The sequence below is a fragment of the Aethalodelphis obliquidens genome, unplaced genomic scaffold (assembly GCF_003676395.1).
Source record: "Aethalodelphis obliquidens isolate GAN/ISIS:26980383/991018 unplaced genomic scaffold, ASM367639v1 scaffold77, whole genome shotgun sequence".
Lineage (NCBI taxonomy): Eukaryota > Metazoa > Chordata > Mammalia > Artiodactyla > Delphinidae > Aethalodelphis > Aethalodelphis obliquidens.
Window position 1 is genome coordinate 1,472,832 of NW_020838021.1, and position 72,089 is coordinate 1,544,920.

Here is a 72,089-nt window from a genome sequence, read left to right on the forward strand (position 1 = left end):
ATTGTTCAGGACTGGTTTAAAACATGGGCAGATATGAGATGTAAACATACAATATCAATGATTCCAGCTGGAAGTATACCAGAGAAGGAAGAGCTAAAACTGACTGACTGGCTCAATTCAACGAGGGTGAGAAAGTAAGTGAGTGCCCATGCACTGAGATGAAGCAGGAATTTGGCGACATACTCTGCTGAGCTGAAATTAGCCACTCTGACAGACAAAAAATGTTACTGATGAGTGGATAGCAGATCACAATCACAGGTAAGCTCTAACATGAAGTAATGGAGACATCCTGAAAAGTGGGGGAAGCATCATGTCCAAGAAACTCAAAGTGCCTGATATTCAGAGATTTCCCCAGGCAAGAAGGCATCAGGAAATCTGGCAGCAGGGACCCAGACAATAGTTTAGAGCTCCAAGAAAGACTTTCCTTTTCTAAGGACAGACAAATGTAAAGCAAGGGCCTAGGCTAAGGTTGCTAAAACTACTAAAATGGAGATAAAGCCACTAGGAATAAGGTAGGAGTGTGGCGGGGGTGGGAGAGCATAACTGAAAAAAATGAAAGGAGATGCTTTGCATGTTTCAGGTTTATTACCAACTTTCAGTCGCTTAGTTCAGTAGCTATTTTATACAGTGGGGATTAAACTATGGATTAATTCCCTCAATGGGTGGTACAAGTCAAAGTTTTTTTAAAGCAGCATTTGACATAGGGGAGAAGGGAGTCCTGTGTTGACTTCATTGCTGGCCTGGTCTGGGTTTGTTTTTTTTTTAACATCTTTATTGGAGTATAAATGCTTTACAATGTTGTGTTAGTTGGTGCTGTATAACAAAGTGAACCAGCTATATGTATACATATATCCCCGTATCTCCTCCCTCTTGGGTCTCCCTCCCACCCTCCATATCCCACCCCTTTAGGTGGACACAAAGCACCGAGCTGATCTCCCTGTGCTATGGGGCTGCTTCCCACTAGCTATCTGTTTTACATTTGGTAGTGTATGGATGTCCATGCCACTCCCTCACTTCGTCCCAGCTTACCCTTCCCCCTCCTCGTGTCCTCAAGTCCATTCTCTACATCTGTATCTTTATTCCTGTCCTGCCCCTAGGTTCTTCGGAACCTTTTTTTTTTTTTTTAGATTCCATATATATGTGTTCTCATATGGTATTTGTTTTTCTCTTTCTGACTTAACTTCACTCTGTATGACAGTCTTTAGGTCCATCCACCTCACTACAGATAACTCAATTTCATTTCTTTTTATGGCTGAGTAATATTCCACTGTATATATGTGCCACATCTTCTTTATCCATTCATCTGTTGATGGACGCTTAGGTTGCTTCCATGTCCTGGCTATTGTAAGTAGAGCTTCAGTGAACATTGTGGTGCATGACTCTTTTAGAATTATGGTTTTCTCAGTGTATATGCCCAGTAGTGGGATTGCCGGGTCATATGGTAGTTCTGTTTTTCATTTTTAAAGGAACCTCCATACTGTTCCCCATAGTGGCTGTATCAATTTATATTCCCACCAACAGTGCAAGAGGGTTCCCTTTTCTCCACACCCTCTCCAGCATTGATTGTTTGTAGATATTTTGATGATGGCCATTCTGACCAGTGTGAGGTGATACCTCAATTGTAGTTTTGATTTGCATTTCTCTAATGATTAGTGATGTTGAGCATCATTTCATGTGTTTGTTGGCAATCTGTATATCTTCTTTGGAGAAATATCTATTTAGGTCTTCTGCCCATTTCTGGATTAGGTTGTTATTTTATTTTTGATATTGAGCTGCATGAGCTGTTTATATATTTTGCAGATTAATCCTTTGTCCGTTGATTCATTCGCAAATATTTTCTCCCATTCTGAGGGTTGCCTTTTCGTCTTATTTATGGTTTCCTTTGCTGTGCAAAAACTTTTAAGTTCCATTAGGTCCCATTTGTTTATTTTTGTTTTTCTTTCCATTTCCCTAGGAGGTGTGTCAAAAGCATCTTGCTGTGATTTATGTCATCGAGTGTTCTGCCTATGTTTTCCTCTAAGAGTTTGATAGTGTCTGGCCTTACATTTAGGTCTTTAATGCATTTTGAGTTTATTTTTGTGTATGGTGTTAGGGAGTGTTCTAATTTCATTCTTTTACATGTAGCTGTCCAGTTTTCCCAGCACCACTTATTGAAGAGGCTGTCTTTTCTCCATTGTATATTCTTGCCTCCTTTATCAAAGATAAGGTGACCATATGTGCGTGGGTTTATCTCTGGGCTTTCTATCCTGTTCCATTGATCTATATTTCTGTTTTTGTGCCAGTACCATACTGTCTTGATTACTGTAGCTTTGTAGTATATTCTGAAGTCAGGGAGCCTGATTCCTCCTGCTCTGTTTTTCTTTCTCAAGATTGCTTTGGCTATTCGGGGTCTTTTGTGTTTCTATACAAATTGTGAAATTTTTTTTCTAGCTCGGTGAAAAATGCCATTGGTAGTTTGACAGGGATTCTGGGGCTTTTTTGTTTTCCTCATTTTGTACCATTTTTTGTGCTTTCTAAATATATAAACATTGAATCCCAAAGAGTTTAGCATTTTTGAGGGCTGTCTTAGGCTGTGTTCTTCAGAAAGCAGCTCCTGCGGCAGATTCTTTATTGGGGGTTACAGTTTCAGGGAGAAGGGGTGAGGGAAAGGGTGAGACAAAGAAGCACAGAGAGCCAGTACAGTGATGGAACTTGTCACCACTTGGCATCAAGAGTTGCCCAAGTTTGGGGTACTGTCTTCTGAGAAGCTGTATAAACAGCTGCTTCTCTTGACAGTAGATATAGGGACATAAAGGGTAATAATTTATTCCCCGGCTCCGATTTTCCACTGGTCAAAGTTAAGCCCATGGGCTCTTAATTCCCCCTGCACTTTGGAGTTATGTTCTGAAAAGTTCCCTGGTTTCTCGTACGCTGGCAAAAATCGTGAAGCTCCAGAAAAACAGGATAGGTGCTATCAGGTTTGCCCATATGGAGTGGGTCAGACGCTACCTGGAATAGTTTGTCCTGATGGTACCTTGGGCTGTAACAAATGGCTAAAACTCCTGACATGGTGTATATGAAATATCTAATATGTTAGTACAGACCAATTCTATTTTGCAGTTTCACTTTACTGGATTATTTCCCCAAGCACTGAAGTTCAGCTACCTAATAAGTGTATCTGTAGTACTGGTTAAGATCTTTTCACGCAGTTACAAATAAGGTAAACCGTGAGAGGGAAAAAATGAGAAGCTGATAGGTGTCTGTAGCAATCTATAGTATTCCGTTTCTCTAAAACTTCTCTCTAACTTGGTCTCTCTCTCCTTTGCCTTGTCACGCTCTCCCTTCCCTCTTTTCTACTATTCTTCCTTAGTGATTAGTCATAACAACTTCCCTCATTATTTCATTCCCAAGTTTTTGAATGGACATTTGCCATATAGCAATAAATTTAATTCTGTTTTTTTTCTATTGATTTTCATTGTTATTTCTATAGTTATTTATCCTCTTTTTAAATTGGTCTTCAGAGGATAGTGACTGTTAAGTTTTAGCATTCAGCCTGTCTCCAAAGGAGTTAATAATCTGTAAACTAACACTTAAATGCACAGTTTAAAGAAGTTTCCTATGAATGCTTTTGTAAAGGAAAAAGATCACTTTCGTAAAGCCAGTAATGATTTGTTTATTTACCTTTGTTCAGGGTTTGAGTCTTCGAATCCTAAATTGAATTTTCTTCATACAAAATGAGATAGTGGAAGTTAGCTCCAATGAAAGGCAGAAAGTTACAACTCGCGCTTTCTTTTTCTTTTCTTTCATAAGTTGAAGCACTTTTATAGGAAACCTACCTGTAATGTGTTTTTTGTGATTATCTCTTTTACCATTACTCTTATGTAGATATGTGGATGTGTTTGTTTCAGAAGGCAGATAATGTTTATGAATTGTTTTTGTATCCTTGGTACCCAAAGAATATATGGTGAGCTCAGATTATGAGAGTTACCTGTGTCTGACTCTCGATTGCCTTACTAGTTTCTTGATTTGTGGGATCTGAAGCCTTCCTCAGTTTAAAGCATTACCGTAGGTTGAAAAGCGCAGTGAGTATAGTATTCTGTGGTGGGGCTGGAGGTGTTGGCAGTGCTTATTTTTTTAGCACAGTTCTTTTATAAAGTGTGAAAAATTTTGTTGGTGATTTGGAGTTTTACTTTGCAGTTTATTTTGTGTTTCCCTTATCTGACATCCAGATTTCTGGCCATTTACTTTCCACTGGTCTCTCCTCTATTTTTTCCTTTTCCCACTTCTTTGATTGTTTCTCTTTATTTCATCTCTCTTATTTCTTTTCTCTCAATTCTCCTTATTTCTCTTCTCTTCCTCTTGACCCCTTCTGTTCATTTTCGTTGTCTTCATTTCCCACTTTTCTTCGCAATTATTCTCCTTCCCACCTTAAAAAAATTGTTTTCACTCCGTTTTTGCTTTAGTATTTCTTGATTACTTAAGAGAGTTTAGGTTAGGAAGAAGGCCCTGTGATAATTTAATTTCAGATGAGGATAGCTCTGAAATACATAGCCATGAATTTTACAGAAATACTTGTGTAATTTTCTGAACAAAAATTTGTAGAAAAGCAAAAACTATTAAATTGGGTTGGGGTTGAATAACTTCTATCACACAAAATTTCTGTCACTTGATGTTTACAAAATAAATGCCCACAGTTTTTACCCTTACAAGATTTATAAACCTTTATGTAAACTTGGAGGCTTAAAGTGGTTTAGCTTCCTTGTTCCTGATTATCATTCCCCATATTCCAGCATGCGTGCACGCGCACACACACACACACACATGTGTGCATCAGATTTATTTGTGACTGACTGAAGTTCCATCACAAATGGATCGCATACAGATTTGATAGTTTATTGCCAACTGAGATAAGATGCCCTTGTGATATTGCTTAGGATCAAGTCTGCGTGGCTAAGCGCACAGGCATGTAAAATCTGCTACTTACTTTCCAAAGTTAGAAAATAGATTGGTTTTCAAGTGATTTTGCTTTGGCCTATTTCAACCATTTCCATTGAGGAAAGAATTCTAGAAAGCCTCCTTTGTTCTGTTACATGATTGGGTAGATGAAAGGAAATGCTCAGATTACATTTTGGGATGTTCAGAGTGCCAGATGATTGATTTTTAAGAAACAATTTTATTGAAGTACAGCATATAAACAGAAATGTACAGAAGGCATAAGTATAGAGCTCCATGAATTTTCTGAAAGTAACCAGCGCTTAAATTAAGAAAGAGTATTTCCAGCACCACAAAAGACCACTCATGTCCCCACTCATTCCTCCCCCTCTACCTCAAGTTAGCCACTAGTTTGACTTCTTGACTTCTAATGCTATAGATAATTTTTGCTTATTTTTTAACTTTAAATAAATGGAACAATGCAGTATATACTGTTTTGTTCAACACTGTATGTGAGATGCATCCATCTTACAATGGATAGCAGTACTTTTTAAATGTTGTGTATGGACCTAATTGTAGAATTTCTGGGTCGTAGGGAATGCCTGTGTTCGGCTTTCACAAATATTGCCAAAAACTTTCCGAAGTGATTGTGCCAATTTTTTTTTCTTTTAGCGAGAATAGTCTAGGTTATTTATTTATTTATTTATTTATTTATTTATTTTTAAACATCTTTATTGGAGTATAATTGCTTTGCAATGTTGTGTTAGTTTCTGCTGTATAACAAAGTGAATCAGCTATATGTATACATATATCCCCATATCCCCTCCGTCTTGCATCTCCCTCCCACCCTCCCTATCCCACCCCTCTAGGTTGACACAAAGCACCGAGCTGATCTCCCTGTGCTATGCGGCTGCTTCCCACCAGCTGTCTATTTTACATTTGGCAGTATATATATGTTAGTGTTATTCTCTCACTTCATCCCAGCTTACCCTTCCCCCTCCCCTTGTCCTCAAGTCCATTCTCCACATCTGTGTCTTTATTCCTATCCTGCCCCTAGGTTCATCAGAAACTCTTTTTTTTTTAGACTCCATATATATGTGTTAGCATATGGTATTTTTTTTCTCTTTCTGACTTACTTCACTCTGTATGACAGACTCTAGGTCCATCCACCTCACTACAAATAGTTCAATTTCATTTCTTTTTATGGCTGAGTAATATTCCATTGTATATATGTGCCACTTCTTCTTTACCCATTCATCTGTCGATGGATACTTAGGTTGCTTCCATGTCCTGGCTATTGTAAATAGAGCTGCAGTGAACATTGTGGTACACGACTCTTTCTGGATTATGGTTTTCTCAGGGTATATGCCCAGTAGTGGGATTGCTGGGTCGTATGGTAGTTCTATTTTTCGTTTTTTAAGGAACCTCCATAGGGACTGTATCAATTTACATTCCCACCAACAGTGCAAGAGGGTTCCCTTTTCTCCACACCCTCTCCAGCATTTATTTGTAGATTTTTTTGATGATGGCCATTCTGAACAGCCAATTTATATTTCCACAAGCACAATTACTTTTAAAATTTGATATAATATATATATATATAACATAATTTCACCATTTAAAAAACTTAAATGTACAAATCAGTGGCATTAAGTATATCCACATCGTTTTGCAACCATCAGTACTATCTATATCCAGAATATTTTCATCATCCCAAACTGAAACTCTGTACCAGTCAAACTATAACTCCACAGTTCCCTCTTGTGCTAGCTTCGGGTAACTGCTATCCTACTTTCTATCTGTATAAATTTGACTGTTCTAGATATTTCAGATAAGTGGAATCATATAATATTTGTCCTTTTGTGTCTGGCTTAATTCACTAAGCATAATGATTTAAATATCCATCCATATTGTAGTATTTATCAGAATTCCATTCCTTTATAGGGGTTCATTCCTTTTTAATATTCCATTGTATGTATATACCACAATTTGTCTATCCATTCATCCGTCAGTGGATTTTTGGGTTGTTTCTGTCTTATGGCCTTTGTGAATAATGCTGCTATGAACATGGGTTTGAATTCCTGCCTTCAAGTCTTTGGGTATATACCTAGAAGTAGAATTGCTGGATCATATGGTAATTCTGTTTTAGATTATTTGAGATACCACCATAACAGTTTTTTAGCTACATCCACTATGGTATATGTGTGTAATGGTATCCCTTTGGAGTTCTAATTTGCATTTCATTCCTTACTAATGAATTCGAGTGTTTTCATCTGTTTACTAGCCATATGTATGTTCACTTTTCTATTGGGTTGTCTGTCTTTTTCATACTACTTTATAGGAGTTTTTTATATATTTTGCATATGAGTCTTTAATACGATTAAAGAATTGCAAATCTCTCTTCACACACGGTGGGTTGCATTTTCACCCTCTTAATGGTGTTTTGTATGAATAAATTGTATTTAGTGTTAATATAGTCCAGATTATCAATATTTCCTTTATGCCTGGCCCTAATATTTATGCTTTCTTTTTTAAAATTTTTATATTGAAGTATAGTTGATTTACAATGTTGTGTTAGTTTCTGTTGTACAGCAAAGTGATTTATTTTTACATATATATAAAAATATATATGTATTCTTTTTCAGATTCTTTTCCCTTATACGTTATTACAAAATATTGAGTATAGTTTCCTGTGCTATAAAGTAGGTCTTTGTTGGTTGTCTATTTTATATACAGTGGTGTGTATATGTTAATTCCAAACGCCTAATTTATCCCTCACTCACCCCCTTTCCCCTTTGGTAACTGTAAGTTTGTTTTCTGTCTGTGAGTCTGTTTCTCTTTTGTTGATAAGTTCACTTGTATCATATTGTAGATTCCATATATAAGTGATATCATATGGTATTTGTCTTTCTCTTTCTGACTTACTTCACTTATTATGATAATCTCTAGGTCCATTCATATTGCTGCAGATGGCATAATTTCATTCTTTTTTATGGCTGAGTAATATTCTCTGTGTGTGTGCGTGTATATATATATATATATGTACATATATATATATATATACATATATATATGCACATACATATATACGCACACACAACAACTTTTTCATTCATCTGTCGATGGAAATTTAGCTTGCTTCCACGTCTTGGCTATTGTAAATAGTGCTACTTTGAACACTGGAATGCATGTATGTGTTCGAATTATAGTTTCTTCTGGAATATACGCAGGAGTGTGATTGTGGATCGTATGGCAACTCTACTTTTAGTTTTTAAAGGAACCTCCATACTGTTTTCCCTAGTGGCTGCACCAATTCACATTCCCATCAACAGTGTAGGAGGGGGTTCCCTTTTCTCCACACCCTCTCCGGCATTTGTTATTTGTAGACTAGTTAATGATGGCCATTCTAAGTGGTGTGATGTTGTACCTCATTGTGGTTTGTATTTCTCTAATAATTAGTGACGTTGAGCATCTTTTCTTTTGCCTATTGGCCATCTATATATCTTCTTTGGAGAAATGTCTATTTAGATCTTCTGCCTATTTTTTGACTGGGTCGTCTTTTTTTGTTGTTACTGATTTGTATGAGCTATTTGTATATTTTGAAAATTAAGCCTTTTTCGGTCACATCATTTGCAAAATTTTCTACCCGTCTGAAGGTTGTCTTTTTGTTTTGTTTATGGTCTCCTTTGCTGTGCAAAAGATTATAAGTTTGATTAGGTCCCACTTGTTTACTTTTGCTTTTATTTCTGTTGCCTTGGGAAACTGACCGAAGAAAATACTGGTATGATCTATGTCAGAGAATGTTTTGCCTCTCTTCTCTTTTAGGACTTTTATGGTGTCCTGTCTTATATTTAAGTATTTAAGCCATTTTGAGTTTATTGTTGTGTAGTGTGTGAGGGACTGTTCTAATGTCATTGATTTACATATGGCTGTCCCAGCTTTCCCAGCACCACTTGCTGAAGAGACTGGCTTTTCTCCATTGTATATTCCTGCCTCCTTTGTCAAAGATTAATTGGCCGTAGGTGTGTAGGTTTATTCTGTCCCGTTTCCCCATATGTCTGTTTTTGTGCCAATACCATGATGTTTTGATTACTGTAGCTTTGCAGTATTTTCTGAAGTCAGGGAGGGTTATGCCTCCAGCTTTGTTCTTTTTCTTCAGGATTGCTTTAGCAATTATGGGTCTTTTATGGTTCCATTTAAATTTCAGGACTATTTGTTCTAGTTCTGTGAACAATGTCATGGGTGGTTTGTTAGGGCTCACATTAAATCTATATATTGCTATGGGTGATGTGGTCATTTTAACAATATTAATTCTTCTAATGCAAGAAAATGGGATTTATTTCCATTTCTTTGTATCATCTTCAATTTCCTTTATCAATGTTTTTGTAGCTCTCAGAATATGTCTTTCATGTCCTAGGTCAGATTTATTCCTAAATGTTTTATTTTTTTGATACAATTTTAAAAGGGTTTTTTTTAACTTTCTCTTTCTGATATGTCATTGTTAGTGTAAAGAAATGCAACAAATTTCTGTATGTTAATTTTTTTATCCTGCTACCTTGCTGAATTCATTTATCCGTTCGAGTAGGTTTTGTGTGGAGGCTCTAGGGTTTTCTATATATAGTACCATGTCATCTGCATATAAGGACAATTTTACCTCTTCCCTTACAATTTGGATACATTTTATTTCTTTTTATTGTCTGATTGCTGTAGCTAGGATTTCCAATTCTATTTTGAATAGAAGTGGTGAGAGTGAGCATCGTTGTGTTGTTCCAGATTTTAGCAGGGAGGCTTTCAGCTTTTCCTTGTTGGGTATTATGTTTGCTGTGGGTTTGTCATAAATAGCTTTGATTATGTTGAGGTAAGTTCCCTCTATACCCACATTGGTAAGACTTTTTAATCATGAATTCATGTTGAATTTTATCACATGATTTTTCTGCATCTATTGAGATAATCCTGTTTTTTTTTCTCTTTTCTGTTTATGATGTACTCTGTCACATTGATTGATTTGCATATGTTGAACCATCCTTGTGACCTTGGGATGAATCTAACTTGATCATGATGTATAATCTTTTTTTAATGTGTTGTTGGATTCAGTTTGCTAATACTTTGTTGAGAATTTTTGTATCTATATTCATCAAAGATATTGGCCTGCAATTTTCTTGTATGGTCTTGTCTTTGTCTTGTTTCTTGTTTTGGTATCAGGTTGATGGTGGCTTTATGGAATGACTTTGGGAGTGTTCCCTCCTCTTCAGTATTTTGGAAGACTTTGAGAAGGATCAGTAGAATTTCTTCTTTGTATGTTTGGTAGAATTTTCCCGTGAAGCCATCTGGTCCTGGAATTTTGTTTGTAGGCAGTTTTTTTCTTTTTATATTACATTTCATTTCTAGTGATGGGTCTGTTCAGATTATATCTTCTTGATTCAGTTTTGGTGGGCTGAATATTTCTAGAAACTTTGCATTTCTTCTAGGTTGTGTAATTGGTTAGCATATAATTATTCATTGTATTCTCTTACGGGTTTTTACATTTCTGCAGTATCAGGTGTTATTTCTCCTCTTTCATTTCTTACTTCATTTATTTTTGTCCTCTTTTTCTTCTTGGTGAGTCTGGCCAGAGGTTTGTCAATTTTGTTTACCCTTTTGAAATAGCAGCTCTTGGGTTTATTAACTTATTCTGTTTTTTAATCTCTATCTATTTCCTCTCTGAACTTTATTGTTTCCTTCCTTTTGCTGACTTTAGGTTTTGTTTGTTCTTCTTTTCCTAATTATTTTAGGTCGTATGTTAGGTTGTTTGAAAGTTTTCTTGTTTGAGGAAGTCCTGTATGGCTATGAACTTCCCTCTGAGGACTTCTTTTGCTGCATTCCATAGATTTTGTATGGTTTTGTTTTCATTGTCATTTTTCTGAAGGTATTCTTTTAAATATTCACTTTGATTTCTTCATTGACTCATTGATGTTTTTGTAGCATGTTATTTAGTCTCCGTTTTTTTCTCGTTTCTCTTTCTGTGGTTGGTTTCCAGTCTCATGCCATTGTGGTCGTAAAAGATGCTGGAAATAATTTTTATCTTCTTAAATTTGTTGAGGATTGTTTTGTGCTCTAGTACGTGATCTGTCCTAGAGAATGTTTCTTGTACACTTGAAAAGAATGTGTATTTTGTGGGGTTATTTGTTTTGGATGTAATTGTTCTGAAAATTTATCAATTAAATCTAATGGTTCTATTGTATCATTTAAGATCTCTGTTGCCTTATTGTTTCTCTGTCTGGAAGGCCTGTCCATCGATGTCAGTTGGGTGTTAATGTCTCCTACTGTTACTAGATTCCCATCAATTTCTCCCTTTATGTCAGTTTAGTATTAGTTTTCTGTATTTAGGTACTCCTATATTGGTTGCATATACATTAATGAGTGTAATATCCTCTTCTTTTATTGATCCTTTTATCATTACATACTGGTCTTCTTTCTTTTAATTCTTTATTTATTTTATTGATGTATGGTTGCTTTACAATGTTGTGTTAGTTTCTGGAGTATAGCAAAGTGATTCATTTATACATGCATATGTATATATTCTTTTACATATTTTTTCCATTATGGTTTATTATAAGATATTAAATATAGTTCCCTGTGCTACACAGTAGGTCTCATTGTTTATCTTTTTTAAAATTTTTAAATTTATTTTTACTTTTAAAATTATTATTTTTCATTAAAAAATTTTTTTAACATCTTTATTGGAGTATAATTACTTTACAATATTGTGTTAGCTTCTGCTGTATAACAAAAGGACTGAATCAGCTATATGTATACATATATCTCCATATTCCCTCCCTCTTGCATCTCCCTCTCAGCCTCCTATCCACCCCTCTAGGTGGTCACAAATCACCAAGCTGCTCTCCATGTGCTATGTGGCAGCTTCCCACTAGCTATCTTTTTACATTTGGTAGTGTATATATTGTCAATGCTACTCTCTCACTTTGTCTCAGCTTACACTTCCCCATCCCAGTGTCCTCAAGTCCATTCTCTACATCTGTGACTTTATTCCTGTCCTGCCTCTATGTTCATCAGAACCATCTTTTTTTTTAGATTCCATATATATGTGTTAGCATATGGTATTTGTTTTTATCTTTCTGACTTACTTCACTCTATTTGATAGACTCTAAGTCCATCCACCTCACTACAAATAGTTCAATTTCTTTTCTTTTTATGGCTGAGTAATATTCCATTGTATATATGTACCACATCTTCTTTATCCATTCATCTGTCGATGGACAGTTAGGTTGCTTCTACATCCTGGCTATTGTAAATAGAGCTGCAATGAACATTGTGGTACATGACTCTTTTTGAATTATGGTTTTCTCAGGGTATATGACCAGTAGTGGGACTGCTGGGTCATATGGTAGTTCTTCTTTTAGTTCTTTAAGTTTTAATTTCCTCTAAGACTTTTATAGTGTATGGCCTTACATTTAGGTCTTTAATCCATTTTGAGTTTATTTTTGTGTACAGTGTTAGGGAGTGTTCTAATTTCATTCTTTTACATGTAGCTGTCCAGTTTTCCCAGCACCACTTACTGAAGAGGCTGTCCTTTCTCCATTGTATATTCTTGCCTCCTTTATCAAAGATAAGGTGACCATATGTGTGTGGGTTTATCTCTGGGCTTTCTATCCTGTTCCATTGATCTATATTCCTGTGTCTGTACCAGTACCATACTGTCTTGATTACTGTAGCTTTGTAGTATATTCTGAAGTCAGGGAGCCTGATTCCTCCAGCTCCATTTTTCGTTCTCAAGATTGCTTTGGCTATTCGGGGTCTTTTGTGTTTCCATACAAATTGTGAAAATTTTTGTTCTAGTTCTGTGAAAAATGCCATTGGTCATTTGATAGGAATTGAATTGTATCTGAAGTTTGCTTTGGGTAGTATAGTCATTTTCATAATGTTGTTTCTTCCAATCCAAGAACATGGTATATCTCTCCATCTGTTTGTATCATCTTTAATTTCTTTCTTCAGTGTCTCATAGTTTTCTGAATACAGGTCTTTTGTCTCCTTAGGTAGGTTTATTCATAGGCATTTTATTCTTTTTTGTTGCAATGATAAATGGAAGTGTTTCCTTAATTTCTCCTTTAGATTTTTCATCATTAGTGTATAGGAATGCAAGAGGTTTCTGTGCATTAATTTTGTATCCTGCTACTTTGCCAGATTCATTGATTAGCTCTAGTAGTTTTCTGGTAGCATCTTTAGGATTCTCTATGTATAGTATCATGTCATCTGCAAACAGTGACAGTTTTACTTCTTCTTTTCCCATTTGGATTCCGTTTATTTCTTTTTCTTCTCTGATTGCTGTGGCTAAAAGTTCCAAAACTGTGTTGAGTAATAGTGGTGACAGTGGGCAACCTTGTCTTGTTCCTTATATTAGGGGAAATAGTTTCAGTTTTTCACCATTGAGAATGACGTTGGCTGTGAGCTTGTCCTATAATGTCTTATTATTTTGAGGTAGGTTCCCTCTATGGCTACATTCTGGAGAGTTTTTGTCATAAGTGGGTGTTCAATTTTGTCAAAAGCTTTTTCTGCATCTATAGAGATTATTATGTGGTTTTTATCCTTCAGTTTGTTAATATGGTGTACTACATTTATTGATTTGCGTATATTGAAGAATCCTTGCATTCCTGGGATAAACCCCACTTGATCATGGTGTATGATCCTTTTAATGTGCTGTTGGATTCTGTTTGCTAGTATTTTGCTGAGGATTTTTGCATCTGTGTTCATCAGTGATATTGGGCTGAAATTTTCTTTTTTGTGACATCTTTGTCTGGTTTTGGTATCAGGGTGATGGTGGCCTCGTAGAATCAGTTTGGGAGTGTTCCTCTCTGTGCTATATTTTGGAAGAGCTTGAAAAGGATCGGTGTTAGCTGTTGTGTAAATGTTTGATAGAGTTCTCCTGTGAAGCCATCTGGTCCTGGGCTTTTGTTTGTTAGAAGAATTTTAATCACAGTTTCAATTTCAGTGCTTGTGATTGGTCTTGTTTATATTTTCTATTTCTTCCTGGTTCAGCCTCGGAATGTTGTGCTCCTCTAAGAATTTGTCCATTTCTTCCAGGTTGTCCATTTTATTGGCATATTGTTACTTATATTAACCTCTCATGATCCTTTGTATTTCTGCAATGTCAGTTGTTACTTGTCCTTTTTCGTTTCTAATTCTGTTGATTTGATTATTTTCCCTTTTTTTCTAAACTAAGATAAACATAAACATCAGAAACAAATCAGTCACATACAGCAAACCCCAAGTCCACACTTCCTCCCAAAGTCCACCGCCTCAATTTGGGGATGATTTGTTGTCTATTCAGGTATTCCAGAGATGCAGGGTACATCTGGTTGCTTGTGAGGATTTAATCCACTGCTCCTGAGGCTGTACAGAGAAATTTCCCTTTCTCTTCTTTGTTCGCACAGCTCCTGGGGTCCAGCTTTGGTTTTGACCTCACCTCTGCATGTAGGTCACCCTCAGGCATCTGTTCCCACCCGGACAGGAGGGGGTTAAAGTAGCAGCTGAGTAGGGTGCTCTTGCTCACTCAGGCCGTGGGAGGGAGGGGTATGGTAGTCATAACTGGAAAGCGGGTTGAGCCTGTGGCAGCAGAGTCCGGCATGGTGTTGCAACAGCCTGAGGTGCACCGTGTGTTCTCCTGGGGAAGTTGTCCTGGATCACGTGACCCTGGCTGTGGCAGGCTGCATAGGCTCCCAAGGGGGTGGTATGCAGATAGTGACCTGTTCGTGCACACACGATTCTTGGTGGCAGCAGCAGCAGCGTTAGCGTTTCATGCTCGTCTCTGGGGTCCGAGCTGGTAGCCGCAGCTCACGCCCACCTCTGGAGCTTGCTGAGGCGGTGCTCTGCCTTCTGTGGGCACACTGGGAAGGAATCCTCTCTCCTCGCACACCCCGAAACAATGGTCTCTTGCCTCTTCAGCAGGTCCATACTTTTTCCCGGACTCCCTCTCAGCTAGCTGTGGTGCAGTAGCCCCCTTCAGGCTGTGTTCACGCAGCTAACCCCAGTTCTATCCCTGGGGTCTGATCTCCGAAGCTTGAGCCTTAGCTCCCAGCCCCCACCTACCCTGGTGGGTGAGCAGGCAAGCCTCTCAGTCTGGTGAGTGTTGGTCAGCACTGATCCTCTGTGTGGGAATCTCTCCACTTTGCCCTCTGCATCCCTGTTGCTGCATTCTCTTCCATTGCTCTGAAGCTTCCCCCCTGCCCACCCCGTCTTCACCAGTGAAGGGGCTTCCTAGTGTGTGGAAACTTTTCCTCCTTTGCAGCTCCCTCCCAGAGGTGCAGGTCCCATCTCTATTCTTTTGTCTCTGTTTTTCCCTTTTCTTTTGCCCTACCCAGGTATGTGGGTTTTTTCTTGGCTTTTGAGAAGTCTGAGGTCTTCTGCCAGCGTTCAGCAGGTGTTCTCTTGGAGTTGTTACACATGTAGATGTATTTTTGATGTATTTGTGGGGAGGATCTCCACGTCTTACTCCTTCGTGATCTTGAAGTTTCCCCCTTTATAGTGTTCTTTATCTTTCCTTACGGCATTTGTTTTGAAGTTATTTTGTCTGATATGAGTATTGCTACCGTGGTTGTCTTATTATTTCTATTTACATGAAATATCGTTTTCCGTCCCCTCACTTTCATTCTGCATGTGTCCTTTGGTCTCAAGTGGGTGTCTTGTAGGCAGCATGTTATAGGCTCTTGTTTTTCTTTTTTTCCCCTCCAATCTGCCACTCTGTGTCTTTTGGTTGGAGCATTTAGTCCATTTACATTTAAGGTAACTATTGATAGATATGTATTTATTGCCACTTTAGACCTTTTCTTCCAGTTGATTTTTGTCTTTGTTCCTTTCGTTTTCTTTTTGTTTTTCCTTTTGTGGTTTGATGATTTGCTTTTTTATTTTGCTTGGGTTCTTTTTGGTTTTTGAGACTCTATTTTATGTTTTTGTTTTGTAGCTGTCCTGATTTTTTAACCTTTTAACCCATTACTATATCCCCTTGCTTTACACTGGTAGTCATATAGGCTCAAACACATTTTTTAAAAAAACCTTTCACTTTTTTTTTACTTCTCTCCCTCAAACTTTATGAGTTTGATGTCCTCCTTTGCATCTTCTTGTTTATCCTTTTATTGTTCATTGTAGTTACCATCGCTTTCACAAAATTTTTTTTCAATTTAAAAAAATGTATGGGCTGCCTTTATTTAAGTGATTGACTTTCCAGTTGTGGTTTTCTCTCTTTTACAGATTCTTGCTTCTTTTCTATTTAGAGAATACCTGTCAATATTTCTTTTAGGTTAGGTGTAGTATTGCTGTATTGTTTTGGTTTTTGCTTGTCTGAGAAATTCTTTGTCTTTTTTTTTTTTCTATTCTAAATGATAATCTTGCTGCATAGAGTATCCTCAGTGCTGTTTTTTCCTTTCAGTACTTTGAATACATCTTGCCACTCCCTTCTGTCTTGCAACATTTCTGTACACAAATCAGCTGATAGCATTATGGGGGTTCTCTTGTAATTAACTCTTTGTTTTACTCTTGCTGCCTTTAAAATCCTCTCTTCATCTTTAATTTTTGGTATCTTAATTATAACGTGTCTTAATGTAGGTCTAGGTTCATCTTGTTTGGAACCCTCTGTGTTTCCTGTACTTGAATATCTGTTTCCTTCTTTAGGATTGGGAAGTTTTCAGCCATAATATCTTAAAATACATGTTTGATCCCCTTTTTTCTTCCTTCTTCTTCTGGGATCCCTATTATGCACAGATTGCCACACCTTATATTATCCTGTAGGTGTTGTATGCTGCTTTCATTTTTTTTTTTTGATATGTATTTCTGTCTGTTGTTCTGATTGGGTGATTTCCATTATTCTGTCTTCCAGAACACTTATTCATTCTTCTGCATTATTTAATTTGCTATTTGTTGCCTTTAGCTCAGCTTTCATCTCAGCAAATGAGTTTTCTAACTTTAATTGGCTCGTCCTTATCCTTTCTAGTTCCTTTTTACAGGAATGTGCATTTCTATCGATAGGCTTTCTTAATTCTTTCAGTATTTTTATTACCTCCTTTTTGTACTCAGGGTGCAATAGACTGGTCAGATCTGTTTCATTGTTTGTTCTTTCAAGGGAATTCTTTTGATCTTTTAATTTGGAGTGGTTCCTCTGCTTCTTCATTTTACTTAGATTTCTCTGACTCTATGCGTTTAGTAGAAACAGTTATGTACTCTTCTCTTGGAGGGCTGCTTTTATGTGAGAACATCCCTGTGTTGCCTGCGTGAGTCTAATATTTTTGCTGTGGAAGGTATTTTTAGTATGGATGCGTGAAATGTCTTTCCTCAGTGTGTGCTGGCCATTATCCCCTTGATACGGGGTGTAATTGTTGTGGTTACCACAGCCTGCACTGGATGTTGAGTGGGGTCTTCTCTTTGCTCTGTGGTTGTCATAGCCCTGCCTGTAATGTGATCTTCTTGCTAGTTTTGGAGTAGAAACCCCCAGATCTGTTTCTGAGCTTTTGTATGATACAGGAGGGACTGATGTGCTCACCCTGGCAGAGGAGCCACTAATATTCCTCTGCTGGAGCTCTCCACGAGGAAATATGCTCTGTGCTGCTTCCTGTCACCCATTGTGCAGGTTCACAGAGTACACTGTTGTTGGCACTGCCCTTGGACCTGCCTCAACCATGGGAATGCAGGCATTTGGTTGGTCTCTGTTTCCCTCAGGTGCGTTGCTCACAGAGCCACCAGTGCAGATTCGTTATTGCAGATCTGCTGAAGTGCAGCACTGGGATCATCATAGTCACACATCTGGACCCACTGTGGGAGCTCCAGCATCAACCCAGACCTGGGGCCTGCCTACATGTGCTCATGCAGCAAATCCCACAGCTGCTAACTCCAGACCTGCCCCAGTCACGGGAATGCCATTAATCAGCTCAGATGTCCAGTAGGCGCTGCATTTACACAGTTGCCTGAGGTGGTGTGGATCTGTGGCTCTCACAGCCACTAGCATACTGCTCAGACTTCAGCTCTGCTTCTGAAGTTACGAAGTCCTGTGGCCCCTGGGGATCGGCTCAGATTTCAACCCTGCTCCACGTGTGAGCAACCCAGTGGTTCTTATGAACTCCCAGAGTTTGCAGAGGCAGAGCTGTGCCCACTTTGAGCCCACCAAGAATGAGGCTGCTGAGGCAGGGCACTGCCCCTCACTTTGCTCACTGGGGCTTCTGTGGAGCACCCAGGCTCTCTCCTGTTTACACCCCCAGTTGAGGCTCAGAGCACAGTCCAGCCCCTTCAGGCTGTTGCCACACAGCCAACCCCAGTCTCTCCCCAGGTCTGCCTCCTGTAGTCCATGTTTAAGCACCCAGCCCCGTGCACATCAACAGATGAGCATCTCAGGCTGGGGAGTGTAGGGAGGTGGCCAGGACCATCTGTACTGATCTCTGTCTGCTGCAATCTGTCTGCTGTACTCTCCTCTGAGTCTCTGAAGCTCCCTTTCTGGCCTGGCTGATCTCCCAGCTAGTGAAGGGTGTTCCCAGTGTGAGGGAACGTTTCCTCTTTCACAGCTCCCTCCCAAGGGCTCAGGTCCTATCCCACTTCCTTTTTTTTTTTTTTTTAACTTTCATCCCATCCTGTTACATGGTGATATTTCTTGTAACTTTGGTTGTATGAGATCTTTTGCCAACATTCAGTATATATTCTGTAAGAATTGGTCTGTTTGTAGATGAATTTTTCATGTATTTGTGGGAGGAGGTGAGCTCCATGTCCTTCTATTCCACTGTCTTGATCTCTTCTCCCTATGCTTTGTGTTGAGAATATATTTGATACTTAAACTCATGTAGATACTGTACTATGTTATACCCTCAAGGCTTTGTTATTTTACCTTTCAGATCCATATGCATAATCTATCTAGAATTAATTTTTTATAGTATGAGATAAATGTCAGTATTCCCTGTTTTCATATATATGACCAATTGATCCTTTCCACTTGTTTGCATAGACTGTCATTTATCCAGTTTAATATGTTTCATCTTGCCTTTGATATAAATCAAATTCCTTTATGTGGATCTGTTTCTGGGACTCTTATTGTGATTTTTCTTTTTGTTTACCTTTATAGAAAATAATTTTTCATAAATATGGTAGTTTAGTAGTTCTTAGTATCTTATGAGTCTTCCAATTTTGTTTATCTTTTAAAGATTATCTCATTCTTTTTTTTTTTTTTTTTTTTTTTTGTGGTACGCAGGCCTCTCACTGTTGTGGCCTCTCCCGTTGCGGAGCACAGGCTCCGGAAGCACAGGCTCAGCGGCCATGGCTCACGGGCCCAGCCGCTCCGCAACATGTGGGATCTTCCCGGACCGGGGCACGAACCCGTGTCCCCTGCATCGGCAGGCGGACTCTCAACCACTGCGCCACTAGGGAAGCCCTCATTCTTTTTTTTTAACATCGTTTTTTTTTTTACATCTTTATTGGAGTATAATTGCTTTACAATGGTGTGTCAGTTTCTGCTTTATAACAAAGTGAATCAGTTATACATATGCATATGTTCCTTTGCATTTATACAAACTGTTAGAATCAACTTGCCAACTTGTACAACTGAAAACTCGGTAGGCTTTGATTTGGATTTCATTTAAATTATAACTTTCTTTGTAGAGAATTTTCATGTTTAAAATATTGAAGCTTCTAGTCTATGGCTATGGTATATTCCTCCTTGTATTTAGGGTTCTCTGATATGTCTCAACATCTTATACATCATTACTCTTTTTTCTTAAATTTATTTATTTTTATTTTTGTCTGCATTGGGTGTTTGTTTCTGCATGCAGGCCCTGTCTAGTTGCGGTAAGCAGGGACCACTCCTCACCACAGTGCGTGGGCCCACCATTGCGGTGGCTTCTCCTGTTGCAGAGCACGGACTCTAGGCATGTGGGGTTCAGTACTTGTGGGTCTCAGGCTCCAGAGCACAGGCTCAGCAGCCATTGCACACGGGCTAAGTTGCTCCGCAGCATGTGTGATCCTCCCGGACCAGGGATCAAACCCATGTCCCCTGCATTAGCAGGTGGATTCCCAACCACTGCGCCACCAGGGAAGTCCCTACATCGTTACTCTTTTGTGTGTGCTTGTTTTATTAATCATTGAGAAAGGTTAAAATTTTGCTCTCTGGTTGGGAATTTATTTCTTTATTTTTTGTTGATCTGTACTTTTTTAGTTTACATAAAGAAATAAGTGGTAAAATTTGGGGATCGTTGCATCTTTTTTATGCCTAGGGCTCTATGATGATAAAATGTCTATATTTTCAACATTTCTTTTAGTATGGCCTACAAATTATCTGAAAAATTCTCTCAGTTTTTGTATTCAGGAATTTTCTTTATTTTACTTTCATTTCAAAAAAATATTTTGACTAGGTATAGACCCCTAGATTTGAAGTTTCATTGCATTATCTTCTCCTTTACCTCATTTCCTTTGAGAAGCCAGTTATGTCTCATTGTTGCTCCTTTAAAAGATATGTGGATTTTATCTCTATTTTAAGATTGTTCTCATTGTATTTAGTCTATGATGTGCTTATTTAGTCTATGATGTATGTTTTTTTTAATTTTTTTTATTGGGGTATAGTTGTTTTACAATGTTGTGTTAGTTTTTGCTGTATAGCGAAGTGGAGTTCCCTGTGCTATACAGCAGGTTCTTGTTAGTTATCTATTTTACACATATTAGTGTATATATGTCAATTAGATATTGTTATTTGTTTTTATAAAGGAAGGAGTCTTTTTTAAAAAATATTTATTTATTTATTCATTTATTTTTGACTGTGTCGGGTCCCCATCTCTGCGCGAGGGCCCTCTCCAGTTGCAGCGAGCGGGGGCCACTCCTCACTGAGGTGCACGGGCCCCTCACCATCGCGGGCTCTCTTGTTGCGGAGCACAGGCTCCAGACGCACAGGCTCAGTAGCCATGGCTCACGGGCCCAGTCACTCCGCGGCATGTGGGATCCTCCCAGACCAGGGCTCGAACCCGCGTCTCCTGCACCGGCAGGCAGACTCTCAACCACTGCACCACCAGGGAAGCCTCTAGGTATTGTTTTTATTATATTTTTTTGTACTCATGATTTATTTAAAAAACTGGCACAGTTCTACACTGGTGTATCTTGAACTATTTATTGTGCCCTGTTCTCTCTCTCTACTTCTGGACTCTGAGTATACTTGTTAGCTCTCTTCACTGTGCCTTTTACACACATTATGTTCTCTTCTATATTTTTAATCTTTTTCTATGATTCTAATATATGGGATCATATCTGCTGAGTTATTTCTAAGCTCACTACTCATCCTTCTTGTTGTTTCTAATCTGCTGTGAGACCAGACCCATTTATTGGATTCTTAATTTTTGTTTTTATTTTCTCAGTTTTATATTTTACTTTTAATTCTTTATTGACTACAGTTTTCTGTTAAATTTTTTAGAAACTTTAACATTTGTATTTTAAAGTATGCATTGATAAGTCTAATGATTATATCTCTCTGTTGCTTTCTACTGTCTTTTTTAATCCCTTGTTTTTGCTCATTTTATCATTTTCCCAGTATGCCTAGTAGTTTGTATTTAATGCAATAATTTTCGTATTAAAATTGTCATCATTTAAGAGTATGGCGAATGCTTTCTTCCTTCAGAGAGCATTTACTTTTACTTGTAATGGACAATTAAGGAAGGGAAAGATCGCCTTAATCAAGTGTAGAATTGAGCATCTTTTTTTTGTTTTTCGGTACCCGGGCCTCTCACTGTTGTGGCCTCTCCCGCTGTGGAGCACAGGTTCCGGACGTGCAGGCTCAGTGGCCATGGCTCACAGGCCCAGCTGCTCCGCGGCATGTGGGATCTTCCCGGACCGGGGCACGAACCCGTGTCCCCTGCATCGGCAGGCGGACTCTCAACCACTGCGCCACCAGGGAAGCCCTTGAGCATCTTTTTAAACTGTGTTTCATTCCTTGTGAGCAGTAGACTTCTTCTGATTTCTCCTTATTACCAGAGAATAGTGTTTCAGGGGTCTCAACTCTATGACTGGCGTGATTTCTAGGGCAGTTCTTCCTTGACGGGGCAGGAACACTAAGTTTTAGCTCTCTTATTACGTGAGATAGCTGAAAGGTGTTTATCTCTGCAACCTACCAATCACTGATTTTTCTTTCACTTACTAGTTTCTCTGATGCTTTTAAAAAATGGCAAGTACCTCAGAGGGAAACTCTTTGTTCTTCCTTTATCCCCAGAATCTTAGTTATTCAAACTTGTATTGTCATAGTAATTTTCCACTCCATTTAAATATATTTTTTACTTTTCTTTCTCTTCTAGTTGCTCTTGACAGGAAGATATGTCTATCAGAATGTAGTCTGCTCCATTCTGAAGAAAAAGTCACAAAAAAGTTTTGAAAATGTGTGATAAATCCCAAAAGTTATATGGTTAGGGTAGTCAAGCCCATGTAGTTCAATCACTCACTTACTTTATTCTTTCATTCAAAGAACATTTTTGAATATATATTGTAGGCAAGACCATAGACAAGGCACTGTGTGGTGTGAAAGTGTAAATTTGATACGAAACCCGAACTGATAATGATAGTTTGCCTTCAAATAAGGATTTCATCTTAGTTGTGGTTCAAACCAGAGGGGGAAAGAAATGGTGTTCATGCTAAAAACTTCTGACAGGAAAGACAAAACATGTACATATGCATCTGTAATATGCCATAAAATGTTCTGTACACCATGGAGGAGATACATACAAAGGAATGTGAGGAAAATTTCAGAGAAATGTGAGAATACTTCTTGATGGTTAATCTGAAAACTTCCATGGTGAAGGAAGCATTTAAATTAGGCCTTGGAGAGTAAGTTGAATTTAGATATGCAGAATGAGAGAAAGACATATCAGGCAGAGGAAATTATGTTAACAAAATCACATGAGTGGAAAGATGAATGTGAATGAGTAGTAGAGTAGTTTGAGTGAAATGTGTATAGTAGAGAATTTGAGGACAGAATGGGACAGAGATGGATTTAAGATCTTTGAGTATCCTAAATGCCATTCTTGGGAGTTTAATTTTCATTATGTCAAATATTTAACTTGACTAAATATTTACTTCTTAATTCCCTTCTGTACCGAGTATTTAACTTATCACTTTATCTTGTTTTTTTTCTTCTTTAATTCCACTATATTTTCTGACTGCATTGTTCTCATACACCCTGGCGAAATTGGAGAAGCATTCAATTCATAGGTAGCTGTTGGTCATAATTTTGTCCCAAGTAGACAGTGGAAGAAAAATTTCAAACATAGGTATCGGTAGAGACTTGATAGGTATCTGGATTGTTTAACAATGGAATGGGATGCTTTGTATGGTCATTAACCACTTAAAACTCTGGGAGTAATGGTGATAAAATAAAAACTCGTCATTATACTTAGTATGAACTTTGCCTTACTTCACAGTAATGCTATATTCAACCAGTGTTCCTTCATTTTAGAAGTTATGTAGGAAGTGTTCAGGTAAACAGGACCTAAATGAGGTCCAATTAGAAAAAATTTGGTGTGAGACCCATGCAAACTTGACAGTTATCTGTGCCTAGTTTCTAATAATTATGCTATGAAACACTAGCAAATAGCAGACACTCAATAATGCTTTCTGCCTTTTGTATTAAAGCTTAAATTAAAATAATTATATTAACTTTTTGCTCTTTATTCTTTAGAATTGAGAGTGTGTCTTCTCTGAGTCAGCCATCTACTTTCTACTAGTCTTGGTCCCTGGTAGTACATTAGCATGAATTTTTCAGTAGGAAATATATGTATTATCAGAAGTGCCTGTAGATTGAAGAAATAGCATGTCTCACACTTACTTGCTACCGTTGGATTTGATGTGCTTTATGCTCAGTGACTGCAAATCTCAGGCTATTCAGGGTGATTGCAAAGTGTGCATGAATGCATTTGTGCCTAAACTATTTGTTATAGATTGAAGAAAGGGCATGACTAAGATACTAATACATCATTGTTCTTCAAATGTATATAGGTATACATGTTGAGGTTCATTTTTTTGCCAAAGAAATGTCAAACTCTTCCAATACCATTGTTTTTAAATACAGTATCTTCTTCATTGACTTGGTTTTGCACATTTGTCAAAAATCAGTTGACCAAGGATTAGCATCAGCATCATAGTGGGATGAGACAGTACCTTTGTCTCTCCCCTTCAATCTACAACCAGTAAAACATCCATTACTCAACAAATGTTCTTCTGCCCAACATAACAGAATGCTGAAGAGTTCCATATATCTGTACATCTAAAGTTGGGTGGACTGGAACACAGAGGAGGTGGAACCAGAGGAACAGTGGAGGCAGTGCCTATGATCCCTGCCCCCTGGCTATGGTGGCTGAGCCCACAGCCCCAAGAGAATCTGGGAGTAGCAGAGGAGGTGGCACACACAAATCCAGCCTCCTGGCTTCAGTGGTGCCTGTGGCCACAGGGAACCAGGCAACAGTAAAGCAGTGGGGCCAGTGACCCTGTCCCTCCAGCTGCAGAGACACCCATAAGAGCAGACTGTCCCAACCACAGTGATGGAACCCACAATCCTGACAATCCTGGACATGGCAGAAGCACCTATGACTCCAGCTCCAACCCCAAATTGGCTGAGCCTGTAAGCAAGGCAACCCCAGATGTGGCAGAGTCACCCATTATCCCAGTGTCCCAGGCAGTGATGCCAGCAATAGCAGCAAGACAGGAGGCAAGGGACAAGTGATCCAGGAGGCACATGCAGCACCATTGAGGACTCCAGGCAATACCTCTGGAAGAGGTGGTAGAGGGTGGAAAGTGCTGATTGTCCAGTGTAGCCAGAGGCAGCTCAGGTAAGAGAAACAAAAAACTTGTGATATACCACCACCTATTGAAAAACAAAGAAAGTCCTCTAATTACTAACCTGTTGAATTGCTAGAATCCAGTTTTAAAAGCTTTACCTAAAGAAGAAAGTTGTTCACTACTTGAAATGCATTGGCAGAGGAACAACTCATCAAGCACCATGAAAAACCATGGTAACATGATATCACAAAAAGAAAGTGACAGTTCTCCAGAAACCAAACTTAAAGTCGTGGAGTATTATGACCTAGCTGATGGAGAATTCAAAAGAGAATTCATGACTTTCTTTTGTCATGAAGAAAGTCAACAAGCTACAAGAAAACTCAGAAAGGCAGTTCAATGAGCTCAGGAATGAAATTGATGAACAGAAGGAATATTTTTACCAAAGAGATATTAAAATTCTAAAAGAGAACCAAACAGATTCTGGAGCTGAAGAACTCAAAAATGAGATGAAGAATGCATTAAAAAGCATTGGAAACAGAACAGAACATATGGAGAATTACCAAGCTTCAAAATAGAAATCCAGAAATAATACAGGTAGAGGAAGGGAGAAAACTAAGATGTTAAAAAATGAACAAACTTTACAGGAATTATTTGATGCCATTAGGAAGGGCATCATAAGGATAATGGGTATCCCAGAGGAGAAGAGTGGTAAAAGGGAGCAGAGAGTTTAGTTAAAGAAATAATAGCCTAGAATGTCCAAAATCTGGGAAATGAACATAATATACAAGTCCATGAAGCTAAAGGAATACCTAATTATCTCAATGCAAAAGACCTTCTCCAAGACATATTATTTTAAAACTGTGAAAATTCAATGACAGAGAATTTTAAAGGCAGCCAGGGGGGAAAAAAAAGACAGTAACCTACAAAGGAACTCCCATTAGGCAATCAGCAGATTTCTCATGAGAAACTACAGGCCAGGAGACAGTGGAATGACATATTCAAAGTATTAAATGATAAAAACTGTCAGGCAAGAAGACTCTATTCAGGAAAGTGATCAATCAGATATGAAGGGGAAATAAAGACTTTCCAAGTCAAACAAAACTGAGGGAGTTTATCACCACTCAACCTGCCTTACGAGAAATGTTGGAAGAAGTTATATTTGAAACAAAATAGCGAAAATACATAAAACTTTGAGTAAAGTGAAAAATAGAGTCAGAAAATTGCAATTCTATACCAGAATAGGTTCTTAAACAATTATAGTATAAAGGTTAAAGGGAAAAAGTATTAAAATAACTATAGCTACTTCAATTTGGTAATGAACTCACAACATAAAGAGGATCATTTGAGACAACAAAAACATAAAAGGCAAAAAGGACAGAACCCAAATAGGCAAAAGAAGATAAGATGCTATCAGCAGAAAAAGGACTATTTTATCTATGAGATGTTTTATATAAACCTCATGGTAACCACAACACATAAATCTAGAGCAGAGACATGAAAGACAAAAATGAGGAAACTGAGAAAAATATCATAGAAAACCAGCAAATTAAAGTGGCAAACAAAAGCACAAGTAATAAAAAAAAAAGAATGGAGTTATAGAGCAACCAGAAAACAAAACATAAAATGGCAGTACAAAGTCGTTACTTATTAGTAATCACCCTAAATATAAATGGACTGAATTTACCAATCAAAAGACACAGAGTGGCTGAATGGTTTAAAAATAAGACTGAACTATATGCTACCTCCAGGAACTTCCTCTCTGCTGTAAAGATTAAACATAGACTCAAAAGTAGGGATAGAATATGATACTCCAAGCAAATGACAACCAAAAACTGCAGTTTTAGCCATACTCGTATCTGACAAAATAGACTTCAGGACAAAAAATATAACAAGAGACAAAGGTGGACATTATATGATGAACATTACATAATAACAAGAATACAGAAGCTATACACACACACACACACACACACACACACATATACATACATATATATATACACACACCTAACATAGGAGCACAAAAATATATATAAAGGAATTATCACAAGAACTAAAGGGATAAAATGACAGCAACAAAACAATAGAAGGAAACTTTAACACCCTGCTTACATCAGTGGATAGATCATCCAGTTAGGAAGTCAACAAGGAAGCAGCAAACTTGAAGGAATATTAGATCATATGGATTTAATAGATGTATACAGAACATTCTATCCAAATGTAGCATAATGTAAATTCTTCTCAAGTGTACATGGAATATTCTCAACATAGACTGTATGTTGGGACACAACACAGGTCATTATGAATTTAAGAAGAATGAAATTATATGAAGCATCTTTTCTAACCACAATGATATGAAACTAGAAATCAACAATAACAAGAAACTGGAAAACCACAAGTGTGTGGGAAGCCAAAAACACACTATTGAACAACTATTGAGTCAATGAAGAAATTAAAGTAGAAATCAAAAAATACCTGAATACAATTGAAAATGAAAATGTGACATACAAAAATATTGGATACATCAAAAGGATTACTAGAGGGATGTTTATAGCAATACAGGTCTACCTCGAGAAACAAGAAAAATCTCAATCTAACATTAAAGAAATGAGAGAAAGAAGAACAAAGCCCAATGTCAGTAGAAGAAAAAAATAAAAATCAGAGTGGAAATAAACAAAAGAGACATAAAAGACAATAAAAAGTATCAATAAAACCAAAAGCTAGTTTTTTGAAAAGATAAAGTTGTCAAACAATTAGCTAAACTCACTAACAAAAAAAAGGCTCAAATATATAAAATCAGAAATGAAATAGAAATTACCATGGATATACTGGAAATACAAAGGATTATGAGAAAATAATATAAATAGCTATACACCAACAAATTCGACAAACTATAATAAATTGATAAGTTCTAATAATTATACAGTCTTCCAAGACTGAATCATGAAGAAATATCAAACCTGAATAGATAGATCATGAGTAAGGAGGTTGAAATAGTAATCAAAAACCTCCAAAAATACAGAAGTCCATGACTGGATGGCATTAATGTTGTATTCTATGAAGCAATCACAGAAGATTTAATGCCTATTGTCAAATTCTTTCAAAAAAAATGAAGAGGAGGAAACATTTCCTAACTCATTTTTCAAGGCCAACGTTACCTTTATACCAAAATGAGGCAAGGTAAGAAGAAAAAGAATTAGAAGCCAATATCCCTGATAAACATAGATGTAAAAATTCTCAACAAAATGCTAGCAATGCAAATACAATACATTAAAAGGATCAGACACCATGATAATGTGGAATTTATTCCAGAGGTGTAAGAATGCTTCAACATTCACAAATCAAAAATGTTATATACCACACTAACAAAATGAAAGATAAAAATTATATGACTATCTCAAATGATGCAGAAAAGATTTGGCAAAATTCAACACCTACTTATGACGAAAACTCTCAATGAAACGTGTTAGGAGGAATGTAATTCAATATAACAAAGGCCTTAAATGAGAAACCCACAGCTAACATCATACTCAGTGGTGGAAAAGTGAAAGATCTTTCTCTGAGATCAGGAACAAACAAGGATATACACTCTTGCCACTCTTATTCAACATACTATTGGAAGTCCTAGCCAGAGAAATTATGCAAGAAAAAGAAATAGAAAGCATCCAAATTGGAAAGGAAGTAAAACTGTCACTATTTATGGATGACATGATTTTATACGTAGAAAACCCTAAGAATGCCACCAAAAAACTATTAGGCATAGTTAATATAGTGAATTTCCAGGTTACAAAATCAATGTACAAAATTCTGTTGCACTCTATACACTATCAACAAACTAACAGAAGGGGGCATTAAGAAATTAAACCTGTTTACAATTCCAACAAAAAGAATAAAATACCTATGAATAAAATTAACTGAGGAGGTGAAAGACCTATATACCGAAAACTATAAGACATTTTTAAAATTAAATTTTATTCGAGTATAGTTTACCATGTTGTATTAGTTTCTACTGTATAGCAAAATGAATCAGCTACATGTGTATATATCTATATCTATATCTATATCTATCTATCTATCTATCTATCTATATCTTCTTATTTGGATTTCCTCCCCTTTTGGGTCACCACAGAGCATCGAGCAGAGTTCCCTGTGCTATACAATAGGTTCTCATTAGTTATATATTTTGGACATAGTATCAATAGTGTATATATGTCAATCCCAGTCTCCCAGTTCCTCCCATCCCACCTTCCTCCTTGGTACCCATACATTTGTTCTCTACATCTGTGTCTTTAAATCTGCTTTGCAAATAAAATCATCTATACCATTTTTCTAGATTTCACATATATGTATTAATATATGATATTTCTTTTTCTGACTTACTTCACTCTGTATGACAGTCACTATGTCCATCCATGTCTCTACAAATGATCCAATTTTGTTCCTTTTTATGGCTGAGTAATATTCCATTGTATATATACACCACATCTTCTTCATCCATTCCTCTGTTGATGGGCATTTAGGTTGATTCCAAGTCCTGGGTATAGTAAATAGTGCTGCAATGCACATTGCAGTTGCATGTGTCTTTTTGAATTATGGTTTTCTCTGGGTATATGCCCAGTAATGGGATTGCTGGGTCATATGGTAGTTCTATTTTTAGCTCTCTGAAGAAAGTCCATACTGTTCTCCACAGTGGCTGTATCAATTCACATTCCCATCAACAGTGCAAGAGGGTTCCCTTTTCCCCACACCCTCTCCAACATTTATTGTTTGTAGATTTTGTGACGATGGCCATTCTGACTGGTGTGAGGTGATATCTCATTGTAGTTTTGATTTGCATTTCTCTAAAAATCAGTGATGTTGAGTACCTTTTCATCTGCTTGTAGGCCGTCTGTCTGTCTTCCTTGGAGAAATGTCTACTTAGGTCTTTGGCCCATTTCTGGATTGGGTTCTTTGTTTTTTTGATATTGAGCTGCATGAGTTGTTTGTATATTTTGGAGATTAACCCTTTGTCCGTTGCTTCACTTGCAAATACTTTCTCCCATTCTGAGGGTTGTCTTTTTGTCTTGTTTATGGTTTCCTTTGCTGTGCAAATGCTTTTAAATTTAATTACATCCCATTTGTTTATTTTTGTTTTTATTCTCATTACTCTAGGAGGTGGGTCAAAAAAGATCTTGCTGTGATTTATGTCATAGAGTGTTCTGCCTATGTTTTCCTCTAAGAGATTTAAAGTGTCTGACCTTACATTTAGGTCTTTAATCAATTCTGAGTTTATTTTTGGGTATGGTGTTCAGAAGTGTTCTAATTTCATTCTTTTACATGTGGCTGGCCAGTTTTCCCAGTACCACTTATTGAAGAGACTGTCTTTTCTTCATTGTATATTTTTGCCCCCTTTGTCATAGATTAGGTGTCCATAGGTATGTGGGTTTATCTCTGGGCTTTCTATCCTGTTCCATTGATCTATATTTCTGTTTTTGTGCCAGTACCATATTGTCTTGATTACTGTAGTTTTGTAGTATAGTCTGAAGTCAGGGAGCCTGATTCCTCCAGCACCGTTTTTCCTTCTCAAGATTGCTTTGGCTATTAGGGGTCTTTTGTGTTTTCATAGAAATTGTAAAATTTTTTGTTCTAGTTCTGTGAAAAATACCACTGGTAATTTGATAGGGATTGTATTAAGTCTGTAGATTGCTTTGGGTAGTATAGTCATTTTCCCAATGTTGACTCTTCCAATCTAATAACATGGTGTATCTCTCCATCCGTTTGTGTCATCTTTGATTTATTTCATCAGTATCTTATAGTTTTCTGCATACAGGTCTTTTGCCTCCTTAGCTAGGTTTATTCCTAGGTATTTTATTGTCTTTGTTGCAGTGGTAAATGGGAGTGTTTCCTTAATTTCTCTTTCTGGTCTTTCATCATTAGTGTATAACAATGCAAGGGATTTCTGTGTATTAATTTTGTATCCTGCAACTTTATTAAATTCATCGATTAGCTCTAGTAGTTTTCTTGTGGCACCTTTAAGATTTTCTATGTGTAGGATCATGTCATCTGCAAACAGTGACGTTTTTACTTCTTTTCCAATTTGGATTCCTTTTTTTCTTTTTCTTCTCTGAATGCCTTGGCTAGGACTTCCAAAACTATGTTGAATAATAGTGGCAAGAGTGGACACCCTTGTCTTGTTCCTGATCTTAGAGGAAATGCTTTCAGTTTTTCACCACTGAAAATAATTTTTGCTGTGGGTTTGTCATATATGGCCTTTATTATGTTGAGGTAGGTTCCCTCTGTGCCCACTTTCTGGAGAGTTTTTATCATAAATGGGTGTTGAATTTTGCCCAAAGCTTTTTCTGCATCTATTGAGATGATCATATGGTTTTTATTCTTGAATTTGTTAATATGGTATATCACATTGATTGATTTGTGTATAATGAAGAATCCATGCATCCTTGGATAAATCCCACTTGATCATGGTGTATGATCGTTTTAATATGTTGATGGATTCGGTTTGCTAGTGGTTTCTTTTGAGGATTTTTGCATCTATGTTCATCAGTGATATCACCCTATAATTTTTTTGTGATACCTTTTTCCGGTTTTGGTATCAGGGTGATGGTGGCCTCATAGAATGAGTTTGGAGTGCTCCTCCCTCTGCAGTTTTTTTTTGTTTGTTTGTTTGTTTTTTGGTGGTATGTGGGCCTCTCACTGTTGTGGCCTCTCCCGTTGCGGAGCACAGGCTCCGGACGCGCAGGCTCAGCAGCCATGGCTCACGGGCCCAGCCGCTCCGCGGCATGTGGGATCTTCCCAGACCCAGGCACGAACCTGTGTCCCCTGCATCGGCAGGCGGACTCTCAACCACTGCGTCACCAGGGAAGCCCCCTCTGCAGTTTTTTTGAAGAATTTGATAAGGATAGATGTTAGCTGTTCTCTAATTGTTTGACAGTATTCCCCTGTGAAGGCATCAGGTCTTGGACTTTTGTTTGTTGGAAGATTTTTAATCATGGTTTCAAGTTCATTACTTGTGATTGGTCTGTTCATATTTTCTATTTCTTACTGGTTCAGTCTTGGATGGTTGTACTTTTCTAAGAATTTGTCCACTTCCTCCAGGTTGTTCGTTTTACTGGCATAGAGTTGCTTGTAGTAGTCTCCTATGATCCGTTGTATTTCTGCAGTGTCAGTTGTAACTTCTCTGTTTTCATTTCTACTTTTACTGATTTGAGTCCTCTCCCTTTCTTTCTTGATCAGTGTGGCTAAAGGTTTATCAATTTTGTTTATCTTCTCAAAGAACCAGCTCTTAGTTGTATTGATCTTTGCTATTGTTTTCTTCGTTTCACTTTCATTTATTTCTGCTGTGATTTCTTTCCTTCTACTAGATTTGGCTTTTGTTTGTTCTTCTTTCTCTGGTTGGTTTATGGGTAAGTTTAGGTTGTTTATTTGAGATTTTTCGTATTTCGTTAGGTAGGATTATATTGTTATAAACTTCACTCTTAGAACTGCTTTTGCTGCGTCCCATAGGTTTTGGGGCATTGTGTTTTTATTGTCATTTGTTTCTTGGTATTTTTTAATTTCCTCTTTGATTTCTTCAGTGATCTCTTGATTATTTAGTAGCGTATTGTTTAGCCTCCATGTGTTTCTGTTTCTTACAGTATTTTTCCTGTAATTGATTTCTAATCTCATAGTGTTGTGATCAGAACAGATGCTTGATATGATTTCAGTTCTCTTAAATTTACCTAGACTTGATTTGTTAGCCAAGGTGTGATCTGTCCTGGAAAATTTTCCGTGTGCACTAGAGAAGAAAGGGTATTCTTGTGCTTTCGGATGGAATGTCCTATAAATATTAATTAAGTCTGTCTGGTCTAATGTGTCATTTAAGGCTGTGTTTCCTTATTAATTTTCTGTCTCGATGAGCTATCCATTGGGGTAAGTGGAGTATTAAAGTCCCCCAGATTATTGTGTTACTGTCGATTTCACCTTTACGTCCATTACCATTTTCCTTATGTACTGATGTGCTCCTATAGTGGGTGCATAAACATTTACAATTGTTATATCTTCTTCTTGGATCGATCCCTTGATCTTTATGTAGTGACCTTCCTTGTCTCTTATGACAGTCTATATTTTAAATTCTATTTTGTCTGATATGAGTATTGCTACTCCAGCTTTCTTTTGATTTCCATTTGCATGGAATTTCATTTTCCATCCCCTCACTTTGAGTCTATATGTGTCCCTAGGTCTGAAGTGAGTCTATTGTAGACAGCATATATATGGGTCTTATATCCATTCAGTCAGTCTGTCTTTTGGTTGGAGAATGTAATCCATTTACATTTAAGGTAATTATTGATATGTGTGTTCCTATTACCACATTCTTAATTGTTTAGGGTTTGTTTTTGTAGGTCTTTTTCTTCTGTTGTGTTACCCACCTAGAGAAGTTCCTTTAGCATTTGTTGTAAAGCTGGTTTGGTGGTACTGAATTCTCTTAGCTTTTGCTTGTCTGCAAAGTTTTTGATTTCTCTATCAAATCTGAATGGGATCTTCGCTGTGTAATCTTGGTTGTAGGTTTTTCCCTTTCATCATTTTAAATATGTCCTGCCACTCACTTTTGGCCTGCAGAGTTTCTGCTGAAAAATCAGCTGATAACCTTTTGGGGATTCTCTTGTAGGTTATTTGTTGCTTTTCCCTTGATGCTTTTAATATTTTTTCTTTGTATTTAATTCTTGTTAGTTTGATTAATATGTGTATCGGTGTGTTTCTCCTTGGGTTTATCCTGTGTGGGACTCTCTGCATTTCCTGGACTTGACTATTTCCTTTCCCATGCTAGGGAAATTTTCAACTATAATCTCTTCAAATATTTTCTCAGACCCTTTCTCTTTCTCTTCTTATTTTGGGACCCCTATAGTTCATATGTTGGTGCATTTAATGTTGTCTCAGAGGTCTCTGAGACTGTCCTCAATTCTTTTCATTCTTTTTTCTTTATTCTGTTCCTTGGCAGTTATTTCCACTATTTTATCTTCCAGGTCACTTATCCGTTCTTCTGCCTCAGTTATTGTGCTATTGATTCCTCCTAGTGTATTTTTCATTTCAGTTATTGTTTTGTTTATTACTTATTGTTTGTTCTTTATTTCTTGTAGGTCCTTGTTAATCAGTTTTGTATCTTGTCAATCCGTGCCTCCATTCAGTTTCTGAGATCTTGGATCAACTTTACTATCATTACTCTGAATTCTTTTTCAGGTAGATTGCCTGTTTTGTCTTCATTTACTTGGTCTTGTGGGATTTTACCACGTTCCCTCTTCTGCAACATATATCTCTGTCGTCTCATTTTTTCTAACTACTGTGTTTATGGTCTGCTTTCCGCAGGCTGTAGGGCTGTAGTTCCTCTTGCTTCTGTTTTTTGCCCCCTGGTGAGTGAGTTTGGTCCAGGTGCTTATGTAGGCTTTCTGTTTGGACTGATTGCTGCCTGCTCTCTGATGGGCATGGCTGTGTCAGGTGGTGAGTTTTGGGGTGTCTGTGAGCTTAGTACAACTTTAGGCATCCTGTCTGCTGATGAGTGGGGTTGTTTTCCTGTCTTGCTTGTTGTTTGGTGCACGGTGTCCAGCACTGGAGCCTGAAGGCAGTTGGGTGGATCGGGGTCTTGGTGTTGAGTTGGATAATTTGTCCTACCCTCCACAGACCACCTGTGGCATTATCCATTGATCTTCTGAAGGTCTCTTTGTGTCCCAGCTGTTTTCCCCACCGTGAGAGAGTTTTTCTGAGTGTGGGGACCTTCTCTCAACTTCAGCTTCCCACCAGGGTTGCTGGTCCCTTTTTTGATTCCTCTTTTCTTTTTTTCTTCTTTCTTTCATCCTACCCGGTTTTGTGGGGATTTTTCTTGTCCTTTTAGGTGTCCGAAGTCTTCTGCTGATGTTCAGCATGTGCTCTGTGAGAATTCTTTCATATGTGGCCGTATTCTTCTTTTTTTTAATATCTTTATTGGAGTATAAATGCTTTGCAATGGTGTGTTAGATTCTGCTGTATAACAAAGTAAATCAGCTATACATAAACATATATCCCCATATCCCCTCCCTCTTGCCTCTCCCTCCCACCCTCCCTATCCCACCCTCCCTATCCCACCCCTTTAGGTGGACACAAAGCACCGAGCTGATCTCCCTGTGCTATGTGGCTGCTTCCCACTCACTATCTATTTTACATTTGGTAGTGTATATATGTCCATGCCACTCTCTCACTTCGTCCCAGCTTACTGTTCCCCTTCCACATGTCCTCAAGTCCATTCTCTTTGTTTGCATCTTAATTCCTGTCCTGCCCCTAGGTTCTTCAGAACCTTTTTTTTTTTAAGATTCCATATATATGTGTTAGCATACGGTATTTGTTTTTCTCTTTCTGACTTACTTCACTCTGTATGACAGTCTCTTAGTCCATCCACCTCACTACAAATAACTCAATTTCGTTTCTTTTTATAGCTGAGTAATATTCCATTGTATATATGTGCCACATCTTCGTTATCCATTCATCTGTCGATGGACACTTAGGTTGATTCTGTGTCCTGGCTATTGTAAATAGAGCTGCCATGAACATTGTGGTACACGACTCTTTTTGAATTATGGTTTTCTCAGGGTATATGCCCAGTAGTGGGATTGCTGGGTCATATGGTAGTTCTATTTGTAGTTTTTTAAGGAACCTCCATACTGTTCTCCACAGTGGCTGTATCAATTCACATTCCCATCAACAGTGCAAGAGGGTTCCCTTTTCTCCACACCCTCTCCAGCATTGATTGTTTGTAGATTTTTTGATGATGGCCATTCTGACTGGTGTGAGGTGATACCTCATTGTAGTTTTGATTTGCATTTCTCTAATGATTAATGATGTTGAGCATCCTTTCATGTGTTTCCTGGCAATCTGTATAGCTTCTTTGGAGAAACGCCTATTTAGGTCTTCTGCCCATTTTTGCATTGGGTTGTTTGTTTTTTGATATGGAGCTGCATGAGCTGCTTGTATATTTTGGAGATTAATCCTTTGTCAGTTGTTTCGTTTGCAAATATTTTCTCCCATTTAGAGGGTTGTGTTTTCGTCTTGTTTATGGTTTCCTTTGCTGTGCAAAAGCTTTGAAGTTTCATTAGGTCCCATTTGTTTATTTTTGTTTTTATTTCCATTTATCTAGGAGGTGGGTCAGAAAGGATCTTGCCGTGATTTATGTCATAGAGTGTTCTGCCTCTGTTGTTCTCTAAGAGTTTTATAGTGTCTGATCTTACATTTAGGTCTTTAATCCATTTTGATTTTATTTTTGTTTGTGGTGTTCGGGAGTGTTCTAATTTCATCCTTTTACACGTAGCTGTCCAGTTTTCCCTGTTGCTGTATTTTTGATGTACTTGTGCAGAGTGACGAATTCCGCCTCCTCCTCTTTCACCATCTTACTCCTCCCCCAAACTATAAGACATTTTTGTAAGTAATTAAAGATAACACAAAGAAATTGAAAGACATTTCTTGCTCATGGATAGCATGAATTAACATTGTTAAAATGTTGATATTACGTAAAGCAATCTGCACATTCGATCAAATCCCTATCAAAATCCCAGTGACATTTTTCACAGAAAGAGAACAGAAAACTCTAAAATATATGTGGAACCACAGAAGATCCTGAGTAGCCATAGAGGTAGTGAGTCAAACCACAACAACAAGAACAACAACAACAAAGCTGGAGTTATCACACCCCTTGATTTCAAATTATAACACATGGCTATAGTAATTAAGCAGCATGGTACTGGCAGAAAAAGACATACAGATCAATGGAACACAACTGAGAGCCCAGAAATAAACTCACATATATATGAAAAATTAATTTATAACAAATCAGCAAAGAATATTCAATGGAGAAAGGGTAGTCTCTTCAGTAAATGGTGTTGGGAAAACTGGAAAGTCACATGAACAAGAATGAAACTAAACCACTCTTACACCATACACAAAAATTAAATCAAAATGGATTAAAGACTTGAATGTAAGATCTAAAACCATAAAACTCCTAGAAGAAATCACTGACAGTAGAATTTTTGCCCTCTTGTCTTAGCAGTTTTTTTCTGGATATGTCTCCTGAGATAAGTGGAACAAAAAACAGAAATAAATCAATGGGACTACATCAGACTCAAAAGCTTCTGCACAGCAAAGGAAATCATCAATAAAATAAAAAATAACCATCCAAATAGGAGAATATATTTGTAATCATATACCCAATAAGGCATTAATATCTGAAATATATAAAGAACTCATACAACTCTACATCAGAAAACTAGAAAACCTGTTTAAAAAACAGCAGAGGACCTGAAGAGAGATTTTGCTAAAGAAGAAATACAGATGACCAACAGGTACATGAAAAGATATTCAACATCAGTAATTTTTAGTGAAATGCAAATCAAAACCAAGGCCACAGTGAGATATCTCATACCTGTCAGAATGCCTGTTATCAAAAAGTCCACGAAAAACAAGTGTTGGTGAGGATGTGGAGAAAAGGGAATCCTTGTACACTGTTGTTGGGTATGTAAATTGGTACAGCCACTATGGTAAACAGTATGAAGATTCCTCAAAAAATTAAGAATGGAACTATCATATTATTTAGCTTTTCCACTTCTGGATATTTATCTGAAGAATACCAAAACACGAATTCAAATAGACACATACACCCTTATGTGAATTGCAGTAGTATTTAGAATAGCCAAGATATGGGAGCAACCTAAGTGCCCAGTGAATGGATGAACGAATAAGATGTTGTACACACAAAACCAGACCGACAAACAGATAGGGGGACACACACACACACACACACACACACACACACACACACACACACACAGGAATACTACTCAGAAATGAAAAATAAAATAAAATTTTGCCATTTGTGACAACATGTATGGACCTTGATGGTATTACACTAAGTGAAAAAAGTTAGATGAAGAAAGACAAATACTGTATAATTTCACTCATATGTGGAATATAAAAATCAAACAAGACCATAGTAAATACTTAGATACAGAGGATAATATAGTGGTTACCATAGGGGAAGGAATGTGGGAGGAGAGTGAAATGGGTAAAGGGACTCAAGTATATGTTGATGAATGGAAAGTAAATTTTTATAGGGTAGCACACTTTAGTGTATGCAGAAGTAGAAATATAATACTGTATACGTGAATTTTATATGTGATAAGCCAGTTTTACCTCAGTAAAGAAATCAGTTGGCTATATTTGTGTGGGTCTCTGTTCTATTCCATTTATCAGTGTGTATATTCCTCGCCAGGGCCATACTGTCTTGATTATTATAATGCATTTTTTTACATCTTAATATCAGAATAGGGTGAGTCCTCCAACTATATTCGTCTTTTTCAAAATTTCTTTTGCTATTCATATTCCTCTGTTTTACAAATAACTTTTCAAGTTAGCTTTTCTTCATCTCCAGAAATTTTTCTAGGATTTTCTTTAAAAATGCATTATGTGGGCTTCCCTGCTGGCACAGTGGTTGGGAATCCGCCTGCCATTGCAGGGGACACAGGTTCAAGCCCTGGTCCAGGAAGATCCCACATGCCGCGGAGCAGCTAAGCCCGTAGACCATAACTACTCAGCCTGCGCTCTAGAGCCCATGAGCCATAACTACTGAGCCCACATGCCACAACTACTGAAGCCCATGCACCTAGAGCCTGTGCTCCACAACAGGAGAAGCCACTGCCATGAGAACCCTGCACAGTGCAACGAAGAGTAGCTTCCACTCACTGCAACTAGAGAAAGCCCATGCACAGCAACAAAGACCCAATGCAGCCAAAAATAAATAAATAAATTTAAAAAATATTATTAAAAAATGCATTAAGTATATAGGTCAATTTGTGGAAATTTGACATCTTGACTATATGGGTCATGTTTTCTTACATCTTGACATATCTAGTTATTTTATTATTGGGTTGCTGGGTTTTGTAAGTGTTACATTGTTGAATGTCTGAATTTTTTTCATCTTCTTTGAATGATATTGGATTTTGTTTTCAGGAAAGATAAATAAGTTGCAGATCAATTTGATGCCTCAAAGCCGGTTTTTAATATTGTCTAAGGGAATTCTAAGTGAAAATTTACTCCATGGAATAGTTCAACTCTCCCACACAGGAGAGATTCCTCTGGGGTTTCCACTGAATGTGTCTGGTATCAGCAATGTGTCTCTGATCTAGCTGGTTGGAACTTAAATTTTTCATCACTTATATGAGCTCTAGGTAGTGCTTAGCTTGCATCTGTCTAGCGATTTCGAGTGCAGCCATATAGGGTTTTGCATATGCATTTGAAAATGATGGCTATATAGATAACTGGAGCTTTTCTTCTGCATAACTCTTGCTTATCCAGAATCTGCCTTACTATTTCCAACCTCTCCAGTATCTCTGAACTCAACTTCATCTCTTCAACTCAACAAGGCCACTGAGCACTGTTTGTATTCTCTGTATTTATACACTCATTGTGGAAATTGCCTACAGATTGAAAGCTGTAGCTCTTGTGGGGCTTACCTTTTTTGTTTCCCTTCACTCACGGATCCCACTTCAGTGCTATTCATTGCCCAATGTGTGGATATACTTGGTCCAGTTTTCTAATTATTTATGTTGGAAAGGTAAGCGTGGTCGTTTTTACTACAATATAGCCAAAGTAGAAGTCACTTAATATCAGTAGTTTGCTGCATACTGTTGTGTTTGTATCTGAATTAATTGGTATAATTACCAGCAATTCTCCTTCTGAGGTTTCGTCAGGTTAACTGCAAAGATAATGCTATTACAGTATTCATTTGAACAACGAAAATAAAATTTCCAAATCATAACTATAGGAAACTTATTCCTTTGGACTAATTTAGCACAGTTGCACAGTTCTTCTGAGTACCTCATGTGTATGCTCTGTTCATGTACAGTGACACATCTTTCCATACCTTGGATGTACTCACTCATTTCTCCTAATCTTCACATTTCAATTAAGTAGACTTCCATATCTGTGTCTTAAACTTGAATATTTCTATTGGCCAGAAAGGTACTTCAAAAGTCAGATTCTCCAAGCTTAATTCATGCGGTACCATTCATATAGACTCCAGTCATTATGGAGATCTGTGGCAAACTGAAACTAAAGACACCCAAATCCATTAAAAACAAACTGGTGTGAACACTTTAAATGTTTAAGTGTCATGAAAGGCAATGAAAAACTGAGGAACTATTCCAGTTTAAAGTAGACCAAAGAGGCATGACAACTAAATCTAATCCATCATTTTAGATTGGATACTTGATTTTAAAAAATTGACATAAAGGAAAATATTGGAAATATTTGAGTATATGGATTATATTAAATGATAATAATGTATCAAGTTAAATTGTCTAAATTTGATAATTTCATATTTTGGGGTAAAAGAATATCCTTTTCCTTGGGAGATAGATGCTCTAGTGGGAAAGAGTAAATACATGTGAGCATAGGCCAGTGAGATGAAATTTTACCATTTGGTGAATCTAGATGAACATTTGTCGGAATTAACTTAAGTACCATTAAAATTTTTATGTCTTAGAACTTGTTTTAAATATAAAAAAGGTTGAAAACAACCAAACAAAACAAAACTAAAACTAAAACAAAAATGACACTCTTCTGCCTAAACAAAATAGATCTAACTTTCAAATTGCCAGTCAGCTGCTATAGTATCTGATTAGTCCTTAGAATGTTCTCTTTATTTTTGAATCCTCATAGTATCCACTATCTCTAAAAAACAACCTTGATTAGAGTATATTTTCTCTTGTTTTCCTCTGTGTGTGTCTTGTTTTTTCACAGTTGGGTAAGCTACTACAGGGTATGTTCTAGTCTCTGTCTTATTTATATATTCCCTTAGCAATTAGGAAAGTTTTGAGCACAAAGAGGTTAGTGAATAATTCTTTTTTTTTTTAACATCTTTACTGGAGTATAATTGCTTTACAATGGTGTGTTAGCTTCTGCTTTACAACAAAATGAATCAGTTATATATATACATATGTTCCCATATCTCTTCCCGCTTGCGTCTCCCTCCCTCCCACTCTCCCTATCCCACCCCTCCAGGCGGTCAAAAAGCACCGAGCTGATCTCCCTGTGCTATGCGGCTGCTTCCCACTAGCTATCTACCATGTGTTTGGTAGTGTATATATGTCCATGCCTCTCTCTCACTTTGTGACAGCTTACCCTTCCCCCTCCCCATATCCTCAAGTCCATTCTCTAGTACGTCTGTGTTTTTATTCCTGTTTTACCCCTAGGTTCTTCATGACATTATTTTTCTTAAATTCCATATATATGTGTTAGCATACGGTATTTGTCTTTCTCTTTCTGACTTACTTCACTCTGTATGACAGACTCTAGGTCTATCCACCTCATTACAAATAGCTCAATTTTGTTTCTTTTTATGGCTGAGTAATATTCCATTGTATATATGTGCCACATCTTCTTTATCCATTCATCCGATGATGGACACTTAGGTTGTTTCCATCTCCGGGCTATTGTAAATAGAGCTGCAATGAACATTTTGGACATGACTCTTTTTGAATTATGGTTTTCTCAGGGTATATGCCCAGTAGTGGGATTGCTGGGTCATATGGTAGTTCTATTTGTAGTTTTTTAAGGAACCTCCATACTGTTCTCCACAGTGGCTGTATCAATTCACATTCTCATCAACAGTGCAAGAGGGTTCCCTTTTCTCCACACCCTCTCCAGCATTTATTGTTTCTAGATTTTTTGATGATGGCCATTCTGACTGGTGTGAGATGATATCTCATTGTAGTTTTGATTTGCATTTCTCTAATGATTAGTGATGTTGAGCATTCTTTCATATGTTTGTTGGCAGTCTGTATATCTTCTTTGGAGAAATGTCTATTTAGGTCTTCTGCCCATTTTTAGATTGGGTTGTTTGTTTTTTTGTTATTAAGCTGCATGAGCTGCTTATAAATTTTGGAGATTAATCCTTTGTCAGTTGCTTCATTTGCATATATTTTCTCCCATTCTTAGGGTTGTCTTTTGGTCTTGTTTATGGTTTCCTTTGCTGTGCAAAAGCTTTGAAGTTTCATTAGGTCCCATTTGTTTATTTTTGTTTTTAATTTCCATTTCTCTAGGAGGTGGGTCAAAAAGGATCTTGCTGTGATTTATGTCACAGAATGTCCTGCCTATGTTTTGCTCTAAGAGTTTGATAGTTTCTGGCCTTACATTTAGGTCTTTAATCCATTTTGAGCTTATATTTGTGTATGGTGTTAGGGAGTGATGTAATCTCATACTTATACATATACGTGTCCAGTTTTCCCAGCACCACTTATTGAAGAGGCTGTCCTTTCTCCACTGTACATTCCTGCCTCCTTTATCAAAGATAAGGTGACCATATGTGCATGGGTTTATCTCTGGGCTTTCTATCCTGTTCCACTGATCTGTCTTTCTGTTTTTGTGCCAGTACCATACTGTCTTGATTACTGTAGCTTTGTAGTATAGTCTGAAGTCAGGGAGCTTGATTCCTCCAGCTCCGTTTTTCATTCTCAAGATTGCTTTGGCTATTCGGGGTCTTTTGTGTTTCCATACAAATTGTGAAATTTTTTGTTCTAGTTCTGTGAAAAATGCCAGTGGAGTTTGATAGGGATTGCATTGAATCTGTAGATTGCTTTGGGTAGTAGAGTCATTTTCACAATGTTGATTCTTCCAATCCAAGAACATGGTATATCTCTCCATCTATTTGTATCATCTTTAATTTCTTTCATCAGTGTCTTATAATTTTCTGCATACAGGTCTTTTGTCTCCTTAGGTAGGTTTATTCCTAGATATTTTTATCTTTTTGTTGCAGTGGTAAATGGGAGTGTTTTCTTGATTTCACTTTCAGATTTTTCATCATTAGTATATAGGAATGCCAGAGATTTTTGTGCATTAATTTTGTATCCTGCTACTTTACCAAATTCAGTGAATAGCTCTAGTAGTTTTCTGGTAGCATCTTTAGGATTCTCTATGTATAGTATCATGTCATCAGCAAATAGTGACAGCTTTACTTCTTTTCCAATTTGGATTCCTTTTATTTCCTTTTCTTCTCTGATTGCTGTGGCTAAAACTTCCAAAACTATATTGAATAAGAGTGGTGAGAGTGGGCAGCCTTGTCTTGTTCCTGATCTTAGCAATTAGGAAAGTTTTGAGCACAAAGAGGTTAGTGAATAATTCTTTTTTTTAATGAGCATTTTTTAAATAAGCATTTTTTAATAATGCTTTTAGTTTTTCTCCATTGAGGACGATGTTGGCTGTGGGTTTTTCATCTATGGCCTTTATTATGATGAGGAAAGTTCCCTCTATGCCTACTTTCTGCAGGGTTTTTATCATAAATGGGTGTGGAATTTTGTCAAAAGCTTTCTCTGCATCTATTGAGATGATCATATGGTTTTTCTCCTTCAATTTCTTAATATGGTGTATCACGTTGATTGATTTGCGTATATTGAAGAATCCTTGCATTCCTGGAATAAACCCCACTTGATCATGGTGTATGATCCTTTTAATGTGCTGTTGGGTCCTGTTTGCTGGTATTTTGTTGAGGATTTTTGCATCTATGTTCATCAGTGATATTGGGCTGAAATTTTCTTTCTTTGTGGCATCTTTGTCTGGTTTTGGTATCAGGGTGCTGGTGGCCTCGTAGAATGAGTTTGTGAGTGTTCCTCCCTCTGCTATATTTTGGAAGAGTTTGAGAAGGATAGGTGTTAGCTCTTCTCTAAATGTTTGATAGAATTCGCCTGTGAAGCCATCTGGTCCTGGGGTTTTGTTTGTTGTAAGATTTTTAATCACAGTTTCAATTTCAGTGCTTGTGATTGGTCTGTTCATATTTTCTATTTCTTCCTGATTCACTCTTGGGAGGTTGTGCCTTTCTAAGAATTTGTCCATTTCTTCCAGGTTGTCCATTTTATTGGCATACAGTTGCTTGTAGTATTCTCTCATGATCCTTTGTATTTCTGCAGTGTCACTTGTTACTTCTCCTTTTTCATTTCTAATTCTATTGATTTGAGTCTTCTCCCTTTTTTTCTTGATGAGTCTGGCTAATGGTTTATCAACTTTGTTTATCTTCTCAAAGAGCCAGCTTTTAGTTTGATTGATCTTTGCTATCATTTCCTTCATTTCTTTTTCATTTATTTCTGATCTTATTTTTATGATTTCTTTCCTTCTGCTACCTTTTTTCTGCTACCTTTTTTATGATTTCTTTCCTTCTGCTACCTTTTTTTGTTTTTCTTTCTCTAACTCCTTTAGGTGCAAGGTTAGGTTGTTTATTTGAGATATTTCCTGTTTCTTAAGGTAGGATTGTATTGCTATAAACTTCCCTCTTAGAACTGCTTTTGCTGCATCCCATAAATTTTGGGTCGTCATGTCTCCATTGTCATTTGTTTCTAGGTATTTTTTTATTTCCTCTTTGATTTCTTCAGTGATCCCTTCGTTATTAAGTATTGTATTGTGTAGCCTCCATGTGTTTGTAATTTTTACAGATCTTTTCCTGTAATTGATATCTAGTCTCATAGCATTGTTGTCACAAAAGATACTTGATACAATTTCAGTTTTCTTAAATTTACGAAGGCTTGATTTGTGACCCAAGATATGATCTATCCTGGAGAATGTGCCATGAGCACTAGAGAAAAATGTGTATTCTGTTGTTTTTGGATGGAGTGTCCTATAAATATCAATTAAGTCCATCTTGTTTAATGTATCATTTAAAGCTTGTGTTTCCTTACTTATTTTCATTTTGGATGATCTGTCCATTGGTGAAAGTGGGGTGTTAAGGTCCCCTACTATGAATGTGTTACTGTCGATTTCCCCTTTTATGGCTCTTAATATTTGCCTTATGTATTGAGGTGCTCCTGTGTTGGGTGCATAAATATTTACAATTGTTATATCTTCTTCTTGGATCGATCCCTTGATCATTATGTAGTGTCCTTCTTTGTTCCTTCTAATAGTCTTTATTTTAAAGTCTATTTTGTCTGATATGAGAATTGCTACTCCAGCTTTCTTTTGGTTTCCATTTGCATGAACTATCTTTTTCCTTCCCCTTACTTTCAGTCTGTATGTGTCTCTAGGTCTGAAGTGGGTGTCTTGTAGACAGCAAATATGTGGGTCTTGTTTTTGTATCCATTCAGCCAACCTGTGTCTTTTGGTGGGAGCATTTAGTCCATTTACATTTAAGGTAATTATCAATATGTATGTTCCTATTCCCATTTTCTTAATTGTTTTGGGTTTGTTATTTTAGGTCTTTCCTTCTCTTGTGTTTCTTGCCTAGAGAAGTTCCTTTAGCATTTGTTGTAAAGCTGGTTTGGTGGTGCTGAACTCTCTCAGCTTTTGCTTGTCTGTAAAGGTTTTAATTTCTCCATCCAATCTGAATGGGATCCTTGCTGGGTGGAGTAATGTTGGTTGCAGGCTTTTCTCCTTCATCACTTTAAATATGTCCTGCCACTCCCTTCTGGCTTGCAGAGTTCCTGCTGAAAGATCAGCTGTTAACCTTATGGGGATTCCCTTGTGTGTTATTTGTTGTTTTTCCCTTGCTGCTTTTAATATGTTTTCTTTGTATTTAATTTTTGACAGTTTGATTAATCTGTGTCTTGGCGTATTTCTCCTTGGATTTATCCTGTATGGGACTCTCTGTGCTTCCTGGACTTGATTAACTATTTCCTTTCCCATATTAGGGAAGTTTTCAACTATAATCTCTGCATATATTTTCTCAGTCCCTTTCTTTTTCTCTTCTTCTTCTGGAACCCCTATAATTCGAATGTTGGTGCGTTTAATGTTGTCCCATGTGTCTCTGAGACTGTCCTCAGTTCTTTTCATTCGTTTTTCTTTATTCTGCTCTGCAATAGTTATTTCCACTATTTTATCTTCCAGGTCACTTATCCGTTCTTCTGCCTCAGTTATTCTGCTATTGATCCCATCTAGAGTATTTTTAATTTCATTTATTGTGTTGTTCATCATTGCTTGTTTCATATTTAGTTCTTCTAGGTCCTTGTTAACTGTTTCTTGCATTTTGTCTATTCTATTTCCAAGATTTTGGAGCATCTTTACTATCATTATTCTGAATTCTTTTTCAGGTAGACTGCCTATTTCCTCTTAATTTGTTAGGTCTGGTGGGTTTTTATCTTGCTCCTTCATCTGCTGTGTGTTTTTCTGTCTTCTCATTTTGCTTATCTTACTGTGTTTGGGGTCTCCTTTTTGCAGGCTGCAGGTTCGTAGTTCCCGTTGTTTTTGGTGTCTGTCCGCAGTGGCTAAAGTTGGTTCCGTGGGTTGTGTAGGCTTCCTGGTGGAGGGGACTAGTGCCTGTGTTCTGGTGGATGAGGCTGGATCTTGTCTTTCTGGTGGGCAGGTCCACGTCTGGTGGTGTGTTTTGGGGTGTCTGTGGACATATAATGATTTTGGGCAGCCTCTGTGCTAATGGGTGGGGTTGTGTTCCTGTCTTGCTAGTTGTTTGGCATAGGGTGTCCAGCACTGTAGCTTGCTGCTCGTTGAGTGAATCTGGGTGCTGGTGTTGAGATGGAGATCTCTGGGAGATTTTCGCCGTTAGATATTATGTGGAGCTGTGAGGTCTCTTGTGGACCAGTGTCCTGAAGTTGGCTCTCCCACCTCAGAGGCACAGCACTAACTCCTGGCTGGAGCACCAAGAGCCTTTCATCCACACGGCTCAGAAGAAAAGGGAGGAAAAGTAGAAGGAAAGAATTAGTAGAAGTAGAAAGAAGGAAAGAAAGAAAGAAAGGAGGGAGGGCGGGAGGGAAGGAAGGAAAAAAAGAAAGAAAGAAGATAAAGTAACATAAAATAAAGTGAGATAAAATATAATAAAGTTATTAAAAAATAATTATTAACAGAAAAAAAACGGACGGATAGAGCCCTGGGACAAATGGTGGAAGTAAAGCTATACAGACAAAATCTCACACAGAAGCATACACATGCACACTCACAAAAAGAGGAAAAGGGGAAAAAATCATAAATCTTGCTCTCAAAGTCCACCTCGTTAATTTGGGATGATGTGTTGTCTATTCATGTATTCCACAGATGCAGGGTATATCAAGTTGATTGTGGAGCTTTAATCCGCTGCTCCTGAGGCTGCTGGGAGAGATTTCCCTTTCTCTTCTTTGTTCTCACAGCTCCTGGGGCTCTGCTTTGGATTTGGCCCCGCCTCTGCATGTAGGTTGCTGGAGGGCGTTTGGTTTTTGCTCAGACAGGACGGGGTTAAAGGAGCCGCTGATTTGGGTGCTCTGGCTCACTCAGGCCGGGGGAGGGGGGGAGGGAGGGGCATGGAGTGCGGGGCGGGCCTGCGGCGGCAGAGGCCAGAGTGACGTTGCACTAGCGTGAGGCGCGCCGTGCGTCCTCCCGGGGAAGTTGTCCCTGGATTCCGGGAACCTGGCAGTGGCGGGCTGCACAGCCTCCCCGGAAGGGGGCTGTGGATAGTGACCTGTGCTCGCACACAGGCTGCTTGGTGGCGGCAGCAGCAGCCTTAGCGTCTCCTGCCTGTCTCTGGGGTCCGCGCTTTTAGCCGCGGCTCTTGCCCGTCTCCTGGAGCTCCTTTAAGCAGCGCCCTTAATCCCCTCTCTTAGCGCACCAGGCAACAAAGAGGGAAGAAAAAGTCTCTTGCCTGTTCGGCAGGTCCAGACTTTTCCCCGGACTCCTTCTCGGCTAGCCCTGGTGCACTAACCCCCTGCAAGCTGTGTTCACGCCGCCAACTGCAGTCCTCTTCCTGCCTCCGACTGAAGCCCGAGCCTCAGCTCCCAGCCCCGCCGGCCCCGGCGGGTGAGCAGACAAGCCTCTCGGACTGGTGAGTGCCCGTCGGCCCTGATACTCTGTGCGGGAATCACCCCGCTTTGCCCCCCGCCCCGCACCCCTGTTGCTGTGCTCTCTTCTGCAGCTCCAAAGCTTTCCCCCTCTGCCACCCGCAGTCTCTGCCCGCGAAGGGGCTTCTTAGTGTGTGGAAACATTTGCTCCTTCACAGCTCCCTCCCACTGGTGCAGGTCCCGTCCATATTCTTTTGTCTCTGTTTTTTCTTTTTCCCTACCCAGGTACGTGGGGGGTTTCTTGCCTTTTGAGAGGTCTGAGGTCTTCTGCCAGCGTTCAGTAGGTGTTCTGTAGGAGTTGTTCCACGTGTAGATGTATTTCTGGTGTATCTGTGGGGAGGAAGGTGATCTCCGCGTCTTACTCTTCCGCCATCTTTCCAGAAGTCTCCCGTGAATAATTCTTGAATTTGGTTAGTTTGCATGAAATTGGCAGGTTGACCAAATGATAACTTTCTCTATTGCAGTCCGGGAGTTCCTATTATCATTTGTACTGAAGTTTTACTTCCTAAGCAATTAAGACAGTCATTTAATCTTTCTTTTGAAATGCTCTACGATTTGGAGAAACGTAAAGGGAGTTTTGGGAGGAAGAGGTATTCTACAGCACATGAAGAGGTCACTAATTTTTTTTTTTAATGTACAAAGTAGGTCATTCTCTCTGTACTTTCATCCCTAGGCCCAGTTATAAATTCAAAAGTGGAGCCTTACTGTGTTGTTCTAACTGAAAGAGCATGAACAAAGCGCTGAATGTTAGTGAAGCTCAAAAAAGTTTCAGTAGCAGAGCTTCTTTTATTTTTAACCTTCAAAGGACTGAGGAACATTTAACTGTTTTATTTTTATGGAATGTCTACCACGAATGTTAGATGGAGGGGCGTTTAAAAGGATTTCCTTGTATCGGGCCAGTTCAGAGCTATAATCAATCTTAAAAATTCAGAGTAGCCATATCTGAGCTGCACTCGTCAGTCTCCAGTACAGTACATACATTTCATCATCGAAGCCATATACATTGCCTCTGTCCTGGTAACTCAGACAAGTGTAGTGTTAAGGTGTTATGTAGTAATGGGATAGGTTAGCCTGAACTAAGGATGGGACTTCATTTTGGTTAGGTTACTGTGTGTTCTGGGCTATGTTTTATATCCATTCATACAAGCAAGAGTCACAATTACCCATGGTGAATAGCTAGTTCTGCTAGCTTCTTGAAAAAAAAAATTGTATATTATATATATAATATATATATTTGAGAAATGAATTTGCTTATATTTAAGATATACAATGTGATGTTTTGATATATGCACACATTGTGAAATAATTACCACAATCAAACTAATTAACATAGCCTTCATTTCTCATAATTACCGTATTTTTTATCAAAAGAGTAAGCATGCCTTCAAAATTTATTTTACATTGATTTGTAGCAGGAAACTAAGAGAAATACTGATATGGCATAAAAATCATATATCTGGGTAGAATCTTGTTAGGAAAAGACATCTTGCTTAATGAATATAGAAGTAAAGCAAAGGGAGTTGTTAAGAGCTCTTACTAGCAATGAAGATATTCTCATGTTTGGTTTTTTTTTTTTTAGGAATATTTTACTTCAAGGAGTGAGAAGTTTTCTAGAACTGTGTTACTTAAAGTATGGACTATGAATAATGTTGCTTATGTTCAGGATGTAGAAAGCTAGAAAGAGCTTTGGTCCCAACGTAAACACAAAATAAAGTTAAAGTAGTTACAAAATCATAAATTTGCTTGAATCCATCCGAGAATTGAGGTTGAAGGACAACCAAATAGCCTGAAATTTGAGGAAATATAGAATCTTCCAAGGGGAGATAAGATGCAAATATTGGATCACATGTGAAAGAGCACTGGACAAAGAGGCCAGGTGCCATACAAGTAAATAAAATATCAGGTAAAATGTTTAAGAGAATTCTAAGAGCTGATATGGGGTACTGTGAAAGTATAGAAACCTTAGGATCCTGAACACAAACACAGTTTGCATAACCTCGTAAGCTTTATTCCATGAGTTCTCATGAGAAACAGAGTTGGTAATATGAAAAGGCCTCCCTCAGTGGTGTTGGGGAAAAAAAAGGATTTATAGAAAATACTCAGTAAATCCAAAAGATGAGAGAAAAATAGAAAAAAACAAAGAACAGAAGGAAGAGATAGTAGATCATACTCCAACCATATAAATAGTTATATCAAATACAGATGGTCTAAGCATACACAAATTAAAAGGCATAGATGATTAGATTATGTTGTTTATAAGAAATCTACCTTAAATATAAAGACATAAATAGTTATAAAGGAAAAGGGTAGAAAAAGATATACCATGTAAGTAGAAAAATCCACATTTGATAGAACTTTTAGGCTTAAAATCAGCAAAATGTAGAATACTGTTGCAATGGTATCAACCAACTTGTGTTAATTGACATTTAGATTTCAAAAAATTGACAAAGCAGCAGTGGAATATAGTTCTTTTCTAGTGCACAGGAAACATTAACATAAATCATATTCTGGCCTATAAAACATATCTAAACAACTGTATTGGATTGGGCCAAAAGTTCGTTTGGGTTTTTCCATAAGGTGTTACGAAAAACGTGAACAAACCTTTTGGCCAGCCCAATAAATATTTTCAAATCACACAAAGTACATTATCTGAGCCTAGATGAATTAGAAACAAATAGAAAGGTATTTGGAAAAACAAAATCTCGGAAAAGGGCTGTCAGGCAGTTTATTTGGGGGAAAAACGAACATGTAGAGATGGCAATGAACACACAAAAAGGTGCTTACGATTACTACTCATTAGAGAAATAGCAAATTAAACCACAAAAAAACTAACAGACTATTTAAATGGCCAAAATAAACAAACAAGTCCTGGCCAGTTCAACTTTCCAGAGGATAAATAGCAACTAGAACTCTCATACTTTGCTGGTGATAATATAAAATGGTACAATCACTTTGAAAAATAGTTAGGCCATTTATTATAATTTCATTATTGAAGTATGGTTGATTTATAATATTTTTATTTTCAGGTGTACAACTTAGTGATTAAAATTTTTATAGATTATGTTCCATTTAATATTATAAAGTATTGGCTGTGTTCTGTGTGCTGTACAATATATCCTTGTAGATTATGTATTTTATACTTAGTAGTTTTGACCTCTTAATCCCCTAGCCCCATCTTGCCCCTCTCCCCTTCCTACACCTGACTCATAACCACTAGTATATTCTCTGTATCTGCAAGCCTGTTTCTGTTTTGTTATATTCATTTGTTTGCTTTATTTTTTAGTAGCACATATAAGTGATAACACAGAATATTTGTCTTTCTCTGTCTGACATATCATTATGCATAATATCTTCTAAGGCCATCCATGTTGTTCCATATGGCTAAATTTCATTCTTTTTATGGCTGAGTAGTATTCCAATAAATATACCACAACTTCTTTATCCATTCATCTGTTGATAGACACTTAGGTGGCTTCCATATCTTGGCTATTATAAATAATGCTGCTATGAACATTGGAGTGTGTGTATCTTTTGGAATTATTGTTTTCATTTTCTTTAGTATTTACCCAGGAGTGGAATTGCTGGATTATACGGTACCTCTAATTTAGATTTTCTTTTTGTGTGTGTCTATTTTACTATTTCCTCTCTGATTTTTATTATTCCTTTCCTTCTGCTGACTTTGGGCTTTTCTTGTCTTTCTTTTTCTAATTCTTTCAGGTGGTAAGTTTGGTTGAATATTTGGGGGTTTTCTTGTTTCTTAAGGAGGACCTGTGTCACTCTAAACTTACCTCATAGAATTGCTTTTGCTGAATCCCATAGATTTTCATTTGTTTCGAGGTATTTTTTTATCTTATGTTTGATGTATTCATTGATCCATTGGTTTTTTTGTAGCATCTTGTTTAGTCTCCATGTGTTTGTGTTTTTCCTGTTTTTTTCTTTAAGTGATTTGTAGTTTCATATCATTGTGGTTAGAATAAGTATTGATACAATTTTTATCCTCTTAAATTTGTTAAGACATGTTTTGGGACCTAGCATGTGATGTATCCTGGAGAACATACATGTGCACTTGAAAAGAATGTATATTCTTCTATTTTTGTATGGAATATCCTATAGATATATTTTCAGTTCACTGGTCTAATGTGTCCTTTAAGTCCACTGTTTTCTTATTGATTTTCTCTCTGGATGACCTGTCCATTGATGTAAACGGGATGTTAAAGTCCCCTAATAGTATTGTGTTACTGTCAATTTTCCCCTTTATGTCAGTTAATATTTGCTTTATATATTTAGGTATGCCTGTATTAGGTGCATGTATATTAACAAGTGGTGTATTCTCTTCTTGTATTGATCGCTTTACATTATATAATGCTCTTCTTTGTCTTTTGTTATAGACTTTGTTTTACAGTCTTTTATGCCTGAGTATTGCTACCTCCATTTTCTTATCATTTCCATTTCCATAAAATATTTTTCCATATCCTCAGTTTCAGTCTGTTTGTGTCTTTTGGTATGAAGTGTCTCTTGAAAGCAGCATATAGATGAGTCTTGATTTTTTTCATCCAATCAGCAACCCTATGTCTTTTAATTGGAACATTTAGTTCATTGACATTTAAAGTGATTATTGATAGGCACATACTTATTGCCATTTTGTTACTTGTTTTATGGGGTTTTTCTTGTTTGTTTTTGCTTTTTTTTTTTTTAGTTCTTGTGCTTTTCTTCTTCTGTTCGTTTCTTCCCTTGTGGTTTGATGGTTTTTATTAGTGGTATGCTTGTGTTCCTTTCTCTTTTTCGTATAACTATTGTAGGTTTTCGATTTGTGGTTACCATAGGGTTCGCATATTCAATATGTTGACCTATATCTACTTGTTTAAAATGGTAGTCATTTAAGCTCAAACACTTTCTGAAAGATCTACACTTTTTTACTTCCCTCTCCCACAGTTTGTGTTTCCAAGTCATATTTTTTGTCTCCATGTTTATCCCTTCACTGTTTCTAATACTTACTGTTGTTTTTTTTGTCCTTTTATTTTCCTAGTAGCTTATTTTAATGGTTAATCCACTGCCTTTATCATATATTTGCCTTTATTTGTGGGAATTTTCCTTTTCTATAGATTCCTACTTCTTGTTGTAGGTGTTTTTGTTTGTTTGTTTGTTTGTTTTTCCCTTCCCTTAAAGAAGAACCTTTAACATTTCTTTTAAGGTTGGTTAAGTGTTAATGAACTCTTTTAGTTTTTGCTTGTCTGAGAAGTTCTTTCTCTCTCCTTCAATTCTAAATGGTAATCTTGCTGGGTATAGTATCCTGTGTCGTAGGTGTTTTTTCCTTTCAGCAGTTTAAATATATCATGCCACTCTCTTTCGCCCTGCAAAGTTTCTGCAGGAATATCAGGTGATAGGTAACCTCATGGGGCTTTCTTTGTATGTGACTTCTTGTTTTTTCTCTTTCTGCCTTTGAATTCTCTCTTTATATTTAACTTTTGCTATTTTAATTTTGAAATGTCAAAATACCAAAATTAACGTGGGTCTCTTTTGCTTCATCTTGTTTGGGACTCTCTGTGCTTCTTTACCCAGATATTTATTTCCTTTTTCAGGTTAAGAAGTTTTCAGCCATAATTTCATCACATACATTTTTGACCCTTTCTCTCTCTCCTCTTCTTCTGGGACCCCTATAATGCAAATGATGTTGTACTTTATGTTTTCCCAGATGTCCCTTAAACTGTTCTAATTGTAAAAACTCTGTTTTTCTTTTTGCTCTTCTGAATGGATAGTTTCTAATTAGTCCATTTTCCAGATCACGTATGCATTCTTCTGTATCACCTAGTGTGCTGTTAATTTCTTCTGGTGTGCTTTTCATTTTAGGTATTGTATTCTTCAATTCTGATTGGTTTTTCTTTTGTTTTCTAGTTGCTTGTTAAAATTTTCACCATGTTCATTTATTTTCCTCCTGATTGAGTTAGCATTTTTATTACCTATGCTTTGAACTCTCTATCTGGTAAATGATTTAGCTTTGTTTCATTTGTTGTTCTCTTGTTCTTTCATTTGAAATAAATTGCCCTCTTTTCTCATTTTGCTTAACTTTCTCTGTCTCTTTGAAATTAGGTGAAACAGTTACCTATTCCAGTTTAGAGCGGGTGTCCTTGTGTGAGAGAATCCCTGTACAGCCTGTTTGTACCCATTGGCTTTGGTGGGGGTGGTAGATCTGATGTGATCATCATTCATGTCTTCCTCCATGGTGTGTTGACAGCTATCACCTTGGTAGAAGGTGGCACTGTAGATGGAGATGCTAGATCAGAGCCATATGTGAGCTATAGCTTCTCCTATGCTCAGTGGCCAGCACCCTCCTAATGTGTGTGTGGGCAAGTCCCAAGTTGCTGGAGCAGAAGCCCTGAGGTTTGGGTCCAAGCTGGCTCCCTTCCCTCTAAGTGTCTTCTCTCCCCTCTCTCAGATCTTGAATTTTTGGCCCAGAGGAGAACAGTGCTGGATTAAGAGGGGCTAGACCAGGCACTTGGTGTGGTTTAGGGAGCAGTATGTGGAGGTCCCAGTTCCAGTCACTCCTGGGCTACTCCGGATGCACTTCCTCCATAGGCGTCAGAAATGGCCACCCTCTCCCCATTTAGATACCATTCATGGTTTAAACTGGCTCTATCCCTCCCAGCCAGGAACTCCCCTCTGCCACTGCAGCCCTCACCCCAGTGTGGAAGTGTACCGTGGAGCAAGAACTTTTGCACATCAAAGGAAAGGAAACAATCAACAGAGTGAAAAGGCAGCCTATGAAATGGGAGAAAACATTTGCTAAACAGATATCTGATAAGGAGCTAATATCCAAAATATACAAACTCAATAACAAGAAAACCTATAACTGGATTAAAAATTGGACAAAGGACCTGATTAGCAATTTTTCCAAAGAAGGCTGACAAATGGCCAGCATAACTAATTAATCATTGGGGAAATGCAAATCAAAACCTCAATGAGATATCACTTCACACCTTTTATAATGGCTTTTATCAAAAAGATGAAACGTAAGTAGCATTGGCAATGATGTGGAGAAAAGGAAACCCTGGTGCATTGTTGATGGGAATGTAAACTTGCAAAGCAATTATGGGAAACAGTATCAAGATAGCTCAAAAAATTGAGATACCATATGATCCACCATTCCCACTGGATATATATCTAAAGGAAGTGAAATCATGATCTCCAAGAGATATCTGCACCCCCATGTTTATTGCAGCATTATTCACAGTACTCAAAATATGGAAACAACCCAAATATCCATCTACAGATCAATGGATAAAGACTGTATCATATCTACATCTTATATATATCTATATATATAATGAAATATTATTCAGCCGTAAAATGAGGAAAGCCTGCCATTTAGACGACCTGGATGGACCTGGGAGATATTATGATATGTGCAATTAGCCAAACGTAGAAAGACAAATACTGCAAAATCTCACTTATATATGGTATCTAAAATGGTCAAACTCATAGAAACAGAGAATAGAATAGTGGTTTCCAGCTGTTGGGGGGAATGAGAAATGTGGAGATGTTGCTCAAGGGGTACAAAGTTTCAGGATGCATAAGTTCTAGAGATCTAATGTATAGCATAGTGACTCTAGTTAACAATACTGTATTGTACTCTTGATATTTGCTGAGATGGTAGCTTTTAACTGTCCTCATCCCAAGCAAAGAAAAAAAGAAATAAAGGAAATGGTAACTAAATGAGGTGATAGATATGTTAATTAACTTAAGTGATTAATTTGTAATGAACATGGAGTGTAGATATCTCTTAAGATCCTGATTTCATCTCCTTTGAATATATACCCATAGGTAGGATTGCTGGATCGTATGGTAAGCAGTTTATTTGATATCTTTCTTAATGTAGGCATTTACTGCTATAATATTCCTTCTGTGCACTGCTTTTGCTGCATTCTGTAAGTTTTGGTATGTTGTGTTTCCATTTTTGTTTCAAGATATTTTTTGCTTTCCCTTTTGATTTCACCTTTGACACATTGGTTTCAGGATTGTGTTTTTAATTTCCAAATATCTGTGAATTTTTCAGTGTTCCTTCTGTTACTGACTTCTAGTTTCATACCATCGTGGTTGGAAAAGTTACATGGTTTGATTTAAATCTTTTAAAATTTGCAGACATTTGTTTCATGGCCTAAGTATTGATCCATCCTGGAGAACGTCCCATGTGTACCTGAGAAGAATGTGTATTGTGAGGCTCTTGGATGGAATGTGCTGTGTATGTCTGTTAGGCTTATTTTGTCTAAAGTATAATTTAAATCTAATGTTTCCTTATTGATTTTATTTCCTGATGATCTATCCATCGTTGAAAGTGAGCTATTGAAGTCCAATACTATTATTGTATTGTTGTCTATTTCTTGCTTCAGATCTGTTAATATTTGCTTAATACATTTATGTGCTCTGATGCTGGGTGCATATAATAAAATTGTTATAAACTCTTGAGGAATTGATCCCTTTATCATTATACAGATGACCCTTGAGCAACGTGGGTTTTAACTGCATAGGTCTATTTACATATGGATATTTTTCAGTAGTAAATACAGCATACTGCATAGTCTGTGGTTGGTCGAATCCCTGGATGTGAAGGAACCGTGGATATGGAGGGATGACTGTAAGTTATATGTAAACTAACTCCCACATTGTTCAAAAGTCAACTATATAACGACCTCCTTTGTCTCTTGTCATTGTTTTTGACTTAATGTCTATCTTGTCTGATGTAAGTGTAGATACCTCTGCTCTCTTTTGGTTTCCATTTGTGTAGAACGTCTTTTCCATCCCTTTACTTTGAGCCTATGTGTGTCCTTGCAGCTGTGTCCTATAGGCAGAATGTAGTTAGGTCTTGTTTCTTTACCCATTCAACCACTCTGTGAGTTTTGATCAGATAATTAATCCAATAAATTTAAAGGAATTATTGATAGGTAAAGTCTTACTATGGACATGTTGTCAATTTTTTGGTGGCTGTTTTGTAATTCCTTTGATCCTTTCTTCATCTCTTGCTGTCTTCCTTTGTGAACTGATGGTTTTACATAGTGGTATACTTTGATTCTCTTCTTTTTATTTTGTATGTTCTGGTAGTTCTATTTGTAGTTTTTTAAGGAACCTCCATACTGTTCTCCATAGTGGGTGTACCAATTCACATTCCCACCAGCAGTGCAAGAGTGTTCCCTTTTCTCCACACCCTCTCCAGCATTTATTGTTTCTCGATTTTTTGGTGGCCATTCTGACTAGTGTGAGATGATATCTCATTGTAGTTTTGACTTGCATTTCTCTAATGATTAAAGATGTTGAGCATTCTTTCATGTGTTTGTTGGCAGTCTGTATATCTTCTTTGGAGAAATGTCTATTTAGATCTTCTGCCCATTTTTGGATTGGAAACTTCAAAGCTTTTGCACAGCAAAGGAAACCATAAACAAGACCAAAAGACAACCCTGAGAATGGGAGAAAATACTTGCAAATGAAGCAACTGACAAAGGATTAATCTCCAAAATTTATAAGCAGCTCATGCAGCTCAATAGTATTAGAGTATTCTGAATCTGACCATTACTTTTACCTGTGTGTTTCATATTTTCATGTATTTCTTGTTGCTAGTTAGTATCTTTTTGTTTCATCTTGAAGAACTTTTAAAATTTCCTGTAAGGCAGATTTGGTGGTGTTGAACTCCCTCAGCATTTGTTTATTACAGAAAAATCTTTATTTCACCTTCATTTCTGCAGGAAAATTTTTCTGGGTAAAGTATTCTTGGCAGTTTTTTTCTTTCAGCACTTTGAATGTATCATCCCCCTCCATAATCGCCTGCAAAGTTTCTGCTGAGAAATTCACTTATAAACTCATGGGGGTTCTCTTGTATGAGAACTTTTTTTCTCTTGCTGCTTTTAAAATTCTCTGTTTGTTTCTGATTTTAATCAGTTTTATTATAATATGTCTTGAGAAGATTGTTTTAGATTGGAATTTTCAGATAGTCTGTCAGCTTTATGAACTTGGATGTCCAAATCTCTCCCCAGGTTTGGGAATTGTTCAGCCATTATTTCTTTAAACAAGCTTTCTGCCCCTTTCTCTCTCTCTTTCCTTCTGGGACTTATGAATTATGAATAGAATGTTTCTCTTTATAGTGCCCCTTAAATCCCATACAGTTCTTTTATTCCTTTTTCATTCTTTCTTTTTTTTTCTCCTTAGACTGGGGAATAATTTCAAATGACTTGTCTTTGAGATCACAGATTCTTTCTTCTGCCTGGTCCAGTCTGCTCTGGAAGCTCTCTATTGAATTCTTCAGATCAGTAATTGTATTCTTCATCACCAAAATTTCTGTTTGTGTGGGTTTTTTAAAAAATGTTTTCTCCATCTTTATTGAACTTCTCATTTTGTTCTTATGTTCTTTTCCTGATTTCATTAAATTGTTCATCTGCATTCTTTTGTATCTCTCTGAGTATCCCTAGAACAATTGTTTTGAATTCTTTGTCTGGAAGTTCCTGTATTTTCATTTATTTGGGGTCAGTAACTAGAGGTTTATTGTATTCCTTTGTTGCAGCCATATTTTCCTGGTTCTTTATGATCCCTGTAGGCTTATGTAGGTGACTGAGCATTTGAAGAAGGCATCAACTCTTCCAGACATTGTGGATTAAAGTTGGTAAGAAAAGACCTTCACCTGTGAATGGGGGCATGCTTGAGCAAGCTGTGACCATGTGTCTAGTGATACAGGGCACCAACTATGGGTGGCGTATGGTGGCTCGAGGTACAGGGGGCATGGTTACTTGTTGGCTTATGCTGCTGAGTTGCATAACATCTACAGTTGTGTGGTCCTTGGCAAGCACTGCAGAGGGCCCACAGAGGCTACAGGGGCAGTGTAGTTCTTCAGCAGTGACTTCAGGTCCAGTTGCTAGGGACCAGGGCATGCATTGGTGGTAGCTCGATTGAGTGGTGTGCACATGCTTGGCTGTGAGGGCCAGCTGCTGGTCCCTGTGTAGTGTCAGTGATAGTTGCAAACACGCATACAGTGGTGGGGTCCCAGGAAAGCAACAGGGGTCAGGGCCAACTGCAGATACTGGTAGATACAGGGGCTTCTAGTTCTCACTATGGGCACATGGTAGTGGAAGCCAGTGTTGGGAGTCAGATTGGGGAAATGCAGGTACCCAGTTGGAAAGGCTAGCAGCAGGTGAACCCAGCGATGTAGGCCAGTGACAGGAGGTAGGGCTGGATCTGGGCCCACACATGGCTGCAGGGGCCCTGGCTGTTTGCACACACTCCTGTGGCTGTGCAGTCTCTCCATGGGCGCACACGGCAGTGGAGGCTGGTAATAAGGGTCAGGCCAGGAGTGTGCAGGTGCACAGATGGAGGGGCTAGCAACAGATGAGCCCAGTGGTGCAGGCCAGTGACAGAAGACAGGTCCAGATCCAGGCCCACAAGCAGCTGTGGGAGGCCTGGCGGTCAGTTCACTCCTGTGGCTACAGGGTATCCGTATGTGTGTTCATACAGCAGTGGAAGCCTGTGATGCGGGTTGGATTTGCTGCACGTAGGTGGACATCTCAGGGGTAGTTGCAGATGAGCCTAGAGGCGCAGGCCAGTGACAGGAGATGGGGCCAAATCTGGGCCCACAAGCTGCTTGGGGGCCTTGGCTACTGACATGCACTTCTGTAGCTGTAGGATCTTGCCATGGGTGCACACAAGGCAGTAGAGGCCGGTGACAGGTGTTAGGCCAGCAGCATGGAAGTGCACAGGGGTGGGGCTACCCCCAAGTGTGTATATGATGGTGGGAGTCAGCTATGGAATTCTGGCATCTTGGGGTCACATAGCTGCAGATGCCTGGGCTCTGGTGGGGGTGACGTGGAGGTAAGGAGCAGTGAGGGACTCAGGCAGCTGGCGTCAGCAAACGTGAAAACATGTGGGGCAAAACCTAGTGAAATCTGCAGGGGGCCTGTGGTGGCTTTGTGGGCCACTGGTGAAAACTCCTGAGGCTTTCTGCAGGGCAGGTCACTGGCTACCGTGTTTGCTCCCACTGTGTAGCTGATACTTGTAGCCCCGCTTTCCTTCCTCATTGCTAAATGTCTCTTACATCTCAGCTTTGCTGGTCTCTGGGTGGAGTGAACCAAAGCAGGTCCCTCTTGTGTTGCCCCAAAAGTCTGGGGAAGCTGGTCTCTCACCCCGTTCTCCCTTTCCTGGTGAGGGGAACTCTATAGCTGAGGAGGTCCCGCTTAGAGCTGATCAGTGGTGGCTTTGGGGATGGGATGATGCAGGCACAATGAAGGTGTTTTTCCTACCTGTTTTGTGCAGTTATTCTCAGGTTGTTTGTTCCACTGTGTTGCTGAAGTTTCTTAAGTAGGCTCCAGAGCTCTCCCAGAACTATTTTTGTTTGTGGATAGCTACCTAATTGTTCATCTTTGTGGGGGAACAGAGTCTGAGGTCTCCTATTCTGCCATCTTGATGATGTCACTCTTTTCTCAAGATACTTTAAAAATTCCTTGTTGATTTCTTCTTTGAGCCTTTGATTGTTCAGCAAATATCTTATTAACAGAGCAGTGACAAGAAGAAACTTTAGTTGGATCTAGTGCAGCTATGAAATCAGCAAATTGCTGTGTCTAATTATGTGAGCCATGAACAATTAGAGAAGTGACTAGAGCACCACAAATGGTCATGTCAAGTTTTCTTCCATGCTGAGAACCTTCAGTTCCTATCAGTGTCATGAAGTTGTCGTATCTGTCTTCTTCAGTTGAATATTTTTCAAGGAACGTGGGTAAGGGATGAAATATACCTGTCTCTGTTAGGTAATCTGGGGGAGAGCATGCTGAAGTGCTTTGAAAATAATGTGTCTTCAACTCAGAAACAGATGCTTCATTTTTGTTGGGTCTAGCAGGGGTCTCTATTAGACCCCTAGGACAATCTTCTCTCATGGTTCATTGAGGGAAATTGGCAATGAACCTGCCAGCTGTGCTTCTGGTTCCAGAAATTCTCCTTTCTCTCTCTACCCATCAAAACAGTTTTTCGGGCAAGTAGGCGTCCCACATTAGATTGTGAGCTCCTTTCTGAGCAAAGGCCATGTTGATTAAACTTAGGTTTTTTCCTCCACAAGCCCAGCATTTGACACAGAATATGTGGAGTTCCTCCATAAATAATGGTTAAGGACAATCAAACCCATCTAAGCTTCATGTTATCCCCTCAGGGTTCAGTGGTCCTTAGGAGAAAATGACTATTGATAGGTTAATTGGGTGAAAGGGTATATAAACTAGTTTATGTGTTACCTCTCTTGAATAAAAGACTGCTTAATCTACCTACAATATATAAATCTCCAGAAAGGCTCTTACCAAGTGAATATCTGTGGAAATATCCTGGCAGATGAGAGCAAATAAAGTGAATTTTCTGTGAAAACTGAATTCACTTACAAACTTTAGATGTATGGACAGAGCTGCTTATAGGCTGCGTCTAAAGCCTAGTCTACTCAACAGAATAATCTGTGGAACTTTAAAAAAATACGGGGTGATTCATAAAGAGTTGACAACTTCACAGACTCATTTCTTAGTCACTAGATTATATATTAACATGTATGTACCAAATTATAGAGATATACTTACATTTGCCAATTATGTGGGTTAGAGCTTGCTGAAGTTGATTTTGTGAGTGTAGTGCAAAGGTCGTTTTTTGGACTATACAACAAACCTCTATAGGTCCTAACGATGTTTACTGGTGCTCCAAAGAGATGGGGTAAAAAAAACATGCACCTGTAAAGGGCATTAGCACCGAGTGGTCTAGTGTGTCTAAGGTAGTCGTCAGTCACATTGGTGTCACCATCAGCAAAGTCCCAGGAAAAGTTAGCAGTTAACCAGGCATCTGTTAGCCATTGGTCTGGTACATTTTCTATAAACTGCTGAAGATGAAATTAGGCCCCTTGCACCTGATGAAGACCTTAATGGAGGCACATCATGCAAAATGATATAACTTCTGCAGTTTTCAGTCAAATGGAAATGAATTTCACATGTTACTTCATATTCAGTGAAGAGGCTACATTTTACTGAAGTGAAAAAGTGAAGCACCATAATTTCCACTTAATGAGACGATGGAAACCAACGTGACACATGTAAAAATGCTGTCAAAAGTTAACATCTTTTGTTCTATCTCTTGCACATGGGACTTTGGTCGACTTTTTTTGTGTACAGACATTGACGGTAATCCCATATCGGATGGAGTGTGATTTTTCTCCTCTGTTAAAAGGGTATCTCCTTCAACTTCACTTCCAGAAGGATGAGTCTCTGTTTTATTTCCATAACAAGTCTGGAGGTCCCCTAATAAACATCTAACATGACATTAGACTGGGTATAGTGTACAAACTTTGACGTACCTGGAAACTGTTTGCCACCCAGATCCCCAGTGCAAATCTTATTACACTGTGCAAATCTTTTCCCTTGTAGAGGTATGTTCAGAACTCCGTGGTTTGTACCACTTCTTTCTTGAAGGCTTGAGAAAATCAAAGAACACAATCTGGCTGCTGTTCCTACCATGAGAGTCTGGGATAAATTACTATAGGACTGAACGTGGGTCTGTGTGGTAAAGAATAAATATTGAGCATTTGTAAGATTATAAAAATAATTGGGATAGATGTTTTTATAAATTAGTTTGGCTATGTGCTCATATAGACACAATTACTGAGTAATTAATTTTGAAAAGGGTTTAATTATTTTCTGAATCGCCCATATACATGCCAGGGATACAATCCTTCCTATATGTTAAGACCGGCTTTGTGCTCGCCATCTACATATTTGAAATGATCTAAGAAGATGCAGATTTGGAACCAGAGTGGAAAACCCCTCAGAAACAGCCATTACTGTTTGCCCTTATTCTATTCTCCAGTCTAGACTGATAATACTGAACTTTATGATCCTCTGCAATCCCCACCCCAAATTAGCACATATACACACGAGTGTGTGTGTGCCCACACACATGGGTACATGCGTATAAACATGCACCTTGGAACTGAGTATTCAGAGCTGCCAGAGACTAAATCGTGCCTCCTTCCAACAGTTCTCTGAGATCTTTACAACACCATTCTGGTGATCTTTACTTAATTATAATACATCATAATTACGTAACGGCACATTGTAATTGTATGATTACATGTGTTTACAGTCAATAGACAATTAGAGATAATCACCCGTAGCACATAAATGCATGATGACAAAAAGTTACTTGATGGAAACTAGGAACCTGCATAGAAAGTGAAGTGGATCAAATGCTATTCTGATTCTGCTATTTTGATATTTTCTGTCTAGCAGTGCTCATGAGGTGCAGCTGGCAAGACACCTTGCCTCAGGGTGGAGAAAGAGCTTTGGAAAAGTATTCTAACTGAAGAAAATGGAAATGAAGAAAAAAATCAGGAAAAACTTTCTTGGTTAAATTTGCAGGAACAGCTAATACTGAAATTAACTGAATTGAATACTGAAAATCACTGATAATAAATTTCAGTTAATACTAAAACTAACATTTGAAAATTTATATCTTTTTGACGACTTAAACACCTGTTGGGGTATTGATGAATGGGAGTGTCATTACACGTAGACATCATGTTAGAAACAGAGGCACACAGTCTTCCGTTTTCGCTGCCCATTCATTTATTCACTCGCTCATTCCTCCATCTTATGTATATTGAGTGCCAGTCATGTACTGAGACGTGAGTTAGACACTGGTCATGTCCTTATTCTTCAGTAGCCATTCTCGCCTCTGGTCTGCAGTGCTTTTACCTTCTTCCACAGTGTGTAATGCATACCCTCCCCTTCAAAACTTTCCTTTGGTATCTCTCTCTATCATGGTTGGGTTGTCATCTAGGTGGTAATGAGTTGTCAGGATCTCGGAAGTAAAACAAACCAAAACAAAAAAACCCCACATGCTCAGGTGTTACGGAATTAAGGGGTGATTTTAGTACTAGTACTGATAGGCACTGATGCAATAGTGCTCCTGTCTGGAGCTCATCAGTGTCTTCCAAGTGCTGCATCTACTCAGACCTAAAGCTGCGAGCCCAGGAGGCGGTGCATGCGGTCCTGAAGCAAAACACTCTCCTAACTCCTACGTCCACCACTCGCATTGGACTGTGTGCTCCTTGAGGAAACAGGTACCATCTGAATAATAACCAGCATATCGCAAAGGACTGTGGGACAAGTCATCTGTATATGCTTGCTAACTCTCTGAATGAAGAGGAGTTAAATAATAAGCAGGGCCACCCCGCCCACGTTTCCTCTCTGTAACAACCAGAAGTGAACAATTTTCCACATGAGTACTCTTCATACATCCTAACATCTTTAAATCAAATATCTATAGTTCATATTCTGTTTTTTTAGCATCTTTATTGGGGTATAATTGCTTTACAATGTGTGTTAGTTTCTGCTTTATAACAAAGTGAATCAGTTATAGATATACATATGTTCCCATATCTCTTGCGTCTCCCTCCCTCCCACCCTCCCTATCCCACCCCTCCAGGTGGTCACAAAGCACCAAGCCGATCTCCCTGTGCTATGTGGCTGCTTCCCACTAGCTATCTACCTTACGTTTGTTAGTGTGTATATGTCCATGACTTGCTTACCAACTACCAATTATCATCATTATTCTAAAGGTGCTTGATTTAAATATCTGTGAACTATTCAGTTGGAAACTAATACTAGCAATTTCACAGTAAGCAGATCCCTAACCCCCAAGGGAATCTGCTATTTAAAGAAATTTTGTGGTAAAATATTTTCTAAAAATAGGATCACAGAGTTGTAGCATCTTGGAGTAGGAAGGGACCTTAGAGGTCATCTGGTCCAAATTTCTCGTTTCCACTGAATATAGAAACCTACACTATTATATCCTTGGAAGGCATTTAGTCTGGTTAAACATTTCAAGAAACGTGCTTGGTATTGTACAAGGCAATCCATTCTGTTCTATTGACCTCCTTACACTGAATTGAAACATACCTCCTTTTAACTTTTCATGCTTCTAATTCTCCTCGGGGAACTACACGGAATAAGGCTGTATCTTCTTCCACATGATAACTCTTGAGATAGGTAAGTGCCGTCCTTGCTCAACTTGTGCCTCCATTTCTTTGTTTTTGCCATCTAGACATTGTCAGGGTTTCACATATTCTCTGTATGTTATGGTTTTAGAACTACTTAGCCCTATCCTTTGGATTTTCTCCTGACTGCTGGTATCCCTCTGAAAATGTGAGGGATATCTTATTCTGGGTTGGCTTGACCCAGAATAGAGGAGAGAGCCTATTAAACTCGTCCCCTCATTGGGGAAGGTGTTCTTCTTCCTAAGTACAGAACTATTCTTTATTAAATTATTTTATTTGATTTATCATTCCAGTCTATTGAAATGTCTTTGAATCATGATTCTTTTATATTAACTATCTGTTTCTGCTTTGATTAATTTATAACTGTGGTCAATCAGTGAACTTTGAGGGATTACTCTGAGTTATTGAGAATGTGAATAAGGCCTGTGACAGGAACCTGTTCATCCAGATTGCCCCTGATTTATTCTTCGGGGTGCATACTCTGGCTGTGGTCATCCAGCTTCATAAGTATCTACTTAACTGAGTCCACTCAGCATCGTTCTGTGTAGTTGCCAGAGTTATTACGTTCTTTTCTGAAATCTACATGGGCTCTAATTGTAACGTTCAGCAAATCTGCTAGCAAATCTGCCAGCTAAGTAACACTACAGAAAAAAAAGAAATGAACATGAAATTTTAGAAAACCCACACTGGCTGCTTTCAGAAATGCCTAGCAGTCATCTGCTTATTAACCCATTCTTGACGTTTTCTGGAAATAAACATCTCTCTCTCTCAATTTTTGTTCCAGAATCCAACAATTTTCTGGTTTTGAAAATTAAGGCACTTACTCATATTTAGTTTTCAGATAACTTCCTCATTGCTGACCATTTCTCAAAGGATAATAAGAGTAGTTTAGCAATTATAAATACATATTCTATCCTTCACAATTGAATTAATCAGAGTCATTTATATCAACCTACTGCTGCTCATTATAGGCTCTAGATCTTACTTAGGATTTAATCCCCTCCCAATATGTGCATATTCATATGGGATTCACTTGTAAGTTATGCCTTTTTAGATGGATTTACAATGACTCCAGGAGCATAGAGCTCCTGGGGAGCATATTCGTTTAACGTACTCACTGTAGGTTAAATCTGAAAAAAACTGTTAAAATTGTCCTAGCACCTTCTGACTTCTTTATCTTCTCCACACTTACCATACACGAACAAGTTCTACATCTTTCCAATCCTTGTGTACCTTTCTTACTGTACTTCTCACAGATGAGGCATACAGATACCCTTCTCTTCAGTGCCCTCTTAATTGCTAGCAGGGCTTTTCCTTCTACCCCTTAATCCTACTAGGAGCTCAAGGCTCTCATACTGATTCCTGAACTCCAGGGATCTCCTTGTGGTGTCCCACTAGGCCTAGACAGGGTTCCATAATTTGGACATTCGCTTAGGCTAATTTTCTCACAGACCAGATAGTCTCCTGGGATTCTACTCTCTGCCATGTGATAAGTTATTTTCTACAGCTAAGTTAGCTAAATAGGTTGCCACTCATCTCAGGTAACGGAATGTCTTAACCTGGATGACAGGGGCTTGACTCTAAAGGCTATTATTGCTTTGGATGGTGTTCATTGCAAGAATCAGGGCACATTGGGGCAGGGGTGTGGCAGAAGAGAGATTTTAGAGCAAATCAGTGTTGTTCCCCAGAATGGAACACTATATAGATACTCACTTACTCTGCCATGAGACTTTGCAAAAGTGAGGTTGAGGGGTTTTCTGCTGACTTACACCATGCTTGTGACAAATTGGAAGGTGGAGACAATATGACAGGAAATGTTTCTGACTCAACAGATTGAATTTCAAACACGAGTCTCCTCTGGGCTCTTAACTGCAGGCTATGGTCTGTTTCCTGGGTTACGATATTGGGCTGTAGTATTCTCATCTTGGCTCTTTCTTCTCCAGAGGCAGTGAAAAGTCTTGTGTCACCTTCTCACACCTCAGTTAGACATAAAGGCTGAGACAATACTATTCTCAGTCCTGATGGGGTGAGGAAGAGTTAATTAGAGCAGAATGACTTTTTCTCTTCCCTGGCTTCAGCTTAAATACCTCTCCATTTCTCTTTCAGTATCACCTTTTCTCAATTCTGAACTTTCAGGGCGAGAAAAAAACAGGTCATGGCTGCTTCCTGTATGATAGGTTTCATGGCCACATTAGCAGTAATCCTGAGAAATTACCTGGGTTTTGGTATTTGTGACATATACTTGACAAGAATAGCCCATTTAATCAGAACACCGCCCACTCAGTGATTATTAAGGCAACTTGAATAAAAAAAAAATACAGCCATATGGAAAAATACATTAAATCATTCTCTGCCTGCAAAACACATACATCACACACACACACACACACACACACACACACACACACACACAAACTCCACAAGCACACGCATAGGACCTGACTTTCCTATTTTGTCAATTTTCCCATCACAGAATCTAAAGTTGGAGTCAGAAGGAGAGGGCAAAGGTGTTTAGTTGACTTCGTATAACAACTCTGGAGTTTCTGTGGCCTTCTCTGTCTGCCTCCATTTTTGTGCTTCCGCATAGCTCCGTTGACATCTCTGGTACACTTGGGCAGTGCACAAGGTCACTTAATGTGGACAAAATACTCTGAATTTAGAGAGTTTAATTGTTGGGGGCACTGGGGAATTGATAGAAGACAGGCAGTTAAAGTACTTGCAATAGGTTCTTCATTTTCAGAGCTTAATACCAAGAGCTTCAGAGGACGGAATGTTTCATCATAGAAAGAATTGGATTTAAATCTAGCTTCCTGGCTCTTCCTCACTTAACCTCTCTGAGCCTCTATTTTATCTGTAAATTGTAGGATTACTGTGAATATTAAAGGAGGTGATATATAAAAAAGAGTCCTGCAAAATATAACTATTAAAATTATTTGAGGAAGTGGGGGAGGAAGTGATGGAGGGAGAATAAACCAATATTTATTGAAATTCCACATGATCAGTTGGAAATAAGGGCCCAGGTAGCATAAATTATGTAGGTTTCTTTTTTTGAATTCCTATCCATTCCCTGTACTAGACAAAAAACTCACCTGTGGCGTTCAATGAATTAAAGAAGGAGTAAATATTTGCAAAATGATTCCTTGCTGACTATATAAAAGTGAGGGCACCATAATATTACTGTTGTGATTTTAAAGTTTTCAACATCAGTCGTTATGAAAGGAATTTTGTCCATACCCTGCTCTCAGAGAAGTTTGGTACCTTGATTTTTGTGGCTATATGATTCAACCAAGTTTTCTAAACTCAAATATCCTTAAAATTTTAATTTATTTACTATAATTCCCTTAGTGTTTTTGTCTCAGTTCTATGTTTTACTTTATTTAATTTTCATCATCAGTCCTTTTACCACAATGTCTACATTCCTGAGATAATTTATCTTATTCATCTTTATTTAACCAGATTTTATCATCAGGTAATTTTTTCAAGAATAACTATAGTTGCCGTACTCTCTGAGGTTCTTGCTTGCTTCAGATATCCTGTAGCCTTTGTTCTGCAGGACCACCTGCCTAGGTATCATATATTTGGGTCACTCTTTACTTCACATAGAACTTGGTAGATATTGTTTTACTGTCTTCTGGTATTGAATGTTGCTGTGGAGACTTCTGATATCAACCAAATCTTCCCTCTTATACATAGTCTGTTTAATGCCTAAATGCATTAATATTTCTTTTATTAACATTGAAACTCAGTGACTCAACCAGACTGTGCGTTGATTTGAGTCTATCAATTTCTGTATCGATTTTTTTTGTGGAGCATGATGTGCTATCTTCTTCTGCAGAGTCAGTTCTTTCTTCAGAGAAATATTCTTGTAAGGTTTCACATATATATTATGAATATATATATATATATATAATATATTATTAAACACACACATTAGGATCCCTGATTGGATTGTCTTTGCCTAATGCACACACACATACACATACCCCAAATCTTATCTCTAATTGCTTTATTATTTATCTTTTTTTCCCTGGATTCCCTGTGATTATTTCAGGTACTTTCTCTTTTTCAGTAATTAGGTTTTGCTCCATATTTCATCTGTTTTGTGAGTATCAATGTTTATTAGTTCTGTAATGGTATTGTTTTGATCCTTGGTTTGCTTTATTATCTCAGTAATCTCACTTGTCATCTCAATGTGGTGTTTTAATTTTCTCATCTCTGGGACCTTATTGTACCGAAATCACATTCTTATTAAACTCTTCCATAGCATGAAGTACACACAGGGTATTTTCTTCCTTTCATTGGCATATGCCTTTTGTTTTCATATTGGATTATTCAATCCTCTTTCCATGTCTTAAATTGGGTTCTCCAGAAGCAGCCCCCGAGAGGGAAGATTCCTGGGTGAGTAATTTATTGAAGCAGGAAGTACTGCCCAGGGAAATCCCAGGAGAACCGAGAGAGGGACAGTGAAAAGCCATGCAAAGATGTGTCTTAGGCAAAGCCTTATAAATGGTAGATTCAGCTTGTTTAGGTAGAGAGATTCTAGAATGTACGTTACAACTCAGAGTTCCCTCAAACCAACTCAAGAAGAACTTTCATACTCTTTTCACCCATCTGCCATTGGCTAACGCCAAATTGATTGGGGTAGAGGGAGAGAGATCAGTACATTTTTGGGAGCTTCCATTTCTGCCAGACTATAGGCAAAGTAGACTCTAGTAGCCTGAAGGGCAGACCTCTGAAAAAGTGCCTTAGATGCAGGTTGTTAGAAACAAATTCACATCAAAGCAAAGGAAACACACACACACACAAACGTGTATGAAAGGATTTGTGGTGATCTAGGAGAAGTGGGAACACTGTCTCCTATACTCGCTGTATTACTTTCATGGATTATTTGAATAGGTTTTATAGTTGCCATGCAACTCCTTCTCATATCGCCTATTGGTCATGCTTACCATGTGTAACTGCTGTTCAGATATTTCATTTATTCTTATCTAAGGTAGATGAAATTTCCTTTATTTCCTTCATATTGTATTTGAGTCCTCTTGTTCTTTATCTCCCAGGTATATTTTGAGAAATGGAGTACAGAAAGTTGGGGTAGGTGGAAGGGAAGAGCTGCACTGCTCACGGGTATAACTGTGTGGATGACGTGGATTCTGCTGTTCCTTCAAAGATTGTATAAGAGGTCCTATATCTGGACTCAGTCCACCAACTTGGAGAATATATCATATTCCTCTATCAGAATGCGCTTGAACTTTAGATCAATCCTACAGTCTGTTATGGAACCCTGAAAAATGTCAGGGTTTTCTTGCCTCTGTTGAATTCTTGCTGATGGTAAGTATGGACTCCTACTCTTGAAGATTTTACAACTTTTCTCTGGAATCTGTCCATCTACTTTTGTCCAGATTTGGAGTTTACTCACGAAAATACTCGAGATCTGTTGATCTACTTACTGCCTTTACTCAGAATGGAATTTATAGGAACCCCACAGAACCACACCATAATATTTTGTTTCTTTCTTTGGCTACCACTTTTCAAAGTTAATAATATAAGTTTCTATTATGTTATTTATATGGTGCGGCTATGGAATTTCTTTTCCTCATTTATTTGTTCATTTAGGGAGAGAGATTCTGTGATTTAGCTTTACTATCCCGTTACAGCTGGGATACTTACTGTCTTCTCAATCAGAAGTTTTCCTGTTTGTTTTGGTGAAATAGAATAAAATCCTTCCTGTCAAATTTTCTTCATACGTTTACATCTTTACTTGTATCTTATGAATGTTGAAAATCACATAATGGTCTTTGCATCAATCAACTTTTAAACCTGCATATAATACTTGGAGTTGTAAAAATCTAATTTAGACAATAAACAGTTTCTTAAAAAGTCGTCTCTAATCAGAGGAAGTAATTTTCAAACATCCCTTAATTATAATTAAACATAATTTTGGTCATAGATTTTCTGTGGTTTTACACCAGGAAAACAGAAGAGAATAGTAATCAGCTCTTCACACTCTCCCTGTGAATATTTCATGATGGTTATATCAGCATATCAGACTCCGCTCTGCCTTGGTTCAAATATCACTTAAATTGAATGAGTGTTGCATTCATGGTGTCTACTCTCATCTCTCTAGAGAATGTCTAGGCTGCTAAATATGCTATTTAGATTATTTGGGTAATAGCAGAGAGGATGAGGAACTGGAAGAGGCGTATGAAGTATTTTCAGTGTGGCAAAGGGGAACAGCCTACATAATCACCTGTGGACATTTATTCTTTGAATAGGATGTGAAATTCTCCACTACCTATTCCTACAATGCTAGCAGGCATCATGTGGTCAGTAATGTTTCCCAGGACGATATATCCTAGTTGGAATCTGTCCTCACTACAATACTACTCTGAAATCACAGCTACTCTGAGAGGAGGCCTCATCACGGTAACAATTTGGAGAAGGTCTTGTTCTTTTGGACTGCTGTGAAAGAAGGCAGCTAACTAAAGTTTGTGGCTGTTTGAGATCTTCAAAAAGTAAGGGAAACCCTAGTTTTTGCCTACATCATTTGATTGCTGTACTTGTGAAACAGTTTTGCAAGGTAATTCTTTTGTCCCTGTTTACTGCTACTTAGCCTCTATTTTAAAGGAAAATAAGGGCTGGGAGAAACTAGATCACCATGAAGAAAAACCAGATAAAGAGTCAATAAAGATTTCTGCTGTAATATTTTCTCAGACAAAATATATTAAAAAATAGTTGGTGGGATATGTCTTTCTCATTCAGGTCAAATTCTGTTTAGCTCATTAGTAGCTGAATCATTTTCAGATATGTGTTGGTAGTTTCTGTTTGTTTCTAGTGGACAGATGTGAATGATTCGTTTCTGTCAGCTTACCCATTCTCAGAAAACCAGATTTGTCATTCTGCTGTTGGGGTCATAGAGTCACCCAGTCATCAGCTGCTGACTGCCTATCTGCTTTGACAGGGAAGGAAATTGAGGGTGTTAGTAGAAGTTATTTAGGATCACTCAGTGAGTGTATTGAAAGGAAACCACGAGAAGTGCTTTGACAGATTTGAATTTAGAGGAAGATAACACCAAGCAGAAAAACAGTAAAGTTTGTGTATCAAGTGCTTTTTCATAAAAAGGATTGTATTGTATCATTCATCTGTATACCCATAAACACATATTCTTTTTGCCTTTCTCATCAGTCATAGCATAAAATATGAAGTAATCAAATGATCAAATAGGCATTTATAGTTTTCTAGACTATATTACTTTGCTCTTAATTACCAGGATGCATGTGTAAATGTGTGTGCATATGTGTGTATTTTATGCTGAGCCATATGAAATTACCTACGTTGTAGGTCAAAAGTAGTCAAATATTGGCAATTCCATATGGTTTAATCCAACATACTGTAGATGATTAAGACATTCACAGTTTTGGATATTACTCATGAGTAATCCAAAAAGTCATTACTTTTAGTGATTTTTAAAATCTTACTAAGGCAAAATTTAAATTGCATGTACTACAAGGCAAGTATATGTGAGGGAGTCCTTAACTAATGAATTGCATAGTCCCTAGTTTTAATTATCTTTATTAAAAAAATTGTTTTAA